Below are 72,089 nucleotides of genomic sequence, written 5' to 3'. Positions count from 1 at the left end.
TCTAACATCTGATGGAATATCAGTAAGAATTGATCATAATCATCCAGAATGGAGTCACGATTATTGATCAAAGGTGATGTCAGTGCATGTTCATCTACATTTGTGAGAAGGAATGCTTCCTTATGGTGCCAGTATTATATAACTGGGGTTTGTTCATGAAATGCTACAAACATTGTGGGCTTGATCACGAGTTTGGCGATGACGCCGGCGGTTTTACCGCCGGCGGTATTAGCCCTACCGCCGAACTCCCCGGTGCTAATAGCGCCGGATCACGAGTTTGGCGGTAATGTTAATCCCCATTCCCCATTGAGCCCATTCGGCAATTCCCCATTTCCCATTGGGCTCAATGGGGAATTTTCACACTCTTACCACCGGCGGATTTCCCACCGGCGGTAATAGCGCAAATTTTCGGCGGATTTCCCCCCAGCTCAGAGCTGGGGTGAAATCCGCCGAAGTCCTGATTTGGCGGACCCTTAAATCTGGCGGTAATAGTGCTACCGCCAGATTTAAGGGTTACCGCCAAAGTCGTGATCAGGCCCTATGTAATGAATTTGTAAAAGTCACTGGGAGAGACAGTGGGCCTCATTACAACCCAGGCGTTAAGGGGTTAACAGCGCCGTAAAAGGGGTCGGCGCCGTTAAACCTGTAACGCCTGATTACGAGGTCCCTTTGCGGGTTGCACTTTAACGCCTGCTTTTAGCAGGCGTTAAAAAACCAACCCGCAAAGGGACCTAGATGCTAATTACGGCACCGTAATTTACGGTGTCTTAATTAGCTCCTTCCCCATTCCCATTGAGCCCTATGGGGCAAAAATGGGAATGAGGAAGGGCCATGGCGGCATGGGGAATTACTGCCCCGCCATCGTCGGAATGGGGTGGTAATTCCCCATTCTGCCATGGCGGAGTCGGTAAGTTACCGGCATGGACCATGGCGCTATTAGCACCATGGTCCAACGCCTGGGTCGTAATGAGGCCCAGTATATTGAACTGCCATAGGGGGAGAAGGGATCTGAGCCCCCATACCGGGTATCGTGGCATCTTGATCTCTTCCCCTATTATCGCTATGACCCTGGCCGATCCCATATGAGAACTGGAAAGTTGCCAGACAGATGGGTTGGAACCCTGGCCTATCGGTCAGTGAAGGGGCGAGTACCTGTGACTGAAGCTCAGTGAAGTATTCTGAAGCTTCATTACTTTGGCGGCTATGGCCACGTTATCGTACCTATAGACTGTTCTTTCAGTCTTTAGAGAGTTCATAGAAGAGGCCATTTCGATCATAGCTTATTCCATCCTGACTCGCGAGGACCGGTTTCAAGGTCTTTGCAATCTGCTAGTACCTGAGTCACATGGAGCCTCTAAGGGCATTCAGCACAGATGAAGAGGAACAAGCCAAAGAGGTTGCTAATGATTCCCAATAAGATGGAGAAGCAGGGACCACTGACAAACCCTGGTTTGCCTGCCTGATGTGACTGTTGGTTGGACAGAAGTGTCTCGAAGGAACCATGCCGTGAAGGGGGTAGTAAAGAGGCATTTCTGGACACACTTCTTTGGAGGTGAGGAGATGAAGTCATGGAGAACAACAGATAGTAAAAAAGCAAAAGGGGAAGGACATATAGGGTGGGACTAATGTGGATAATAAGGTAATGGTCTTACCTTGGGTGAGACAGTCCGGGACATTGATGATGGAGGCAACAAAAATAGAATGGTAGGATGTAGCACATTGTGAAACCTAAAGTTGTGGGAGTAAGGCCCCAATCAGGAATGCGCACCCCTTGAAGTTTTTGGTTTATAGAAGCAAAAGTTAAGGTTTGGTCAGAGCCGCTGTCGTGTAGAGGGTGGGTGATCTACCACTATCACCTTGAAGTGAATCAAATTATTAAGAGTTACCATCCACACAGGCTACGCTTGGTAACCGTTTAGAGACCACGAAGTGTGGTGAGTTGAACACAGTAGATGGGGAAGTAGTCACAAAAGATATGTTCAACAGATTTTTAATTCAAATGAAAAATTGTACATTCACAGGGGAAGTGACTCACGTTTCATGTGTTTGTTGAATCAAAACTTGAACAAAGTAAAATGAACACCTGTGTATGCACATGTTGCAATTTCCCATGTATTACCAAAACATATTAGTAGTACAATATTTTGGTGCCAACCAGTGATAATCAACCTGCATTTGAACAATTTCGAAATAAGTGCTTTAAACTCAGTGATAATCAACCTGCATTTAAACAATGCCGAATTTTAAACTAAAAAAGTTCCATAGTGCCAAATATGGCCTGCTATGTAATTGCCAGGTAATGCCAACACGTGTTTCAGCCTATAAGGCCGTCCTCAGGGCATTCAAGTCCATTTATCTCTTGAACTGTTATGTGATTGCTGAACCTTAGCTATAATATATCCAAAAGCAACCAATGTCGGAGGTTGTAGGTCAGAGCAAAGAGCATGAAGAAAAGGGAGAGAAAACAAAAAATGGAAATATAACGTTAGAGTGCGTCGTGCGATTCGTAAAGCTAATTGTACATTAGTAGTAAAATAAATCAAGGCATACCTTATAGTGATAATTCTTAATTGAGTCATAGTCGTATTCAAGAAAAAGTCAGCAAATTGGTAATTCCTGAAAGCGTTGCTGGCCAGGTCTGTGAGCTGTAAAACCGTAAAGCGCACAGCTCACGTTAAGCTTAAAAATGCTATGCTAGCGCTCTATTGTGCAACGATAGTTTTGATATTGGTGATTTGTATATAATAACGAAAACTATATTTACCAATCTTGAAATGAAGCCGTAGTATTTGCCCGGATGGTGTGCCACTGTAGCGGCAGAAATGAAATGATATGCACGTGTTTATCGTGCTTTCCCTTTGATATCGGCCGTGATCTGGAAGATAAACATGACCGCGTCTTTTAAGCGATCTAATATAATATACATTATGCATAAGCTATCATGTAAAAGTGGGGCAACACAGGCTTACCGGCATAAGCTCCAAAAGTATGTGTGCACAATGGCGGATTGTTTCTCTACTGCTACAAGCATCGGCAGTAGCTGGGGGTTACCATAGTAACCTCCTCATGGTGGGTCAGGTGACAGTCACGTGACCTGGTTGCTAGGAAACTGATTCCAAGCCGGAACTGAAAAATGGTCATTAATGATTCACTTTTTTGTGAAGAGTCACACGTTCAGTGGAACCGCATTCTCCTTGAGTAGACTGATACTCGGATCTTGTCAGGTCTTGATTATTATTGCTATAATCTAATATGGCATGTAATTTAAAAGGTCCACTGTACGCAGCATAAACGTTCAGAGAATACGGTACTGAGGCTTGGTGTATGCCTGTATATAAAAAGTTTAGCGGTTCAATGTTGAAATAGATAACAATTTGACATGTTATTCGAGCCAATTCGTGCCTGATCTGATAGACATATGTAAATAACAGCATAGATTAATAGGCCCATTGGATACTTTTCATAAAATTGTTATTATTTTGATCTAGAGTAGGTTCAATAGGATGTGTATATATGTCTCGCGAATGCCGGCAATCCCTCTTATTGGTAATGTGCCAAAGGCATTTGTCTTGATATCTGATAGTAATTTGAAGATGTGCCTAGGTTCCCATGGTAACGTGACCCATTCAGTCTGGTACGGTTAAACCTGTAGTCAGGCAATTCCCAAGTTTTTGCATTCCCTGCTATACACGACTTGTCTGAGGTTTTGCACTACATATAGAGAGTGTAGTACTGAATTCCTACAATTGTTTCATATCTGAAAGAGATTGTCATGTACAATGTAGTTAACAGAGATGTTATAGAACGTGAGCCTATTGGGAGTAATGAATAAAAATCAAGACATTGGGCCTCATTACACGGAAGGCGGTGAGCCATGGCGCTATTAGCGCCATGGCTCATGCCGGTAAAATACCGGCACCACCTTGGCGGAAAGGGGATTTACCGCCCCATTCCAAGGTTGGTGGGGCGGTAAATCCCCCTTCCGCCATTGCCCTTCCCCATTCCCATTTCTGCCCCATAGGGCTCTATGGGAATGGGGAAGGCGCTAATTACGGCACCGCAATTTTGCGGTGCCGTAATTAGCTCCGAGGTCCCTTAGCGGGTTGGTTTTTAACGCCTGCAAAAAGCAGGCGTTAAATTCCCCAACCCGCAAAGGGACCTCGTAGTAAGACGGTAAGGGTTAACGGTCACCGGTACCATTACCGGTGACCGTTAACCCTTACCGCCTTCCGTGTAATGAGGCCCATTGTGTAATAAACACTGCAAGTACTGGACATCATTGGTGGGGACTGGCAAATTGTGCTTACAATTAGTTAATATTAGTTGCGGTACTACTTGCGGCAACATCATATGATGAGCAAACAGTTATAATCTCTACACCAATTGAGGATAATCCCAAAAATGATTGAGCCTGGTGCAATGGATTGGCCAAGTCCGTAAATACTATCAATAATAACTGGACTTGTTAACATGTAGGTACATAATTGACACTGAATCTAAGAGCTGATAGCTCGCAGCCTTGGGGCATAGTACATTGATAATCATGGATGTCTGTTGCCTATAGGAACCCATGGTGTTAAGTCAGTAAATAACCAATTTAACTTTCAAGGTTTATAAAAACACATTAAGTTCATGGTCTTGATTCAAGCCAAGTGACAGGCAACGTAGTTTGCTTTTGGATATATTATAGCTAAGGTTCAGCAATCACATAACAGTTCAAGAGATAAATGGACTTGAATGCCCTGAGGACGGCCTTATAGGCTGAAACACGTGTTGGCATTACCTGGCAATTACATAGCAGGCCATATTTGGCACTATGGAACTTTTTTAGTTTAAAATTCGGCATTGTTTAAATGCAGGTTGATTATCACTGAGTGTAAAGCACATATTTCGAAATTGTTCAAATGCAGGTTGATTAGCACTGGTTGGCACTAAAATATTGTACTACTAATGTGTTTTGGTAATACATGGGAAATTGCAACATGTGCATACACAGGTGTTCATTTTACTTTGTTCAAGTTTTGATTCAACAAACACATGAAACGTGAGTCACTTCCCCTGTGAATGTACAATTTTTCATTTGAATTAAAAATCTGTTGAACATATCTTTTGTGACTACTTCCCCATTTACTGTGTTCAATTTACCACACTTCGTGGTCTCTAAACGGTTACCAAGCGCAGTCTGTGTAGATGGTAACTCTTAATAATTTGTAGCACATTGTACTGATGCAAAAACACTACACTATCCTTCGTTATGAGAAGTTGGAAAAACACTTCTCCTTTGAAGCATGTAAAACATATTAGTATAACGTCTTTATGCCCTGTTTGAGACTGTGGAAGGAATCCTAACTATGAGGACCTAAAATCATCATATATTGCCCTTAACCTATAGTACTTACTTGTACTGGTAGCATTAAGATCGCTGTTGCAAAGATGAGATAAAGCGTGTCTTTTTAATTTTTCTAGACACGAACCAGAAGTTGTTCTATCAATTCTGGTTAGCCATGCCTTAATCGCCTGACTGGCATCTGGCGGGCCGCCATCTTGAGGGCAGGCACCACGTCAGATGCCAGTCCAGAGTTGTGTGGCGACAGGAGGATTGAGGTTTGCCGATGGCAGTGGTGAACGGGAGGTGCATGGTGTCATTGATGGTTTATGGAGGTAGTTTGTTGCCCAAGGAGGTGCTGGCTTGCACTCAGGTGTGGCTGGTTTAAGAGCCACTGGTGGCGGCAGTGGCTAGGAGATGATGCGCAAGTTACGATGGCGTTGAGATGTAGAGTTGTGGTGCAGCCTGTTGGTTGGATGTGAGTTATATCTTAGTCGGACAACCAGATTCTTTGGCTTCGTAGGTGATGGTGGTACATGGTGGTGTGTGGTGGTGGTGGTTAGTTCTATGTGCGTGGTGCTCTGTTTGAGTATTGATGGGTGTGATGGCTACTGGTGTGTATGTTCTCTGTTGCAAGTGCAAGGATAGTTGGTGTGTTGTATCCTGGTGCATGGTGATGTGGTTGAATGTTTGTGTGTATCTTGTCTTCAAGTGCAAGGAAAGGAGGTGTGTTGTATCTTGTCTCCCTCCCTGCTTGAGTAAGCTGATGTCATGAGAGAATGTTTGGAGTGTGCGCTAATGTCATAAGAGAATGTTTGGAGTGTGTGGAATGTTTGTATTCGACTGGATTTTCCACCCAGGCAATTGGAACTATATGGCCCGGGTGGCGGGAGCCAGTAGGCTCTTCTACCTATCCTAACTCATAAACCTAATGGATTTATACCTGATGTCAACTAATTACTTAAAATGGTTAATAAATGAACTTACAGTTTTATGTGCTGCCTCCAAGATTTCATCTTTATTTCCCTCAGTCTTGGATCAAAGCAGCGATGGTACTAATTTCTAAAAAGGGGGTCAGGGAAAATCTATCTAACTGTAGACCAATCTCTTTGATCAATAGTCTTGCTAAGGGTTATAGTAAGATACTACTGGAAAAGCTCCTGATTTGTGGCAATGAGTGTAACATTATCACACATGTGCAAGCTAGTTTCTGTAAAGGAATCAGGACAATGGATCAACCCTTGCGGTTAAACCATTTGCTTCAGAAGCTTGATCCTATTAAAAAAACAAGCCCTGTATGTGGCTTTCATCAATGTAAGAGCCTATGATGCCGTACGGAGTGATTCACTCTGGAACAAAATATCTAAAAAAAAGTACAACCAACCAGTCTCGTTGCAATACATGGCCTATATCAGAAAATACTGCTACTGTAAGGTATGGATGTGGGGATGTGTTTTGGCCCCACTCCGAAACTCCTCATATACTTATCACAGGGGAGATCTTGAACACTAGGAGGATGCCCCCTCCTTGAATTGCAAGCAGCTGGAAATTCTCCTGTGTGCAGATAATGCTGTCCGCATCCCCAAGAAACACTCAGGATTACAGATTTAAATTCCATAACATCTGTATACATGAGAGGATGGAGATAATTGCATCTAAGACTAACCACATAGCATTTCAACATAACACACAAATAGGCTTAAAGGTCCGCCTGCATAATATTGTAAATGGAAAGGTTCAATTATTTGACTACTTAGCAATCAGATTTAGCAAAAACTGTGGAAATCCCAGATGAGAAAAAATGAGTTGATTTTGGCAAGACAATGTAGAGGAGGAGGTACCTGCCTCCTCGTTATTCCCGCCCCCCTTGCCACCATCATATTGGGATGGCAGAAAAACAGCCACGATGGGGAACCCATGCCTGAATCCTTGCCATTTTCCTGGATCACGTCGAGTATATGAATATATGAGTATATGAGAGACGATATGCACTCAGACAACTCTTCAGAGTGCACCCGCAAGCTGACAGAGTGGAGGAAATTCACCAAGAAGTATGTACTTTGTCAAGCTGTCGAAATGCAACCATGAACTGAATGGATGAACGTTAAACTAAAGTTTGATGGCCGCAAAAGAATGTCATAAAAAAATGTAAGAGCCTATGCTGAAACGATATGAAAATACATAAGAATGATGATTTAACTGAAACACTAAGAGACATGTACTCCATAATACAGTAATCATGAACACAGAAAAATGAAGTGACTCACTAGTCAATAACTGTAAATACATTTAAACACAAGGTAGAAAGAATACATAGAAGCTCGCTTATGAGAGATATATACATTCTACGTTTTGGACGGCCATTAGAAGAAAATGGATGAGGGCTTATGTCAATCCACCCAGCTACGTCAAAATACGAGTCCAGGATTTTGAAGTGAGAAGATGATGAAGTAGTTTTCCCTTGCAAAATAGAGGAGTACATTGGCTTGGAACCAAGGATGCTATTCCGAGAGATGGAGGAAAAGCACGAAGGGAGTCTAATGAGAAGACCATGTGCAAGGACATATTTCCCAAAGATTAGGAGGAACAAGAACATTTACAGATGCCAAGTATTGGACAACTAAAAGTGCACAAAGTTTATATTGGATAGAGTGAGCAAGTCCCTAAAGGAAAGAGGAGCAACTGCACCCAGCATATTTTACACAACATACTTTCTTCCCTCCTCTCTTTTTATTCACCCTCCCGCTCTCTCCGCTCTGTAGACCTCTACCTCCTCACTGTACCCCCAGCCACATGTGCCTCCTCGCGCTTCCGGTCCATTCAACTTTTGGAACTCCCCCCTCCCCATCCGCTCCTCTCCCACCTACTCATCCTTCCGTTCCTCCCTAAAAGCCCTTCCTCTTCACTCCCCCCGACTCACCTTCCCTACCCCTCTCCCCTTCTAATTCTTCCCTCCCTCCTTCCCCTCCCTCAGGACCTCAAAATCGCCACTGATATGCTTGAACTTTAAGGTCATCAGTTAAAGAGATTGGGGTATTTGTGACACCAATTTTTAACTTATATATAACATCATACGATGTTTTACAAAAAGCCACAAAATGGCTAAAACAACAGAAAAACATGTGAGGAAGTAAGTGGCAAAAAATATAAATTTTTAATGGTAATACAAAAGTTTAAAAGAAATATTTTCATGAATGAAAAAATATTAGTAACTCGAAAAATACATATAAAAGACAAAACAGGGGTGAGAAAGTAAGTCACACAGAAATGAATTGATCAGACAACCATCTTTGGAGGTCTTATGAGAGATAGAGTGTCGACATGTTTCGGCCAAACGATGAATTGGACATTTTCTCAAGGATCCATTTGAAAAAAAGGTGTCACGGCCATCTTCAGGACAACAGATTTCTTCCAAAAAAGGTCTTCACATACATGGTTTACCCCAATGTTTGATGTGAATACAACATCATTCATTTGTTTCTCCAGAAAAGGTGAGAAAATGGTCGGTACGTCCGACTGGAGGATATTTCTTTTAGGAAATTTGCAGGCTGCCAGAGTTGATCACAGTTTCTTTTGCAAGAAAACGCCTTGTCCTTATTGAGTTCTTTTAGAGCGATCTGTAGGAAAAAAGTCTATAAATGCCACCCCGGCAATGCCATTTGTATCAAACGTTCATTAGAGTTCAATTTATCAGGTTCTTTATGCAGGCCCCCTGCAGAGTCACACTAGAGGTGGTTGAAAAAGGCTGCCCCGTTTTCATGCACGAGTATTGCGGTTACAGTTGTAATAGCTTTTATAACGACATCTTGTGTAACACGTCACCCACGGGAAATCGAGACATGATTTTTCTGCTGAGCGCCCAGTGAATGGACAGAAAAATTGTTGCTCTTGACAAAACTGCAATATAACCTCCGTTCTCCGCATCCAAGAGCGACAATTTTTCTGTCCATTCACTGGGCGCTCAGCTGAAAAATCATGTCTTGTTTTCCCATGGTGTGACAAATACCCCAATCTCTTTAACTCCCAGATCTCTGTAGAGGAGGGTAATCAATTCTCTGTGCTTTTGCACTCATTTTCCTTCTTATACCCTCCCATTCGAGAATTCTTCCCCGTTAACAAAAAAATTGGGAACATACCTAATCATTAAAAAACCATGTACCTTTACATACAATGTTGCTGTGACAAATTAACTTCTGGGGCACCAGTGGTGCAGGGATGAATATCGGTTTCGAAACCATCAATCAGCCCCACACATCTAGTACACCAGATTGGATCCAAACAGATTGGAATACAAGTGAATTATGAGGCCTCCTTGTAAAGACTGGAGCGGGTGTCTGTACTCCTGCTCTCTATATGGTAGAGGAAAGGCACAGAGGACCCCAGCCAAGATTCTCTATTACTGTAGCTATGGACGAGCAATCAAGGTTTAAACTCTCATGAGGTGATGCAGGCTGGTTCTTAAGTACAGTGTAGTCCCCAAACACCCACAAAGGAATGTCCACACACTATGTTAGTGAAAACACAGTCTTTATATAAATAAGGTTCCAGGTTATATACACAATCACAATAACACACTTTGTGCTCTGACAATTCTAAAATGGTAAATATATACAGTTTCTATGTGGTACCACAATTATTCTTGGATTCCTTTAAAATGCATTAACTGTACTCAGTTCAAATGCCATACGAATCAGTTAATAGTGTGAACCAACAATAGACATAGGAAGAAAGCAGGTTGGTTAAAACAATAGGCAGACTACTGGCCCCGTTTACCTAGACATAGTTCTGTGTGAGGATCCCCCCACCTGGGCAACCTGTAAATAAAGATATAATACAAGCCCAGTCCATATATTGTTTCTATGAGTCTTATTTCCTTCTATAATAGCTCTACGCCCCAATGTACCTGGAATAGTAGAGTTCGACGTCGGGTCTTCGACGGATCCTTCTTGAGCGGCTCCCTTTAATGCAGGAGCCACGGATCACTGAGATTCCATGAGGAAAAAGGGTGAACCCTGTTGTTGCAGCAGGAGCTTCGGTTCTTGCGGTGCTCGTTGACGATCGGTTGAGAACATACTGCAAGCTGAGTTGTCCGGTGCACCTCAATGACAAGGGTTCATTGCCGCAAGGAGTCAATGAAGAACTTTGTCCCAGCAAGGGCATCAAGTCGTCAGCGTCTCTGCTGTCTTTGAGTGGCGGGAAACCCACCGGTGGATTCTCTTCGGTCGTCGGCGGCCATGACTTTCTCCAGCAGGACGAAAGCGGCCGATGATGATGAGCAAAGGAGTCCGTGTTTCAGTGTTCTTAGGCAAAGGAGCACTGCGGCTCCGGTCGGCATCAGCGGTCATCGACGGTGATGGACTTCAATGTCCGGGCGCTTCACTTCATGATTCCGCGGTGGTCCCCATCTATGGTCGGCAGCCTTTCGAGGGTCTGACATCCAGGGAGCTTTGGCAAAGATTAGCTGGTGCACGATGGTCCCATTTAGCTCGAAAAGAGGTCTCCTAGCAAGGTCTTCTCTTGGATCCTTTCTTTGAAGGCACAGCAGCTTTCAGAAGGTTGGCGGAATGGGTTTACCGGCACGGGTAAAGGCACCGGTGCCGGTAAACCCATTCCGCCCTACCACGAGGTCTCCTCGCGGAACACGCAATGGGCGCCTGGAAAAACCATGCGTCCATACCGGGTCCCGCGAGGACACCAGGGAGCTAACAACGGGCCCGTCATTAACGGGCCCGTTGTTAGCTCCATCCCCATTCCCATTGAGCCCTATGGGGGCTGGACCGGGTCCGGGTTCCTCGGATGGGGAATTACCGGGTCTGCCAAGGTTGCGATGGCCCGGTAATTCCTCATTCGAGGAACCCAGGCCCAGATTGCAGTAAGGAGGCAACCATGCTGCTAAAAGCGGCATGGTTACCTCCAAGCTTCTGATGAGGGCCATTGTGTCAAACACCAGACACTAGACACCCATAACATGGAATGCATATTCATCACACACTCCATTCACCCAGGTCCCACCCCACAAGCATACCCACAACATACAGGCCCTCATTACAAGTCCGGCGCTGGACCATGGTGCTATTAGCACCATGGTCCATGCCGGAGTCCGGCATGGCGGATGGCGGAATTACCGCCCCATTCCAAGGTGAGTGGGGCGGTAATTCCCCATTCACCATTTGCCCTTCCCCATTCCCATTTTTGCCCGATAGGGCATAATAGGGACGGGGAAGGCGCTAATTACGGCACCGTAAATTACTGTGCCGCAATTAGCACCAAGGTCGCTTAGCGCCTTGGACTTTAATGCCTGCAAAAAGCAGGCGTTAAAGTGTGAATCAGTGTTAAACCCTTAACGCCTGATTTGTAATGAGGGCCACAGTCATTGGGAAGGCTCCAGCCGGTCTTGCCGGACTTTCCCACAATACCATAAATCGAACTTCCACGAAACAGCCAGTAAGGGGGAAGGGACAGAGACAGGGGTTCCCAGGACTTAGGGAAACAAGGTAACAGGGGATGGAAAGCAAGAGGCCATGGGGGCCATCTTGTCTCCATCAGGAATCCACCGATTCCAATGACAGGGCCTGGGCATCCCAAAATGGAGGACACTCAGGGCACCTGTCAATTCAGCACAGAGCTGCCACCAGCCCATACCCTGCTCTGTCGGCCACACACAGGTGCCCAAAAACATACAGTAGGAGTACAGGGTCGTACACCCACCCAGGGGTGCCATAAGGGTATCCCAAGGGCTTGTTCACCAAACAAATACAGGAAGAGCCGCACCGCTAGGAGTCCCACATGAACTTCTGCACGGAAAACAAGACAGAACACATGATAAAAACCAATAAAGGACAATGATTTGGAGGCCCTGTCCCTCCGATGCATTTCCAGCATCACACTCCTTGTCCAATTATGGTAACGTGAATGGAAAAGCAGGCTTATCTCCACAAGGCCATGGATCAATGGTGAGTTGCAACATAGTTAAAATACAATCACCCAATGACAAAAGGGACTGTCCAGTCAAGGTTGTATAAAAATATCGACTTTATTATTAATGCAACAGACAGTTCTAACACACTACAAAATACACCCACCCTTTAAAGGAACACAGAGGACAGGCAGTTTCAAGAATGAAAGGGAAGCACTCTGGATACTGACAGGAGGGTAGTTGGTAAAGTAATCAGTCTTACAGTTCAAGGTTAATTGGTTTCAGCACCAAGGGGGCAAAGGGTCGTAACTGTCTGTAAGGGCCTTTGGAGAGGAACCAGGGGGACAGAACCACAATGTCCTGGTGTTGAAGAAGTTCTTGGTGCTTGTTACACTCACCTGGCTCCCACAGGGGTGTCGATCGGAACTAGACAGCCACGGTCTCCACCAACGTGATGCGTAGTGCAGAGATGACTGACTGGACTTGCCTACCTAGCTTCGTCTGCTTGACCCATAGAAGTAGTCTCCTAAAGACGGGGAAAGGGAATTAGCCACCCGTGGATTTGAGTATTAACACCTCACTGCGTCCCCACTTATCACTTCTGACATTCCCTTTCACAAAGCTCACCTTATAGTTTTGTATGATGAGCTCTCCATCCTGGGAAGAATGCAGGGGCGCGTTGATGGCCAGTTACTTCACTGGCTTGAGGATATTTGAAGAGTTCTGGACAAATCTTGGCTCCAAACCTATGGGCGAAAGGCTGTAAGTATATAGTTCTAATGAGTTCAAATGTCCGATTAATCACTCTTGTCCAATTTCTTGTTTCTTTTGCAGCTTAGACCCAAAAGATGATCGTCTTGTGGCAGCTGAAAGCGTTCAGGTAAGAGTGTGTGTTTTGTAACACTGTCCGGTAAATGATGCCAAGGTTTAACTCGCTGCTTTCTCTTTTCTTGCAGGTGCAGCGTAGGAAGATTTGGCGTGCTGGTGGATAATACCTCCTGCGGTAAATCAGGTAAGCATTTTAAAATGAAGTCTGTTTCTGGTTTGAAGATGCGCTGATTCCGAAATCAGTTAAGAAATCCAGTAAAGTTCTTGTTCTAACCTTTCTTCTTCTTTCCCTTCTTTCTAGGTGCTCTGCACTCGAGGCGGGCGTGGCAGGATGCTGGATGCTGACTGCAGACACGGTGAGCGTTACGCTGCTGGATGCAGAATAACGCGAAGCATGTGCTGCTCTTCGGGCGTGGTTTAAATAGCCTTCAAAGTAGTCCCAGGTAAGTATTCCTCCACAGCCACGACCGAGTAACAACATAGTCCCTAAGATAAAATAGTCCCTTCAAGTCTCACATGGGCTTGGATGCTTGGATCCCTTGCAGCATGGTCTGCATCAGGTAAGTTTTAACATATGAGCCTGGCACCTATGGCGCCAGGACTGATGTCCCATATGAGCCTGGCACCATAGGCACCTGGACCGTACCCAGATAGCCCCTAACAGGGGTTGCTGGGTTTGCTCCAGGTAACATGATGCCTGCTTCCGGGGTTGATGGACTTGGTCTGGATGCCCGGGGGTAGGCATCATGACAGCACTCCCCCCCAAGGCACCTCCTAAAGTCGTTCCTCCCCTTGGCCTTGGTTTGTCTGGGAAAATCCTGTGGAATCTTCTCACCAACCTAGGTGCATGAACGTGGTCACTAGGTTCCCATGACCGTTCTTGTGGTCCGTAACCTTTCCAGTCAATTAAATAAAAAAGTCTTGACTTAACCATTTTGGAGTCCAGGATACTTTTCACTTCAAATTCGGGTTCCCTGTCTATAAGGATGGGGTCAGGTGGCTTGGTTAGTCTTGTCCCAGGTTGTACTGGCTTCAGAAGTGACACATGGAAGACGGGGTGAATTTGCATACTAGCAGGTAATTCCAATTTGACGGCCACCGGCTTGATAATGGCCTTAATAAGATAAGGTCCCAAATATCTGGGGTTAAAGGTCCGCTTTCCTTTTAGAGGTATGTGTTTTGTGGCCAACCAAACTTGATCCACAATTTGGTATTGTGGAGCATCACTTCGATGCTGATCAGCGTTTTTCTTGTACTTTTCTTTTGCATGTTTCAAATGTTCAGTTGCTTCCTTAAAGGCTTGTGTAATAGTAGCGTGCAGATGGTTCACTGCGGGCATTTCTAAGTGTTGAGGCGAGTCAAGTTGTGAGGTTCGAGGGTGGTGCCCGTATATGGTATAAAAGGGGCTTTGTCCAGTTCCAGAATGTACAGAGTTATTGTATGCATATTCGGAGATCCATAGAATGTCCTTCCAATTACTTTCAGTCTGGTGTAACATACAACGCAGGTACTGTTCAAGAGTCTGGTTGGTCCTCTCCGTTTGACCATCGGTCAGGGGATGGTGACTGGTCGATAACCTCACGTCGATTTGCGCCAATTGACAACATTTCTTCCAGAAATGTGAAATGAATTGACTACCTCGGTCAGAAACCAATACGGAGGGAAATCCGTGTATTCGAACAATGTTTTCCAGAAACTCCTTGGCCAGAATTGAAGCAGAAGGTAATCCCTTTAAAGGAATAAAGTGGGCCATTTTGGAAAAAAGATCCACAATAACGAGAATGGTGTTAAATCCATTACACGGAGGTAGGTCTGTAATAAAGTTTAACGATAAGGTGTGCCATGGTGTAGGTGGAATATCCAAGGGTTGTAAAAGGCCAGCCGGTTTTTTCTTCTGACTTTTGTTTTGGGCGCAAATGCCACAGGACATTACAAATTACTTTACGTCTTTTCGCCAGGTGGGCCACCAGAATTGTCTCTTAATTTTAGCTTCAGTTTTTGCGATACCTGGGTGTCCTTCCATCAAGGTGTCATGATAATTGGAGATGACTAGTTCTTGTAGTTCCTTATGTGGTAGATATAGACACCCTTGATAATAAGGTAGGTCATTGATGACAGAGTAGTCTGAGCCTTTCTTTACCCAGTCCTGCAGGGCTGTTGGATCGAAGAGTTGTTGGATCTTTACCTGAATATCTTCTAGGGTATGTAGAGTAGTTATGCCAAGAATTCTTTGTTCGGAAATTATAGGCACCGGCTCCGGGTTCGTATATGCTTCTTCCATTCCTATTCGGGATAAGGCATCTGCCTTGCCATTTTTACAGCCTGGTCGATAAGTGATCATGAAATCGAACTCAGCAAAGAACAATGCCCATCGAAGTTTGCGTGATGATTGTGCTTTGGCTGTCTTTAAATACTGCAGGTTCCGGTGATCAGTGATTACAGTAATGGTATGCCTGGCATCGAGAAGATAATGCCGCCAAGCCTTGAAGGCGGATTTGATAGCTAATAGCTCCTTAATGGTAACCGCATAGTTTAACTCGGGTGCCGAGAACTTTCTGGACCACAATGCTACTGGGTGAAGTTGCCCGGTTTCAGGATCCTTCTGGGACAGGACAGCTCCCATGGCTAAACTGGATGCGTCGGTTTCAACTATGTATGGGAGTTCAGGACGAGGATGCTTTAATATAGGTGCAGACGTGAATTTCGCTTTCAGTTCTTGGAAGGCATTCTCAGCTTCTTCAGTCCACAGGAAGCGTTTGTTTTTTTGCAAGAGCGCTGTGATGTACAACGTGTGAGAAATCCGAATGAATCTGCGATAGAAATTAGCAAATCCGAGCATGCTTTGTACTCCTTTAACTGAACTGGGTGATGGCCATTTGAGAATTGCGTCCACCTTTTGAGAGTCCATTCGAACCCCTTTTGGAGTCAGGATAAATCCAAGAAATTCAACTTCTGTAGTATGGAAAACGCATTTTTCCAATTTTGCAGATAACTTGTGCTGGCGTAGTTTCTCAAGGACTGCACGAACGTGCTTCACATGGTCAGATTCTGAAGAGGAGTACACTAGAATATTGTCTATGTATACGACAACACAGACGTCAATGAGTTCACGCAGGACATCGTTCATAAAATACTGGAAGGCTGCTGGTGCATTGCACAACCCGAAGGGCATCACCTGGTATTCGAATGACCCGTACTTAGTGCGAAAAGCAGTCTTCCATTCATCGCCTTTCTTTACACGTACCAGATGGTATGCCCCTCGGGGATCTAATTTAGTGTAGATGCAAGCGTCCTTTACTTGGTCTAGTAATTCTGGGATCAGAGGCAATGGGTATCGGTTCTTAACCGTGATCTGATTTAAGGCGCGGTAGTCTATGCACGTTCTGAGGTCACCTTTCTTTTTTGGCATGAAGAACAAAGCTGAAGATGCAGGGAACTTGGATGGACGAATGAAGCCATTGGCAAGGTATTGGTCCAAGTATTGTCGTAAGTGAAGGTTCTCGGGTTCCGTAAGTGCGTAGATCCCACTACATGGAGGTTGTGCACCAGGTATGAGATCAATTTGACAATCGTATGATCTGTGAGGTGGTAAGGTGTTTGCCTGTTCTTTTTGGAAAACATCCTGGAATTCTTGATATTCGTGCGGTAACTGCACAACTGGAGTAGCGACTGTGGCCAGGTTCTTGTTCAAGGTTTTTATTGGGTAACAAGTATGTGCACAATCCGGGAAGGTTATTATCTTCTCTCGCCAATCAACACAAGGATTATGTGTTTCCAACCAAGGTATCCCCAGTATTATTTGGAACTGCGGGGCTTTGATTAAATCAAACACAATAGTCTCTCGATGCCCATCCTGACCCAATAATGTCATCTCTGCGGTGGAATGAGTTACAGGCCAAGAGGCAATTTCAGTTCCATCGACTGTGGTGATGACATCCGAAGTGGTCTTTCTGCAGAGAGGTAGATTCATCCTAGAAGCCAATTCATGGTCCACATAGTTTCCTATGGCCCGCAATCAATGTATGCCCTAACTGCGTGCAAATGTGATGGCTGCCTTGGATCTATAAGGACCATTGGTATGATGAAATGCGAGGTCTGAGTATCCTTCTTCAAGCTCGGCAAGCGGACCTCTACGCTTGTCGGGTGTGGGCGTTTCCCGAGTCAGGCTCCATATGGCTTTTATCAGCAGCTCCTACCACCTTCTTGGGTGGTTTTACAGGGCTATCCCGTAGAAAATGTCCCGAAGTTCCACAGTATAGACATAATTGCATTTGCCACCTTTTTTCTCTTTCCTTCTGTGTCAAGGGTCCTTTAACTCCTCTGATTTGCATGGGTTCTGAGACATCTGTTCCTTTGGGGGTAGCGTTGGGTTTAACAAACACCCGGTTCTCGAACCTGGCTCGATCAGCCTTTCGATTCTGAAGTCTGTGATCTAACTGGACCACTAAGTCTATATATTCAGGATAGTCTTGAGGTGGGTTCACAACTTGAGCCAAAACATCTTTGAGTTCTCCTCGAAGACCCCGATGAAACAACGTAATCCGTTGTTCGTCGGACCATCCAGTTTCCACCACCAACCTATTATAGGTTGCTATGTAGGTTAGAAGGTCTTGGTTACCCTGTCGTAGGGACAAAAGTTCGTTATCCAGGGCCTGTCCTTGAGAGTGCCGGGCAAATAGTCTTTCCATGCTCATTTGAAAACCCTGAAAATCCCGAAGAATAGGGTCATCCTGATTGACTAGTGGGATTGACCAACTCACTGCACTGCCGCTGAGATATGTTAATACGAAGGCTACTTTGGCTTGATTGTTTGGAAAGGCCCCAGGTCTGCATAAAAAGTGCAAACGGCATTGGTTCATGAACACGGCGAATCTTTTCGGGTCCCCCGCAAAGCGTTCTGGCGGGGCTAAAGGGATATTGCCTGGTAAAATCACTTGCACAGGGTTGCTTGGAGAAACAGGGTTTGGAATCCCCCCGAGTCCCGGTAGGGGTGCTTGCCCCGCTTGGTTTTGCAGTAATTGTCTAGCAAGATCATCAGTGTGTTCCTTCGAAACAATCAACTCTCTCCTGAGTGTATTAGTTTCTTGGCGAGCTTTATGTAATTCAGCCCTAAATTCCCCTAATAATTGTGCCAGCTGGTCAGTTTCTGAGGTCTCCATGACACCCGGGTGAGAATTTGTAGGAGGGCTTTGCGTTCTGTTATGCTCACCTGGCTCCCAAAGGGGTGTTGAGCGGAACTGGACAGCCACGGTCTCCACCAACGTGATGCGTAGTGCAGAGATGACTGACTGGACTGGCCCACCTAGCTTCGTCTGCTTGACCCATAGAAGTAGTCTCCTAAAGACGGTGAAAGGGAATTAGCCACCCGTGGATTTGAGTATCAACACCTCACTGCGTCCCCACTTATCACTTCTGACATTCCCTTTCACAAAGCTCACCTTATAGTTTTGTATGATGAGCTCTCCATCCTGCGAAGAATGCAGGGGTGCGTTGATGGCCAGTTACTTCACTGGCTTGAGGATATTGGAAGAGTTCTGGACAAATCTTGGCTCCAAACCTCCGGGCAAAAGGCCGTATGTATATAGTTCTAATGAGTTCAAAATGTCCGATTTATCACTCTTGTCCAATTCGTTGTTTCTTTTGCAGTTTAGACCCAAAAGACGATCGTCTTGTGGCAGCTGAAAGCGTTCAGGTAAGACTCTGTGTTTTGTAACACTGTCCGGTAAATGATGCCAAGGTTTAACTTGCTGCTTTCTCTTTTCTTGCAGGTGCAGCGTAGGAAGATTTGGCGTGCTGGTGGATAATACCTCCTGCGGTAAATCAGGTAAGCATATGGTGGCAAGAGATTGTCCTTGTTTGTTCCCTTTGCTCACCTTGTTGTTTTCCTGTCCCCCTTAGGCGCTGGAATGCGGCAACCAGGTGATGGAGACAGCACCGGATCGTAGAGATGCTGTGAGGAACGGTGAGTATGGCGCGGCGCTGCTGCTGGTGATGCGACGCGTTTAAAATGAAGTCTGTTTCTGGTTCGAAGATGCGCTGAATCCGAAATCAGGTAAGAAATCCAGTAAAGTTCTTGTTCTAACCTTTCTTCTTCTTTCCCTTCTTTCTAGGCACTCTGGACTCGAGGCGGGCGTGGCAGGATGCTGGATGCTGACTGCAGACACGGTGAGCGTTACGCTGCTGGATGCAGAATAATGCGAAGCATGTGCTGCTCTTCGGGCGTGGTTTAAATAGCCTTCAAAGTAGTCCCAGGTAAGTATTCCTCCATAGCCACACCCGAGTAACAAAATAGTCCCTAAAATAAAATAGTCCCTTCAAGCCTCACATGGGCTTGGATGCTTGGATCCCTTGCAGCATCGTCTGCATCAGGTAAGTTTTAACATATGAGCCTGGCGCCTATGGTGCCAGGACTGATGTCCCATATGAGCATGGCGCCATAGGCGCCAGGACTGTACCCAGATAGCCCCTAACAGGGGTTGCTGGATTTGCTCCAGGTAACATGATGCCTGCTTCCGGGGTTGATGGACTTGGTCTGGATGCCCGGGGGTAGGCATCATGACAGTGCTTGACAGCATTGAGGTGGTTCCAGTGTGTTTCACAGTCCTCGAGACAGAGTTAGTGGCAGGAGACAGCTGCGGGCAACAGGTGGCAGGCAGTTCGGCAAGTGACGCTGGACTGACGTCTGCAGGCTGTCCGGCGCGGCGGCCTGGGGCCAAGAATCGTTGTCTCTGTGCTGGTTGGAGGATCTGGGATGCTGGTCGAGGCACCTCAGATCGCTCTTATGACTGAGGCGTGACAACAGTCGGCGGTGCAGCCAGCTGCGGGTGAGGGCTCGAATGTCTCAAAAAGGTCCTTAAAAGATGGACACTGGGTGATGCTTGTGTGTCAATCCTCCCAGCTTCTTTGCAGGGCTTGCATCGTCCTTTCAAGGTGGACGGCCCAAAGCTCAGGAGAGTGATTGCAGTCAATGGCCTTGCCCTTTGTCCAGAGACTCTGCGGCACTTCCCACCTAGGAGGCTTGCTGGCAGAACATAGCAGGGCATGCTGTGTGCCGGTTGGTTACCAGTTTCGGAGCTGCTGGACAGGTCCTCTGAGTCCGGTATCTCCTTCTCTTCCCTGGGAGATGTTTAGGGGAGGGATCTTGCTTCCCTCTTGGAACTGCTGGCCTTCCTTCACTGGTGGAAGATGTAAGGTAGACTGTAACTTCAGCTCAGGTCTAAATGAGTCCTTCTTCTTACTCCTTTCAAAGTATTCAGATGATCTGCTAAGTGAGGGCCCCAGTGATTGGTGAAGGCTAGGCCCACCTTAATGAACCAATCCTGGGTCCCCACCAACAATCTTCTGTTATGCATGAGGCCAGGTCCAGCGTGCTCTGCAACAGGACAGACAAGGGGGTGACAACATATACCTAAGTCCCACCCATCTCCCTGTCTGCTTTAGATCAAAGTGTCTCTCTGGCTAACTGAGCCCTCTGTGACTCTTAATTGAAGTGTGGGGTTCTCCTGAAGTGTGTGCTGGGTGCAGACTTCCTGTCTCCCCCAAACCACATACTTCTCCCCTCCGAAAGGGGTCAGCTCTGCAGGGGTTTGCCTACGGTAAATAGTGGACCGAGATATGCATTTCACTGCCTTTCATACAGAGGGGTGGGAACTAGCTTCAAGTTGACACATTGCATACCAAAGGGGGTGTTCGCCCCACTTTTCCTGTTGTTTATTCCTGCAGCCAAGCCCCTTCACGCTTGTTTCAATTATCTCTCATTAGTGTGCACTTCCATCAGCCCGAGGACAAAGGAAAACTGATTCATGGGCCTTTGTTATTTAAATTAGGCTGCCCATGCTGGAGGAAGATGTGCCTTCCCCCACCTTGAGATGCTTTGATGTACCTGGGGCTGTCACATTCGAGCTGAATATGAAAAGGGAAGATGGCTGCTGTAGACTGTGTATTCCCAGAGTACATTGCGACTATGCGTGTACCCCGTGCAGATGGTTGAATTTTTCACAGTTGCAAAGTATTATTCCGCCGTCACATTTTCTGCTATGATGAGTATATTACACCATGGGCCTCATTACGACTCAGGCGGTAAGGGGTTTACGGCGGCGTAAACAGCGCCGACCCTTACCGCCTGATTCCGAGGTCCCTTAGCGCCATGGAGGTTTTAACACCTGCTTATAGCAGGTGTTAAAATCCATGGCGCTAAGGGACCTTGATGTTAATTACGCCACCGTAATTTACGGTGGCGTAATTAACGCCTTCCCCACTCCCATTATGCCCTATGGGGCAAAAATGGGAATGGGGAAGGGTAAATGGGGATTGGGGACTTACCGCCCCGCCAACCTCGGAATGGGGCGGTAAGTCCGCCAACCACCATGGCGTAAACGTAGTTTACGCCATGGTGGTAAAGGTACGACCCAGGCGGTAACTTACCGCCTGGGTCGTAATGAGGCCCCATGTGTATAGAATTAGCTCAGAGCGTGTCCTACAGATAATGGGCTGCCAATGAGAAACTAATATACATCCAAGCTTGCAATGAGGCCTTAGATGTTGTAAGTGGTTTCAACCCAGCATTCCACCTAAGTCAATGCCTAGCGTGTGATGCACAGCTGGAACCCTTAATTATATATTTCTGTCTATAAGTTATTTTATTTCTGAATAATGTACCCTTATATCACGCCCCTCTCTTTGAATCCCCCCGGTCTCACTGAACCAAGAAGAAGGTTGTTTTGCAAAGTTAAAAGATTTATTTTAGGAATTTGAACAATATATATATCACACTTTTATGAATTTGAGCAATATCTAGATATCACACTATTAATATTTATACAATGATCAGAATTGGGTGATCTCACAACAATCAACAATCTCTTTAATCAGAATGAGCATGGATGAGAAGAATAATGTAGCATAGAATAAAACCTTGTGTGGGTTCAGTCAAATGCAATGATAGGAAATTAATGCAGCACAGAAATAATACTCTTGTGTGTTCAATCAAATGCAATGTAATCACTCTTTCCCCTGATACTACTCAATCCCCCCTAATATGCAATATAGAGATGGAAGGAGTGAAAACAGGTTTCACAAATAAACACACTCAACAAATACAGTTTCAATCCCAATTCCCCCCCCTAGCAAGCAGAGAGAAACAGGAATGATTTCGAAACAGGTCAAATGCTTTTGAATGTGGCTTGTAATGAATGGGAAAAACATTGAAAATGGATTTAATTCTCTAAATTGGATTAAAAACTAGAGGGAGCCGCTTTGGATAGTTTCCGGTAAACACTAGCAATGATGATTGAATAACTAGGAGATTTGAAACTGAATTCTGAGGTCAGATGCAAAGAAAAGCTATTTTACACGTGTTGAATTTGAGCCAAATGCAAATCCGCTGCAAACATTTCAGCGAGAAACATGACTGCGGCAAAACTATAAGGAGTTGGAATGCAGTTTCCGTTTGAAAGACGAGGATGTTAATCTGACATTTAAATTTCGATTCTAGCATGTACGGTTCAGAAGTTATGAAGGTTTTAGTAAAGGTCGATTTTTCTCAAAAAGAGTCAAGATTTTCAAATGAAAGATGCACTTTTCTACAAACAGATTTTCTTTACACTTAAGGAGGCTATGAAGATGCAAGATACCCAACGGGACAGCAACCAGAACAGCAGCGCCTCTGCTCTGATTTTTGCCCGCCAAGACACTTGTCTTTCTTCAGCAAATATATTAGCGCAAAGATGAATTCATCACTATAATTAACAAAGGACTATATGGATGAGGGAAAGATTCAGAAAAGACAAAAGAGATTCTACAATGCAGTTATGGATATGCTAGAATGGTTTTGGATTGGATTACTTAAAGCTAAGAGATTGGCTATGGACAATTCTATGCTAGATACTCACAACTATGGTTTGGAATAGGCCCGTCAAAGATCTGGTCAAAGGTTTTGGACTGGAATCTGCTAGCCCACCGGACAGGATTCAGGCGCTTGGTTCTGCACTCAGCACGGCACCTGGTCTCTGCACGGCCTCTGAACTGGATCTGACGGTTGGTTCTGGGTTACCGCTATCTGGTTAAAGCTCTGATCTACTGGTTTGGATCTCTGGGTTCTGGCAAGAGTTCTTGGCAAGAAGCAGAATCAGAACAGCCAGGCTGTTCAATTTGTTGTGTGCCCCTTGGAAGTCTGGGGTTAAAATCAGGTTGCAAGATTTTAAAGGCCAGCTGAGAAGGGTTCAGCTTTGGAATTGGGCCTTCTGCTTTTAGAGTTCTGGAGTCTTGGATCTGGGTTCCTCCTGCAGAGCGCTTCGCCAGTAAATCAGTTGATGGGTAATCTGTGTGTCTCTAGGTCCTAAACAGTCCCTATTTATGTATTTCCCAAAGGGGTGGGTAGGCTGATTATACTAACCCCACCCTCTAGGAATCTGATTGGTCAGAGTATTTCCCCTCTCCTGATTTGAGAAGGAAATCTAGTGTCATAGTGATGCTGCAGTTTACAATCCAAGGATTTCCTCCCCTTTGTTTCAGTACAGTATATCTATTTTTCACATAAATCATATTTACAATATCACCAAGTAGCTAATCATACATATTCACATCACAAATATAGTAGAGCATGTATCCGTCCGAGTCTGATTTTAGTGCGAGCTTTGGTTAAAAATTAACAGTTGTTCACACTTTTGGTGGGGAACCCAGTGTCAGATCTGTCCACATTTTTCTCCATACATGCGCATGACATCTGGGCATAATCCTGTGAAGTTTCATATTTCTAGCATTATCACAATCGCTACAACATCAACATTTCGGTAGTCCTGTCTCTGAACATTGCACAGAGTTCAGAGTAGTCTCAAACTGTCAGCCGCATTTTCATATTAACAACCTATAAATTACAGACTTTAACCAGTTTTACACAGTTCTCTATGAGACTTTTTCCAAAAAGATATTTTCTTGTAATCTAAGATACACAAATATGTAAGGCCCCACCTCCATGGTTTTGCTGGTCCCAGCGCACTCCCAGGCTTTCTTCCTGCTAGCAGTTGGTTTCTGTTGACACCCGAATTTGCATTTTCTTTCAACCGAGGAAGTCTTTTGTTTCTCTCCCAGAGCAACAGGCCAAAATCTCCTCCCACCTCCATTAACAACTCAATGACAGTTCCTGAGCAGAGAGCCAGGGGAAGATGCCCTTTGTTTGGAGCAAACTGTGGAATGTGCCTTTGAAGTTCTCTGGCTGGTATCATTTCACTGTAAAACACTTTGTTCAACATTGTCTTTTGCTAAAATAAACCTTATATTTTCAGCACATAAACCCACAGATTTCTTCATTCCAGTCTTTTTAAAACATAGAAATTGAATTGCAGCAACCTATATTGCTTTTGATGGCAAGTCTCTTCTTTTCCACAATTTGATTTTAAGAAACAAGTTTTAAACTGCCAGTATAAGTAATTGACAGCTTTGAAACAGGCAGGTGGCGGTACTGCACCCATATTTTGACCTATTTTTCCAGGCAAGCACATTTCTGAATGGGGATATTTTTGTGATGAAATGTGCTTCTCCTGACATTGTGCTTAGGTGGATTCTTTAAATAAAATGATGTTTAACACCCATTAAGGATGTTGGATCTTTTTCTGATGTTTGGAAACCATGATTTTGCACTTTCAACAGCCAAGGAAAAACGGATTTTAAAGCACTTCTGGGTTTTCCTTGCAATGCAACATTGCCTTTTCAAGTAGTTTCATGTCACTCTGCGGGGAGCCCAATGCCAGGTTTGGCAGTGTGGTCTCCTGTGTTACCACTGACATAGGCAAAATGGATTGGCGGCCTATTTTTCAGGTTTCCCTGCGCACTTCTCAGAGATTCTTAGCACACATAAGGCTTTTTGGCGGCCATTCTGTTGTTTTTGATGAAAGCAGCACACAGTGATGTAGCAGGGCAGAGACTACTGGGTCAGAACATCCCACAAGCCCCCCCTTGTGATTTGGCGTTGGTCGTCCATCATTGAGAAGTCACAAGACTGGGATGATCAGTCTCTTTTGTTTTGGTTCCAAAAATGACAAAGTTCATCATCTTTTCTTCCATCAGGGGTGGATCGACCAGTTCTCCTCGCCCAGTCCTGATGTGAGTATTGAACGATACCCAGGGCCCCTAGGATCATTGCTTCTGGTCCCTGGGTGGTCCTCCTTAGTTTTAGTCTCCATTGTTTCCAATCCTAGGATGATAAAGCAAAAACATATTTGTAGACATTTCCCCACCACTATTAATGTAGTGGGGCGGACACATACATTTTGACAAATCAGGACATATTTTTCTATTAGCAATTTATTTACTACATAGATGGAATATTTTTTTTATTTTGGGAATTCTAGGGAGCTGGAGTGACCCCCTCTCGGGTTCCAGAAGACTCCTCCAGTTGCTGCAGGGTGTGCCTAGGATGGCAACACTTCAGTTGGTTAATATGGACCCACTTATCTTCCCCCTCTGCCAAACTGCCTTTGGGGATGCAGATTTTGTAGGCGACTGCTGAGATTTTGTCTACAATTTCAAAGGACCCCTCCAGGTAGGCAAACATTTGCGCTGTTTGGCCTGGTTCCTTTGGAAATTGTATAAGTATACCCGGTCTCCTACATTGCATTCTTTTCTAGTAGTCTTTAAGTCATAGTGGGTCTTCATGCTGTCTGCAGATCTTGCTAGATTTCGCTGAGCATAGGCAAAAGCATGTTGAAGGTGTTTTCTTAGATTTTCAACATACTCATGAGTTGTGGAGGCATTGATCAATGTCTGCTCTTGGGTTCTGTAGAGCAGATGCTGGGGAAGCACCATCCTGCGTCCAGTCCTCAGCTCAAACGGTGACATTTTAGTTGTAGATGAAGGGGTAGATCTGATGGCCATTAGGACAAGAGGTAATCGAATATCCCAAGTTGGCCCAGAATCTGCCAAAAACTTTTTTAATATGCTCACAATTGTCTTGTTGTATCTCTCTACTGCACCACTAGAGGCTTGCCGGTAAGCAATGTGTAGCTTCCTTTTGACCCCAAGTATCTCCCACATCTTTGTCATTACTTTGCAAGTGAAGTGGCTACCTCGGTCTGACTCGATCCTTTGGGGTAGTCCAAAACGCGAGAAGATGTGGTTGATCATCAGGGCAGCTGCTGTTTCTGCCTTGCAATTTGGGGCCGGGAGACATTCCACCCACTTAGTAAACAAGCATGTCACGGTCAACATGTACTTGTTTCCCATATAGGAGTGAATCACGGGCCCGATATAATCGACTTGTAAATCTAACCAAGGCAGTGTCATCCCCCTCTTTTGGAGAGGCGCACGGTGTGTGGGGGATGTTGGCTGAAATTGTGCACACAGAAGACACCCCTTCAAGGATTGGTCGAGGTCCTGCCCCATGTGTGGCCAGTATGCAACCTCTCTTTAAGATTTCAAGTGTTGTATGAAACCCCCTATGACCGTCTGTGGCCGCATCATGGGTGTGACTTAACATCAGGCTTCGGAATGAGGTAGGGACCACCCACTGATCATGGCCACCTAGGGATTTCCTTACCAACAAACCGTCTTGGATTCGGAACATTTTTGGACATTTCATCAACACTCTGAGGTCCTCTTTCCCTATGTAATCAGTATCTGTCAGGGGAAAGTTCTGAGGGTCCTCAATGTGTTGATAAAACTTACCAATTATTGGATCCCCTTTTTGAGCCGTAATCAAATCAGCATCTGGGGTCTCCTTACTCCATTGTGCAGTTGAGAGTTCATTTGTCTGGAACCTAGTGATAGCAGTGATCTGGATTTCCCCCAACAGGGACTCCATCTCAATTAGATCCCATTGGAAGGCCCCGGTTTTGGCCAGCTGATCAGCTAAGTCATTTCCAGTTTTGTCTGGCCCCTCTACTTTGGAATGACCCTTGATCTTTTTCCAGTAGATGGTCATCCCATTCGAGGTGACCAGATCATCAATGTTTTGAATTAATTTCCCATGTTTCAAGGGTTTATTATTAGCACATAGCATGCCTCTGGTTTTCCAGTTAACCAGGTGCTCCACGAACACGTTCCGTACATAATCCGAATCTGTGATTATGACCAGTTTGTGGAGTTGATGTTGGACAGCAGTGAGGATGGCTTGATGCACAGCCATCAACTCTGCCACTTGACTACTTCGAGGACCAATCTTGTACCCAGCGGAAGGTTCTGGAGTCTCATTCACCCATGCATTCCCTACGCCGGCCACAAGTTCTTTTTCCCCCTTGTTGTCAACATGGTAGGAGGATCCATCCACATAGACAGTGGGCATTCCCTCACACTTGTCTTCTTCAAAGACTTTGTGTGGGGAATTGAGGTATGCCTCCATGTTGTCCTTAATTTTTAGACTCTCATCCTCGAGACAGTTTTCTCTGCAACAATCATGCAAGTCAGCCAGACCTTGCGCGAGGGGACTCTTCTTGTTTTGGCCATATCTGACCTCCACAGGAAAGCCTTGCATTGACAGAATCCAGGAAGTAATTTGGGAATTACTCACATTTCCGGCCTGGATTCTGTCACTTTGGAGACATTGCAGAGGCTGGTGTGGAGTCTCCACTATGATGTGTTCCCCCTGGATGAACGGGCGGTAATTCTTCAATGCCCACACCGTTTCCAGGAGTGCCTTCTCACAATCGTTGAATTTTTCCTCCACAGAGGATAAAGTTTTACTCGCATAGGAGATTACTTTGTTGACCTTGTTATGCTTTTGGTATAATACTGCAGTCAAGCATGTATTAGAGAACCCTGTCTCCAAGATGAACTCCTTGTTTTTGACAGGGTAAGCTAGGCAAGGCGCTTGTGAGAGGCTTCTTTTGAGTTGTCTTACTGCCTTGGCTTGTTCTGGACCCCATTCCCACTTGACCCCCCCTTCAAAAGTTGAATCAGGGGTCTTGTGATCTCTGAGTAGTCCTCAATGAACTTTCTGGTGTAATTAGTCAGTCCAACGAGGCTTTTTTGTTCCCGCAGAGTTGTGGGGTCTTTCAATTTCTGGAGTGCTTTCACTTTCTTTTCCTGGGGACAGAGACCCTGAGGAGTAATCTCATACCCCAAGAAATGTACACTGGTTCTACACCACTGTGCCTTTTGAAAGGAAAGTTTTGCTCCAGCGGCCCTCAACTGTGTCAGAACATAACGGATCTCCTCTATATGTCCCTCCACAGTCGAGCTTTTGATGAGAACCTCATCTACATAAGCCAAGTTACCCCTTTCACCCAGGTCGGGCATGGCCTTATGTAGAAAATGTTGAATTAATTGCCGGAGTTGATGTATCCGAAGGGAGTAGGGTCCATGTGTACTGCTGCCCCCCAAAGGTGAAGGCCAGCTTGTATTGGTCCTCCCTACTGACAGGTACAGTCCAGTATCCATTGGTCAGGTCTATTGCAGTGAATACCTATGACCCCTGGATCTGGGCCAGCCCTTGGTCAATGTAAGGAAGAGGCCATCGGGAAGTATGGATCCGTTTGTTGAGCTCCCTAAGGTCGGCGCAGAGTCTCCACTGGCCGTTTGGCTTCAAAATCCCCAGCACGGGATTATTGAAGGTGCTGTGGACTGGAAAGATTATCCCACGGGACTCAAGGTTCTTAATTATTTCAGTACGGGACTCCATTGATGCGAGAGGCAAGTGATATTGCTTCACAAACACTGGAGTCATGCCAGAGTCCATGGGAATTGTTGTTGTGTGGATGTCGGTGCGACCACAGTCATATGAGTCCACTGCAAAGAGACCTTGAAAACCCAAGAAAACTTGTTTCAATTTTTGCCTTTGCTCCAGAGTCTCATAGGCATCAGCTAGGTTGACTCTCTCTTCAACCATCTGTCTGAAGCCTGCAAAGACTTCCGGTTTTGCTATCTCAGCGGCCTCCTCCAGCTGGGTGGAGAAGTCCCTGGTCAAAGTGCTGATTTGTAGTGGTGGCTTCAGGTGGGGAAGGCAGTCCTCCCGGACTTGGAAAATCACCTCATCCCTCCTGAAGTCACAGGTCACATCTTCCTTACCATAAGGGCAGGAAGTGTACACCAGGAAGTTCCCCCCATGCTGGGTAAAAATCCTGTCTGGTGTTGTGTTGCCATCACTATCACTGTCAAAACAGTCCTTGGGGATTGGTCCTAACAGTTCATTGCCCAAATCTATGGAGAAATGTCGGTCATCAACAGCCATTCCAATAATGGTGCCTGTGGCTAGAGTGATACTCTTTAAGTCGCTGTTATCCACCTCTATTGGAATGGTGTCATGTTCTATGTTGACTAGTGGTGTTGGGTTTACCCCCAACCCTTGCTGTTAGAAGTAAGCATTTAGATGAATATAGCCGTCAGGGTTTTTCAGTTTCTGTCCTCTTTTAACTTTCACTTCCAGGGAGAATTGTCGGGTCCTTTCTGGGATGGTGACTCCCTCTCCAATCTGAATTTCAATGGCATAAGGCAGCAGTTGAGCTGACCTAAATGTTTTCTCTGGGTCATAAAAGCCCATAGTATTATCCGCTAATCGGGACCAAGCTTTGAAGTTTATTAGGTCCAAACTAATGGCAAAGCGATTGAGAATGTCACTGCCTAAGTAAAAGGCAGAAGTGACGTCTCGCACGACCCAACAATTATGGACTATGCTCTTGTTGCCTATGGAGATTTTGAGCATACACCTGCTTGGCAGGAGATGTTTGGAATTGGGTGTTTCCAGATCCATTTCCCATTTGTCTATGAGTATAAATGTGGAGATGGCTGAATATTTTGGGAGTTGGCGGAAACATGGCTGCTCTTACCATTTTTCATGCACACTCGGGCGAGAACAGAGTCCTTCCCTTCATTTAACTGAACAGGGATGAACAACTGTTCTCCAATTTGCTGAATATCAGCCAGGCTCTGAGCTGATTTCATATCTTTCTGGACTATAGGAGTGGGAATGTCTGATTGTGGATTGGTAAAGAATTTCAGAGTGTTTCCTTCCAGTGTGGAATGCCGCCTTACACTGGAAGGAAGGTTGATTATCAGAAATAGAGAGGACCCCCCCATCACCAGTTTGTTCTCCTACTGCTATTACTGTCATGTCTGGGATTTGGTTGTTCTGGAAGTGAAATTCTACTTGGTCAGATTTGTGTTCAACCATGTGGCAGGTGCCATTTAAACTAACATGGTTGACACTCTATTTTAATTTTATTGGTCAGCTAGTCTGGGTCCACAGGACTTTGTTTATGCAATCTATTAGGGGTGACAACCTTCGCAGGAGGTCATTCCCTAGTAAAAAAGGGGTGCCCTCTGGAGTTACAACTATGACCGGGTGCTTCACCTTGTGTCGCCCAATTTTAAAATCCAAATCCGCAGTCCTCTCGACGTGAATTTCCTTCCCGTCAAAATTCTGAAGTTGTCCAGGAAGAAGGGTGAGAGGAATTTGGTAATTCTCCGCCCTTCCTGAATTCAGTTTATCAAAGGTCTTTTTGGACAGAAGGGTAGCTTGAGATCCAGTGTCCACCAGTGCCAAAATTGTATCCTGCCCATGTATTTGGACCGGGGCATAGAATCTTCCCTCCTTCTCCTCAAGGGGGCACAGATAATGTACATTTTTGGACAACTGGTGGGATATTTTTCTAATTTTGGACACTGATAGAGAAGAAATTAGGGCAGAACTCCGTGGGGAGTCTAGGGAATCTGAAAAGAAAAGGTTGCAAGTAGATATGGGAGAGTTTTGGGTTCCCCTGGTTCCGGTTCTGGGCCACCCCCCCCTTTTGGAGGCAGTCGCCAGAATGGGTTTCAACCAGGGGATTTTCATGCTGTTGGTTCTGGGGTTGGATGATGGGCGGCGCTAGCTCAGTCCCCACATCTACCCAGTCTGGATTTGGATCTTTTGGGACCCATTTTTCTTTGGCCTTTGGGAGGAGTGCCCCCATCTCTGAAGCAGAAGATCCTTTTCCCAGGATCCTCTGAGGATCCCTCTCCTTCAAATTGGAAGATTGGTACATCCTCCTCAAAATGGGTCTGTTTGGGTTCTTTGTTTCTCCTACCCCCCGCTGCTCCTTGGGTGGCAGACTTTCAGGGGCAGGAGATTCCGTTCTGGTTCCTGGGTTTCCACAGGCTTTTTACAAGTGGGGAAGGAAGCTTCCTCCCAGGCTTTACACCCCTCTTCCCCTTGTGCCTCCTCCCTGGGAACCGGTGGGTTGGTCCGGAGTTTGAGGCATTCTGCTCCGGCATGCTCATCTGAGGGTTCTGTTGGGCCGTCAGCATGCGACCCAGATCCTGTGCCATGTTTTGGACCTGGCGCTCTAGCTGTGACACCCGCTCAGGCTGATACGGGGTTCTGTTGTCTCCCCTGGGCTGATCCCGGGAAGGGTAGCTATCCCTTCTCTGAAAATACCCCGGGTTTGGAAAATTTGGGTACCCCTCCACCCTTGACCTCCCCTCTCCCGGATTAGGATGTCTGGGCTCAGGAAATTGGAAAAAAAAGGATGGATTGTTTTAGGGTTGAAAATTTTGCCTGTACCTGGGAAAGAAGTTCTGTCCAGGATTTGGGGAATTTCTGCCCTCCTGGGGGAAGTGAGGAGGGAAGTTCCCTGGGTTAGCTGCTGTTTGGTTGGATCCCCCCCTTGGGCTGGAGGAGTCCACACATAACCCAGGATAGGTCTGTTCCCCTTGTAGCGGGGGCTTATCTAGTCAGGGGCATGAGGGATCCCATTTGTGGGACTACCTCCTTGGCTCCCTGTTTGTGACTGGCCCGAGGGCATTCTGGGCTTGGGATTATTATGCTGTGCAGGCAGGTTTTTAGGCCCCCCCATCTCCCAATCTAAAATGGGGGCAACCTTCACCTCTGCCACCTTAGCAGCAGCAGGGGTGTTGGTTGGTTTGGGGCTTTTAGGATTATTTTTATTTTCTATGGGCTTTTGCACCTCATAAATACGTGTGGCCTGTTCAATGACCCAGTCTAGTGATCTTTTATCAAGAAAATCTCTCACTAGCTGGGTCATGATGTACTTTGGTAGAGCGTGGAAAAAAGTATTCACAAACTCTTTGCTGTCCGTGCGCACCCTTCTGGTGGTCTGCGCAAAGGCACGCTTTAATTCCTGCACAAATTCTTGTGGGGCCCGATCCTCCCCACATTGCAAGTTGTAGGCTGCCTTGCGAGACTTCTGAGGATTGCTATGCACAGAAAAATGTTTCAAGATGGCCGCCCTATAGACGGACCATCTAGAATGATTTTGGTCCTCCAGCCCCGCAAAGAAGCTGGAGTATTCTGGTGAGAAGGTCCATTTCACATATTGAATACAGCTTTGGCTTTCCTTCAAATGGAAAGTTTCCATCATCTGCTCAAAGAGCTCTAAGTGCTCCCAAACAGAATACTTAGCGTTCTTATGATAGGGCGTGATGGAGCTCCTTATTGCTTTGATTTGCTTTAAGGGGTCCTTAAGCAAGGCCCTTGTTTGCCTTTTTGGCCTTTTTGGTTCAGGTAACCCTGGTCCACTCCTCTTCTGACTCAGAGGCACTGCTCCCAGAAGTGCCCGTCTGGTATTCTAGGCTCTCCCGGATTCTGTGAGTCTGGGAATGGCTGGCAGAAAGCGGGGACCTAGTCTCCTGTGTCCTGAGGCGCTCAGAGGAGTCTTCTGATTCCTCCTTGCTCCCAGGATTTGATGGGTACTGTCCTAGCTGGGCAGAGGTTTTCAGGATGCCCTTAGTGGGCCTACTCTCATGGAGTTCCCACCTAAATTTAACAGTACTTGGGTACCCATAACCAGATGCCCGCCCATCCATTCCTGGGAGGTGCTGGTCTATGAGCCCCATATTTCTGATTGGATTGAAATCTGCCATCCCCGTGGCCCTTGGCTCATGTGCGCCTGTGGACATGAAGGTGGCAGATTCCAGGGATTGGAAGAGGTGAAGGCCTCTGGTACTATGGTTCGTGAGGTTATGCTCAGGTGTTTCCCTTTCCCAGCAAACCTCCTCTTTGGCAGCCCCTGCTCCCTGTTGCCATGCAAGAACCTGAACTTTCTGTTCCTCTATCAAGGCCTTGCTGGTTTCTATCAATCGCTCTTGCATAGCTACCTGTCTGTGGAGCCTGTCATTGTTCTCACAGAGAGCCTCATTTTCTCTCTGTGCTTCTTGTGCTGCTTTAGAGTACTGGGCCAGTCTTTGCTGCAGGAGGGTTACCTCCTGAGTCCTGTGCATACTGGCCTGGTCCTTCCTTGCTAGATCATGTTCCACCCTCCTGGTGTGCTCTAACAATTTTTGATGGTCTTTTTGGAGGTCACCCAGTCCCTGAAGGGCCAGGTGAATTTCTTCTACTTTCTCTTTTAAATGACAGACTTCCTGGCCTAAGGTGTCCCTTTCCTGAGCAAGAGCATGCCTCTGTGCCGCCAGGTCGTCCCTCTGTCTTTGAAGCGCACCAGCTTTCTGGCGCTCTTCATCAAATTCTGTCTGGGTGTCCAGGTCTTTCAGGATTAATTTATTACTCTCTTCTTTCTCTCTGTCTAAGTGGCTTTGCAGGGTGACTACCTGATCTGCGCATGCCCTGTTGAAATGTATCTGTTGTTCCATCTTTTTCTGGCTCTGCAGTAGGGAGTCTAAACTTTCTTGGTACTCCTTCTGTAGGGCCAGCATTCTGGTATCCTGTTCTGCCTTTTCCTGCTGCAGGATACCCATGTCCTCTTTCATTTTGATTATGTACTGCCTACTTTCATTTTCTGACTCCTGGCTCCTCTGTAGCCTCTGCTCAGAAGAGCCCAAATCAGTTTGGGCCTTTTCTAATGCCTGCAGTTTCCTGTTTGCCAGATCTTGGCCCTCGCCATATTTATCCTGTATGGCTCAAATATATAGGTATATATAGGCCGCTATTTTGTTTTGCTCTTCCTTTGCATTAGGGGCCATATATAGTTCACTCAGGGCCATATGTAATGGATCCTGGTCTTGCCATGTATCTAACCCTGTTGCAGTGATCTGTTCTGTGGTTGCCTGCAACCATACATTCTGATCCTGCTTTGTCCATTCACCCCTTACAAATAATTTATGCAAAAGGTTTTCTTTAGCCATATTCATCTCTACCAAAGTCGTCATTCTGGAAATATTTCCTTCCTGACTTAGAGAAGTTTATTTTATTTTTGCAAAACAGACCGATTCCTTAGAGCATTCCCTTTTGAGGGGTGCTTTTCACAGTGTAACACAACGTGGTAGCCCAACCGGGTTTATGTACCTCGTCAGTTAGCACACTGTATTAGACTGTCACAAGTGGTATATCTAATTCAGAAATCCCGCAACGAGCCCCCAATCTTGTAAGTGGTTTCAACCCAGCATTCAACCTAAGTCAATGCCTAGCGTGTGATGCACAGCTGGAACCCTTAATTATATATTTGTGTCTATAAGTTATTTTATTTCTGAATGATGTACACTTATATCACGCCCCTCTCTTTGAATCCCCCCGGTCTCACTGAACCAAGAAGAAGGTTGTTTTGCAAAGTTAAAAGATTTATTTTAGGAATTTGAACAATATATATATCACACTTTTATGAATATGAACAATATCTAGATATCACACTATTAATATTTATACAATGATCAGCATTGGGTGATCTCACAACAATCAACAATCTCTTTAATCAGAATGAGTATGGATTAGAAGAATAATGTAGCATAGAATAAAACTTTGTGTGGGTTCAGTCAAATGCAATGGTCGGAAATTAATGCAGCACAGAAATAATACTTTTGTGTGTTCAATCAAATGCAATGTTATCACTTTTTCCCCCTGACACTACCCAGTCCCTCCTAATATGCAATATAGAGATGGAAGGAGAGAAAGGTTTCAGGAATAAACACACTCAACAAATACAGTTTCAATCCCAATTCCCCCCCCCGAGCAAGCAGAGAGAAACAGGAATGATTTAAAAACAGGTTAAATGCTTTTGAATGTGGCTTGTAATGAATGGGAAAAACACTGAAAATAGATTTAATTCTCTAAATTGGATTCAAAACTAGTGGGAGCCGCTTTGAATAGTTTCAGGTAAACACTAGCAATGATGATTGAATAACTAGCAGATTGGAAACTGAATTCTGAAGTCAGATGCATAGCTGAGGATATTAGCTCCAATCTGACATTTAAATTTTGTTTCCAGCATGTACGGTTCAGAAGTTATGAAGGATTTAGTAAAGGTCGATTTTTCTCAAAAAGAGTCAAGATTTTCAAATGAAAGATGCGCTTTTGAATATACAAACAGATTTTCTTTATACTTAAGGAGGCTATGAAGATGCAAGATACCCAACGGGACAGCCACCAGAACAGCGGCGCCTCTGCTCTGACTTTTGCCCGCCAAGACACTTGTCTTTCTTCAGCAAATATATTAGCGCAAAGATGAATTTATCACTACAATTAACAAAGGACTATATGGATGAGGGAAAGATTCAGAAAAGACAAAAGAGATTCTACAATGCAGTTATGGATATGCTAGAATGGTTTTGGATTGGACTACTTAAAGCTAAGAGATTGGCTATGGACAATTCCATGCTAGATACTCACAACTATGGTTTGGAATAGGCCCGTCAAAGATCTGGTCAAAGGTTTTGGACTGGAATCTGCTAGCCCACCGGACAGGATTCAGGCGCTTGGTTCTGCACTCAGCACAGCACTTGGTCTCTGCACGGCCTCTGAACTGGATCTGACGGGTTGGTTCTGGGTTACCGCTATCTGGTTAAAGCTCTGCTCTACTGGTTTGGATCTCTGGGTTCTGGCAAGAGTTCTTGGCAAGAAGCAGATTCAGCACTGCCAGGCTGTTCAATTTTTTGTGTGCCCCTTGGAAGTCTGGGGTTAAAATCAGGTTGCAAGATTTTAAAGGCCAGCTGAGAAGGGTTCAGCTTTGGAATTGGGCCTTCTGCTTTCAGAGTTCTGGAGTCTTGGTTCTGGGTTCCTCCTGCAGAGCGCTTTGCCAGTAAATCAGTTGATGGGTGAATCTGTGTGTCTCTAGGTCCTAAACAGTCCCTATTTATGTATTTCCCAAAGGGGTGGGTAGGCTGATTATGCTAAGCCCACCCTCTAGGAATCCGATTGATCAGAGTATTTCCCCTCTTCTTATTTCAGAAGAAAATCTAGTGTCATAGTGATGCTGCAATTTACAATCCAAGGAGTACCTCCCCTCCCTTTGTTTCAGTAAAGTATATCTATTTTTTACATAAATCATATTTACAATATCACCAAGTTGCTAATAATACATATTCACATCACAAATTTAGTAGAGCACGTATGCGTCTGAGTCTCATTTTAGTGCGAGCTTCGGTTCAAAATTAACAGTGTTTCGCGCTTTTGGTGGGGAACCCAGTGTCAGATCTGTCCACATTTTTCTCCATGCATGCGCATGACATCTGGGCATAATTCTGTGAAGTTTCATATTTCTAGCATTATCACAATTGCTACAACATCAATATTTCGGTAGTCCTGTCTCTGAATATCGCACAGAGTTCAGAGTAGTCTCAAACTGTGAGCAGCATTTTCATATTAACAACCTATACATTACAGATTTTAACCAGTTTTGCACAGTTTTCTATGAGTCTTTTTCCAAAAAGATATTTTCTTGTAATCTAAGATACACAAATCTGTAAGGCCCCGCCTCCATGGTTTGGCTGGGCCCAGAGCACTCCCAGGCTTTCTTCCTGCTAGCAGTTGGTTTCTGTTGACACCCGAATTTGCATTTCCTTTCAGTCCAGGAAGTCTTTTGTTTCTCTCCCAGAACAACAGGCCAAAATCTCCTCCCACCTCCATTAACAACTCAATGACAGTTCCTGAGCAGAGAGCAGAGGGAAGATACCCTTTGTTTGGAGAAAACTGTGGAATGTGCCTTTGAAGTCCTCTGACTGGTACCATTTCACTGTAAAACAATTTGTTCAATATTGTCTTTTGCTAAAATAAACCTTACATTTTCATTTATACCTACAGATTTCTACATTCCAGTCTTTTTCAAACATTGAAATTGAATTGTAGCAACCTATATTGCTTTTGATGGCAAGTCTTTTCTTTTCCCCAATTTGATTTTAAGACACAAGTTTTAAACTGCCAGTATAAGTAATTGACAGCTTTGACACGGGCAGGGCGCTCTACTGTGCCCATATTCTGACCTATTTTTCCAGGCAAGCACCTTTTTGAATGGGGACATTTTTGTGATGAAATGTGCTTCTCCTGACATTGTGCTTAGGTGGATTCTTTAAATAAAGTGATGTTTAACACCCAACAAGGATGTTGGATCTTTTTCTGATGTTTGGGAACCATGATTTTGCACTTTCAACAGCCAAGGAAAAACAGATTTTAAAGCACTTCTGGGTTTTCCTTGGCAATGCAACACTGCCTTTTCAAGTAGTTTAATTTCACTCTGCGGGGAGCCCAATGCCAGGTTTGGCAGTGTGGTCTCCTGTGTTCCCACTGACATAGGCATAATGGATTGGCGGCCTATTTTTCAGGTTTCCCTGCACACTTCTCAGAGATTTTAGCGCACATAAGGCTTTTTGGCTGCCATTCTGTTGTTTTTGATCAAAGCAGCACACAGTGATGTTGCAGGACAGAGCCTAGTGGGTCAGAACATCCCACAATGTCATGCTCAACTGTTCGTCCTGGTAGAACCAGGAGCAACTGGCGTCTGTGTGGGTGTGTTCTCTAGGTGGTTAGTGGTGTTTGCCCAGAGATCAATTTTTCCAGATGAGAGAATTGAGGGAAGAGGGGAATCACTGCATTGTGAGCAGGTTTTGGCAGTTTGCTGGAGTGGTGTAGCATTCTAATTTGTGGTTGTTCAGGTATTTAGTTTGTGTGTGTGTATTGAGTGAGGTGTTTAAAAGTGACGCTGTTAGTTGATTGGGTCTTTTTGACCAATCTGCTGGGCTATATTGTTGGCTTGTTTTTGATTCTCCTGAAGATTAGCTTCTGGTTGTAAATTATTTTCATGTGAGCATTAGTGTTCTTTCATGTGTGGTGGCGGTGGCTCGAGGAGAAATGTTGGTCTGGGAAAACTGACCCTTTTTGGTGGTGTTACTATGTTTGTCGGTTGGTGATGTGTTTTTCCCTGGAGGGTATTTAGGTAGTTGTGTTTGTTTTGTTGTGTTTTTCATTGAACGTGGTGTCAGGTTGTGTAGTGGTGGTTTTGTTGTGATGGTCTATTGTAGGCTGTTTACTTCAAAGGATTGGTTGTGGGAGGTTTTCTATCTTGGTGAATTGAAATGGCAGGTCTTTGACAGTTTCAGAAATGTCAGATGGCCTTCTATGGTCCACATTTCTTTTGGGTTTGAGTAGCACTGTTTTGCTATGAGGCTAGAAATGGCAATACCTGTATCTGTTTTTCTCATAGAGCCTTTATTCTGTACTTATGTTGTTGCTTGATGTCAGTTTCCTTCTTGAGTGTTAGCAAGTGATGTAGATTGGACAAATTCCTCTCCCTGTTCATGGATTGCTCTGTGAGTGATGTAAAGTGCTTTGAAGTGAAATCTTTTCTTCATTATCAACCAGTATAAAATTCACAAGGCCAGAGTGATGTGTGCCCCCCTGTGCATTTTTAGCAGAAGTCTTGCTTCAGTGTAGTGGATGCACTGTAGTTTCCTGATGAGGTTGCCAGGCATTTCTAGATCTAGACTATTTGCTTAATCTATTCTTGACAATATGAGATTATGGAAATAGAAGAAGCAGATTGTATGTGAGTCAAAAGGCATAATGGGCTGGTGGGAGCACAAGACATAATAGAGAACTAGAGGGAGTGGAGAGATGGAAGTGTGTACCAATGAGCTGGACAGTATTTGAGGGGATGAGAAGGACACAAGCGTGCAGGTGGGAAGGTGAGAGAAAAGGAAACAAGGTGAAGGAGACAGTCAGGACAGATGATGAATATGGGAGACATACCAGGGGCAGTGAAGAAAAAAATAGAATAGCAGAGATAACATTAAACTGGGAAGACTGGGCAAGGAAGAAGAGCAAGGAAGAAGGGGTTTAGATAAGGAGGCAGCGATAAGGAATTAAAGAAAAATACATTTTGATGTGAGGGATTCTTTGCTGCACTACACTGTGTAAATCCCATCCTTGGCCGAATAACATTTTGATGCTGAATGGTTGAATGATGCACTCGCTCTCCAAACCTCTGGACTGAGGTCTGCTGGAGAAGTCTTCTGCCCCAACCTCCTGTCACAAAAGCAAACAGCTCAGCTCTCCCTTGTTTTGATATTTCTTTTCTTATTGGAATAATTGTACTAATAAAACAAATGCCTGATATGACTGATAGACATTTTCCAAATAAACTCGATTGACTGAACAGGGATTGCACAAACTGAGCGTGTACTAGGATTGTCAACCTAGAAATGATTTACAAACTGAAAACATACTGGGATCTGGAAAATGCTGGGTTTGCTAAACGAGAACGGAAACTAAGAACATGCTGGTGCTTAACAAACTAGGAATGTACTGAGGTTGAATGAATTGAGAATCTATTGGGATCGTAAAATGGTAACACAATGGCATCGTGAACCTTAGGAATGTCAAATTGAATGCATGGTGAAATTTTGCAAACTGAGAGTATACAAGGGTTTGGCAAACTTTAAATATGCCGTGTTGTGGAACTGGTAGTACTACTGTGATTGGGAAACAGGAAATATACTGAGTTTGTGAAACCGGAAAGTTACTTAGTTTGTCAAACTGTGAATATGCTGTGGTTGGACAGATATGAAATATACTGGGATCTTCAAACTAGGAGTATACTGGGATTTTACACATTTAGAATGGTCAAACTAGGAATAGGAGCTTGCATTGTGATATACTGGGATTGTTAAAAAGGAGTATATTGGGCTTGTCAAACTAGAAATACATTTGAATTCTCAAGCCGGAAATATACTCGGTGCCAGTCCAGAGTGATAACACACAGTTTCTGTCAAACTGCTTTTCATACTCAGAATAGGCCAGTATTCTCGAAATGGCTGGGTATATCAAACTTGGAATATAGGGGACTATTGCAAACTGAGAGCTGATTGTAATTTTCAAACTGGAATTATTATGGAATTGTGCAGACTGGACATATACTGTGTTTTTTTAAAAAATTGGAGTTTACTAGAACTATTGTGAGACCGCCAAAGGACAGGAGTGTGCAATAAAAGACCTCTTCACAGTCTTTACCTTACATTACATTACACAACATTACACAGTCTGAGAACACAAAGAATGGTGCACTATTAAACTTGGAGCATGTGGAATGTATACAATTTGATTATATACTTGTATTTTGAACACAGAATATTTTGGCAGAATGAAACCTGAGCAGATACTGGAATAAGTACTGCTGTGTTAGCCCATCAACTCTACACGAATGTATTTGACGTCTAACTTGTTTTGACAATATTTGTGGTAAGTGTCTTTTGATTGCTATGGTTTACCACGTTTACAATCAATTATGTGAACTCCTCTAATTAATACCTCTATTGTCAGATTTGTAGTAATCTGAATTCTGGATTAGTTATGCTCTAACATTGGACAAAATAGCTTGCTTTATTTTCAGAACTTTGACAGCGATGGAACCCAACCATATCCAGCCTCTAGCCTTCTAAGGCAAAAATACATGTTTTAACATTTGGAAACATTTACAGCCTGATTCATGGAATTATCTGCACATAAAACGCAGATTTGCATGCCATTCTGCCCAAAAATCCCTGCTTTAGGTATGGGGATTTTTTCGGCCAGAATGGCACGCAAATCTGCGTTTTACATGCAAATAATTCCATGAATCAGGGTAAGTGTTACTGTTCAGAAAGAGTAAACTCCCAGATCCCATTAGTCACTGTCTGCGTACCCTAATTGTCTTAATTCATATCCACGGCAAAAACAATTTTTGCAGTTTTCTACTTCTGTTCTCCGTTGAAGACACTTGTTTGTTTAAAACCCCTAAACATTTCAAATTATTTCAATAAAATCGAATCTCTTTTGACCAATATTATGGGCAATAGTTGTTTATACTTTGTGCATGTTCTCATTATTTTGTTTTGCAAAGAAACTATATACAAGTGCAATAAATCACCCTTTTATGTGGGGCAGGAGAGTTAGGGTTCTTGATGGGCAAACTGAGAAACCCCAGTGTTAGCCTTTGTCTTCCCTTTGGTATGATGGAACAACCTCATGAATTACTCATAAACAGAGGTGCAACTAGTAACAATGGAAAAGAAAATATAGTGGAAGATAGCAATGTCCAAATCAAAGTATAAATATATGCCATGTTTTCTATACACTTATCGCTAGATACAGAAAATGTTGCCCTTGTCTTTTTAGAGTTTTCTTCCAACCAATCCCTTTCCTTTAGTGGTGTCTTAAGTAAAACAAATATTCTTATAAACACATGGTTGTTACTACGAAACATCTAATGAATTGATTTAAAAAAATGTTTATTCCAATGTATACATGCAAACAAGGATACACATTATCTCACTGTGTGTAACAAAACTTCTATAACATCAAAATACTAAAACAATGCCCGACATGTTTAATTCCCCAATTGGGTATTGTTGTAGGATTTACACGTACATAATTGAGTGGTGGAACATTATGCAATAGTTCCTATCTCCCCATTTTTGAAATCTTTGTTTAGTTTTATTTACAGTGATCTTTGGTTGTTTATGGTGCTGGGATCCACAGGATGTGGATATAGACATGTTTCCCTAGTAACAGCTGTGTGTCTCCAAGTATATTTGTTTCACTTGAGACACCACAAAAGGAAGGGCATTGGTTAGAAGAGAGCTCTAAACAGTTCAGGGCACATTTATTTTGTATATAGCGGTTTGGTTATCCCCTTCAAGTTAGCCTTAGTCGATACATAATGGGAACTTTTACTTCTTTATACACTTCTATATACTTATCATCAAAAGATTCTAGAAAAATAATAGAAAGGTGTAGGGTGACCAGACCTCACAGTTTTGCCAGGATCGTCCTGGAATTGGACCATCTGTCCCATGCCCTGACAATTCTTTTACATTTTAAAACGTTCCAATTTTGGAGAGAGGGGGGAAGCAATGTCACAATCCCAGTTGACTGAAGGGAACGATTATGTTTTCACAATGGACAAAAATGATAATTTTATTATATAAGAGATCGGTTAGGAAACAAACACTGTGAAATCCTGAAGTTGAGGAGAGTTCGGGAGGGCCGACCGGGCTGGAAATACTGTAGCATCCCAATGGGGGGAAGGACGTGGAAGTTATTTTAGGTTGGGTGGGGCAAGTACTACTTTTATGTTTGTGGCAGGTCCCGTTTAAAAAAACAATCTGGTTCCCTAAGAAAGGGGCACATGAAAAACCTCCTTAAGTGCTGCAGTGACGTACTGGGATCACAGTTAGCAAGGGTTCCTATGAGAGTAATGTTAAGCAAAGGAAAACCTAAAAATATGGAAATATAACTTAATGTGACTTGTTTCTTTAGACTGTGGGCCTCATTACACGGATGGCGGTAAGGATTTACCGGTACCGGTAAAATACCGGTACCGGTAAATCCTTACCGCCTTACTACGAGGTCCCTTTGCGAGTTGGGGGATTTAACGCCTGCTTTTTGCAGGCGTTAAAATCCAACCCGCTAAGGGACCTCGGAGCTAATTACGGTACCGCAAAATTGCGGTGCCGTAATTAGCGCCTTCCCCATTCCCATAGAGCCCTATGGGGCAGAAATGGTAATGGGGAAGGGCAATGGTGGAAGGGGGATTTACCGCCCCTCCAACCTTGGAATGGGGCGGTAAATCCCCTTTCCGCCAAGGCGGTGCCGGTATTTTACCGGCATGAGCCATGGCGCTAATAGCGCCATGGCTCACCGCCTACCGTGTAATGAGGCCCTGTGTCCATGAAAAAATGGTCTCTGACCCATGACCATACATAATCAGATTCAAGGGCCTGGTCTGTACTAGGTGGCACGGTCACCCTCTGACATAGACTTTGGATGGAACAGTCGCACCGCCCTGCCAATGACTCCCGGTAAGCAGGTTCTTTCATAATGATAAATCTCACGCCAGCCCAAATACGTTTTAGTGCCTGGCAAACTCCTACCTTTGTTGCACAGGCTCATACATTTTAGGTCAGTGCTCTGCTGGTTCTTTTCTGGCTTTTTGAAAGATCCATTCCTTTTGCTCCCATTCGAGGAGCCGGCTTTGGCTCTGTGATCCTGAATATTGCTATTGATCCAGTAAGCACTGCAAACGGATGAGAGTTCATGGCAAACCTTTCCCAAAAATGTGGGTAGTCTGCAGTCAGTTTCCATCCCACACTGCCCAGGAATAAGTCAGTGGGGATGGATGGTTCAACCCTGGTAACTAGTGCAGTGGCAATGCAAGGATCAGTCCTTTCCAGTGTAAGCTAGTTCCAGGCACAGTTCCTTCTAAAGCAGACAATCTGTCCATGATGTTCAGCTGATCAGGATAAATCTTCCTCTGAGTTCAAAATCCAAGAATGTTGCATTGGGCGAGTCACCAGGCAGCCTTCTCACAGCCCCCTTTGTTAAGTCTTTGATCACTGGAAAGATACCTATGCCTACGGAATGTACCCCGCCATTTGCTGTCCACAAGCTGTACTGATGTGGGGACACCTGGTCCACCCTGCTCACAGGAAGGTGATCCCTGCCGCTCAGGTTGCCGTCCCGCCTGGTACAGGCTTTCTCAGAGAACCGAATTCCTCTGGCACCCTGCCATAACTCTTGATGTGCCTTCTCACTTTCCCCACTAGGGATCTCTTCCTCGTGATGTCAGCCAAGGCACATCAAAACGTGTCTCCCTTTTACACATTCACCTTGAATTATTTGTAACATTAAAAAATGTAGGATAACTCAATATCAGAAAGTCTGTTTAAAGTCCTTCAAAACTGTGTTTTCGAATCACCATACAATTAATCAGTCTCCAGGCCCATTTATATCATCCTAAATTCCCAAAACCTTTAGAAAATATAATGTGCAGCTAAGTTCCACCGGGAGATTTTGTTTGATAATTTTTCTAATTTGTAGATGTTATGGCTATGCACTGGTTACAGTGCCCAAGGTCTCCTTGCCCTGACATGGCGGGGAATAGATGCAGGCCAGGAGGAACGTTTCTAACTGCTTTCCAGGCCTCTTTAAACGCCTTAGGACGATCAGTGCAGGCATGTAAGCCTATTGCAAGTGCATACAACTACACAGAAATGCAAGCTTTCTATGGGGTCCTCCAAATATTTTGAACAACATTTCCCATGATCCACTACATTATCTATGCTCTCTAGGGATCCTAAGAGTTGAAATTCAAATCACCTGAAGGGCCACTTAATGAGTAACCATATCCCACGGGAACAATGGGGGAAAGCAGGAATCTCTCACCATGGGAGTGCCCGCCCGCCCTTGACCTTAAATGACTTACATATTGCTGGTTTTGGCTAATACTTCTACTCAAAAATGAACATGTAATGTCAAGAGATGCCCCTAGCTGCATTGAGTGCTTTCCAGAACACTGGGGTGGGCAAAGTGAGAATGCATTGGGGCAGCGGTCGAAGTGGGTGGGAGCAGTTGGGACCGGTGCTCCACTACTTTTTTAAATTAAATTGGACTGTTCCTATACTTTTATTTTAAAAATAAACTGCTCCAGAATGGTTTCATTTTAAAATAAAAGTGTAAGAAGAAGTTGAAACTTGCATTCCAGTGCACTGCATTGAACGCTCCCTTAAACAGCAGGTGCATTTGTTTGGGGGTTTGTATGGCACGTGGGAGGTGCATGGCTAATGGGTTTGTCGGGAGCTGGGACAGGCAAGCAGGGTAGATAGTTTCACTACTTCTTTTCGTACGCTTCAACCACTGCATTGGGGTTGGATAATAATTAGATTATAATAGGATTGTCAATCTGGAAATATTATGACGCTGTGCAAATGTGGAATGTCAAACTGGGATTAGCATATTGCTGCAAACTGAAATAACGGTAGGGTTATATTAGTGAATTCTATTGATGTCAGTACTTTTATGAATTTGATGTTGTATTTTATATGTGCTTGTATGGCAGATCAGCCGAAATAAAGCGGAAATGAATGAAGTAGGATTGTAAAACTGGGAGTATAGTGCCTTTGGTAAACTGGGAGTTTACTGAGTTGACAAACTGGGAGTTTACTGGGATTGTCAAATTTCAATATACTGTGGTTGAACACACAGGAAATAGACGGGGGGTGTTTATACCGTCAAAATTGGAATATACGTGCACTCTGACAACTAAGAACATGCTGTGCTTATCAAGCATGATTTTTACTGGGTTTTTGAACTTGGAGCCTAATGATTTATATTGAAATAGGACTATATAAGGCACTTATCTATAAACTATACCTATGGACTAGCAGCAGTGTAATTATTGGGGATTGTTTGATCAGTGATTGATGTTTTATTATTTAATATATTATGCTGTACTGTATAAAGGTTTTGTTAATCCATTGTACACTTAAATAAGAAAAAGAATATACCAGGTTTCTCTAACCTGAAGTTACTGTGGTTGACACAGTGAGATACCTTTGGGCTTGTCAAACTAAGAATATGCTAGCTTTTTCAAACTAGCAATGTGAAAGATGGAATATAGTTTTACTTTTCAAGCTAGCAGTGTACTGGGAGGTTTATATCAGGAATATACTGGGCCTGTGCCAACTGGAAATACATTGCATTCTCTTCAAGCCCTTATTTTTTGGGGAATTGTTTAAAAGCCTACAGGGGATACAGTGGAACTGCGTAAACCATAAATAGTTTAATGGTAAACTGGGAATATCTTGAATAGTGACCTTTCGGTGCATATGGTATACAAGTATGGCACACACTGGGGAAATAATGGAGCTGTCAGATCTAAATGATGTGATAAAATGAGCCTATGCTCAGCATTACATAGACCTGGCAATGGCATCATAGGCCCACAATGCCAGTTTTAATACCCAATAGCATATCCTAGGCTAAGGCACCCAGACCCTGATAGAAATTACAATAAGCAACAAGTACTACTCGCATAGTACCCCTCTCTCACAGAGTGAAACCTGGATTGGATCCAGGAAACTGTGCTGCAGAGGTTGGTGATCCTTAACCAGCAAAATGCATCAAAACTAAGAAACCGTTACCATATGCAGTGCTATAATGGAAAGGTTGCTCATGATTCAGAGTCATGCAGACCCTTCAATTATCCCCCATTTTGGATTTCAATTGGACTTACTTGGAGGTTGCCTATTACCACATGTGGTGTTTACCCGTACAATCAAATGTAGTAATGCTTTTGTGTAGGGAGAATTTCCTACACAAAATAACAGGTGTTTTTTTTAGGGAATTTCACATTGGAAACCTTACATTGGGCAGTGTGGTAAAAGAGGTGTTGATGCTATTTCCACCACTTTTTTACATTACCACCTTATTCTAAATGAGACTCTATGCGTAGACCCTAGTCGGGTCCCAGAAGCCAGGGAACATGCTGGAGAAAATGCCCCAAGCACAAGTAACCCAGATCCTGCTGACAAACCATGTAGAGAAGCACTGCATCTCCCATAACCCCTTCTCTCGCAAATTGATAAACCAGAATGGACCAAGGAAATTCAATTGTAGATTCGGGAAGCGTGAAGAATATTAAGGGGACCTGAGCAGCCATTGACCATTTATGTACAGGGGACAGCAAAATAAAGTCATCCACCTAGAAGAAGAGCCATTGGGTCTCATTATAACCCAGGTGGTACAGGGTTAATGGCGCCGGTAAAGGTGCCGGCGCCGTCAACCCCGTACTGCCTGATTACGAGGTCCCCTCGCGGGACCCGGTCTGCACGTCTGGTTTCAGACTGGTTTCACCAGACGTGCAGAGCGGGTCCCGCGAGGGGAGGAGGGAGCAAACAACGGGCCGCTCGTAATCGTCCCGCTGTTTGCTCCCTCTCCCCTATGGGGGCTGAAATGGGAATAGGGAAGGTCAGGGCCCGGGATCCTAGAAGGAGGAATTACCGGGCCCTCTAAACACGATTTCGGCGGCAGCCAGGCCGCCAATAGCAGTATGGCTACCGCCGAGATTGTAATGAGGCCCATTGTAGCAGAACTAGCACACTCACCTTCAAACATTCCCAGGAAAAGGATTCAAAGTAGGGGCTGGCCTATTTAAAGACTTCCCCCATGGGTTTGGAACTGCAAAGCTTTCGTGCCACCGAGCATGACCAGATAAGTCATGTGACCCTTCCTGCCAATTAGAGAAAAACAATTTGATTCAAGCCTTATATAAGGGACATCTACCAAAGCAGCAGTGAAAAGGAGCTCAGGGGTGCAGAGTTGTTGAGTTGGAATCTGGTGAGACCCGGACTCCTGTGAGGAAGGAGACCAATACTGAGGAAGTACAAAAAAAGTAGCAGATGCCCCTCTCTCGAAAGAACACGGCATGATAACCTGTTCAGTGGTTATTAACCACTTTGAGAGTTCGCAGCTATCTGCTTTTTGCTCACAGTACTTTTCACAGATGGGAAATGTTCATTTGCATATCAGTCTTTGTCCCGCCCACATGGGCAGTCCAGCACCGAAATGCTACGGCAATTCCTCTCTGAACAAGAATACCAACAGCAACCCCATACACGTGTTTCAGCCTTGTTGGGCCTCATCAGTGAGGTGAAGCTGTGCCTCTCTGAGCACATTGAGCAGGGAGTCCACGTCTGGTTGCCCCCAGGTAATTTAGGGTGACCAGTTCCTTCCAAAAAATACAAGAAAGGTAGCAGGCGCCCCTCTCTTGAAAGAACACGGCATGATAACCTGTTCAGTGGTTATTAACCACTTTGAGAGTTTGCAGCCATCTGCTTTTTGCTCAATACTGAGGAAGGTGAATATATGTCCATAGGATTAAGAGGAAAATATCCTGTAATAAACCAAGAACAATGGAGCAAGAAGCAGAGATGGTGATCAGAGCAAAGGATGCAAAGTGTGAGACCCGAACAAGAAGGGAAATATGAGTGGGTGAGAGGAGAAGTGACACAGAAGGAGTAGCAGAGAGAAGAGACTGAGTGGAAGAGGGAAGAGTTGGAAACTTGGAGATCAGAGAAAGAAATAACAATTTGTAGATGAGAAGGAGAACGCCTCTCCTGAGGAGAAGTGAGGGAGTGGGGGAGCTTACCCAAGAGTAAAAGAAAGTGAGCAGGGCACATTATCCTCAGAGAGAAGAGACAGGAGTAGTGGTCTATAAACAGGCAGGGATTGAGGTCTTTGGAACAACAATTCAATTAAAGGCTTAGCCGGTGGATAAGGAAAGGACTGAGAGAAAGAAGTTAGTAGCTCTGGTCCAAGGGAAAGAAAAGAAAGGCAGAACGCCTGGCCAAAGAGGATGTGAAGAGAGTCAAAGCTGAAGCTCTACAAAGGAAAAGGCAGAGAGAGAAGAATGGTGGAAGCCATAGTCAGAGATAAGGCATGAGCAAAAAGGCCCAATCCCCCAATCTCTCACCCAGTGCCAGACACTTGAGGGAAGAAGCCTGGATCAAGGAAAGGGCAGGTAAAGCAATGCCAGAGACCCTGAACCAGAAACAGGCATAGACTGGTAGGGCTCTGACCAAGGGAAGAGAAGGAGAGATAAAGAGGTTAGAGGTCTTGATCATTGACAAAGAAAGAATGCAGTAAAAGAAACTGCAGGGGGCCTGACCAAGGAGAAGTAGGAAGAGCACATGCCTTGCCAGCTCCACAAGAGGAATGTTACAGAGCGGTGGAATGTGGACTGGAGTGGTGTCTTCTAGATTGTGAGGACCTGGATATTCTGACTGAGGCGGCTGGTCAGCAGGCCAGGATGGGGAAGAGAGTGTTCTGTCTGGGATTGATCTGCTTTGATGGAAAGCAATCCCTTGTTCAGTTCAACTCTCATTCTGTGCAGTTGTTGTGATTCACGACAGAGATGGTGGAGAAGAAGGGAGAGAAGAGAAGCCAAAGGAATCACCTGGGGACTAACCCAGCACACAGATAAGCTGGAAACATCACATGAGAACTAACCCATGCCACAGAAAAGTAGAATAGTCCCATTAGGTCTAACAAAGGAAGAAGAACCACCAAAGAGATTTGCGTACAGTGTGGGGGTCAGTTTATTAGCCCAACCACCATAACAAGCAAATTAAACAACGTTAAACGTGTAGTCCTTCTTCTGTCTTTTGTAGTGACTTATGACAAGTATTCTGGGCTCTATAAACTGGGTTTATACTACGATGGTCATCCTATGAATTTACTTGATTTCCCAATTTTTGAATATAGTGGGGGTATTTGTATAAGAATATACTTAGATTGTGCAAACGGGGATTATACTGAGGTATAGAACTGGGAATTTACTGTGATTGCCAAACATGAAATGTAATGGGATTTTGTAACCGGCAATATACCAGGATTGTCAAAGTGAAAATATAATGTTGCTGTCATATTTGCAGTTTACTATGATTGCCAATGTGGGAATAACATAGGATTTTCAAACTGGGGATATACTGAAATGCTGAAAGTATACTGTGGATGGGGAACCAGGAAAATGCCTATACTTTGCAATCTAGGAATACAATAGGGTTGCCAAACAGTAGTATACTTGTGTTTTTGGGAACATGCTGGTGTTGTCGAACTGGGAGCTTGCTGGAGTATTCAATCTAGGAATATTCTGTGATTGTAGAACTGTGAACCGGCATGAAGCTAAGTGGTTCCCACAGTTTCCACAAACCACGAATGGATTTAACCAATTTTATTTGGGTTATTAAAAAGGCTGGTCATAAAAATGAAAGGAGCACAATCTAGAATGGCTCCCACAGTTCATCTGGCGGGTGCCTGGGGCCTCTCCATGTCATTCACAGTCTCCTGGTCAAGTGTCCCTTTTTTGAACTTCCTGCTTCTTGGGATCTTTGGGTAGCTTCATTATGGAGGAGAGGCCATCTCCTGGGGGCTCACATTGGGAATGGCAGTCTCCAGCTGGATATGTGCTCAACGTTGAATCTGAGTCAGTTTCTCATTAAGGGCCAGAGCTGTAGGCATACAGGAGTTCCTTTTATACATTTCACTGGCTCCTCACTAGGACTGTAAAGACCTTTCTCACCCACTGTCCTGCTACAATGGCCCGGCAGCCCGCTCTTGCTCTCCATCTCAACGTCTTGCCACGCACTCGCACTTATGGGACTTTCACTTATCATCCTCCTCTCCTCTCTGTTCCCTTGCTTCACTTGCTCTTCATTAATGCTTCACCACATGCTCATTCCTCCACCCATCACAGGTTCCCCCCTTGGTCATTTGGGGTTCATCCTTTTCCACACTACCACATTATGCTTCTCTAGGCCAGTTTTTCCTTCTCTCCTAGCACCACCACTATCATTCTGATGACAATCCTCTTTTCTCCATTGTCACTCTCCTTCCCTCACCTGGGGTTAGCCTCCTTCGTTCCTTTCTTATCACACTCCTCTTCCGTTATGTCTGCTATTTCGTTTTCTCTGATATTCTCCACATAAAATCATCACACATTTGAAGTGGTGTCGCAAATAGGGGTGGCGAGACGAAGAGGGTGTGCCGGACCCAAGGTTGTTAAATAACGTTTGGTACTGAACCTCAGGCTCACATGTCAGTCGCTCTCATTTGGGAACTTCTTTGAAAACAGGACACTGATGATAAAGCAGGATTTCGTCAGCATACAAGCACAAGCACCTACCCATCATCACTATTCCCAGATGCCTGCAGCAGTTTTCTGCTAACCTCTCTCTCCGGCAACTTGCCAAATCTTTCTATGTTCTTAAAACAGTGACGCAGGCTGTGTCACTTCCTGCAGCCTCATTCACTTCCTGCCCTCAATTTTCTCTGTCTGCCACCCTTCTCTTCAATGATCTTCTCCAATTCTCAAATACTTCTTGTATTGTTTTCACGCATCTAGGCACCACCTTTTCTCTGGTCACTTCTTCTATCTTTGGCTGCCATTCCACATTCCTCATCAGCAGTGCAAGTGCTCTTGGCTCCTCAGTTTGATTTCCTTGGTCTCTCCTACAGCTCCCAGGATCAAGTGTGTCCCAGCCTTCTGAACCTCTCTTCCAGCCTCCCTGGACCTGCTCCCCAATCCAGATCCTCCTGATCTCAGATGCCTTCACCATGCAGCAGAAAATCTGCACATGGGCCTGAAATTTGCAACGTGCCAATTCTTTCCACATTCTAATTACTTTTCTGTTGCAATATCTTTGAGAACTGAAATAAGCCATCTCATGGCTGGAATACACTAAAATAAGCCATACTCAATTCTCATTAACCCTGCGATTAAGGGGATTAATGGTGTCCCCCCCAGTGAGGATTTTGGTGGGTATTTGAAATGGCCTTGGAATTCATGGGACAGCCTGGGCTTCCCCCCGTCCACATATTCAGGCTATTTAGCTTTATTGGGACAAATTATGGGATGAATGGAGGATACCACAGGGGCAACGTGCTGGTCTTAAAAGCAAGACCACACAGAGGTTTGAATCCCGGATCTGTGCTTAGAAACCAAAGTCAGGTATAAAAAAACAATAAAATAAAATATCCTGAACTGGAACTTATTTTAGTGGTGAATGTATATTGGAACCAGCACTAATTAATCAAAGTGAGTTTTCGGACACTGTTGCTAAACTATTGGATAACTGGATGATGGTTCACAACTCCGGTAGTATCTTGATTTGCAGCAATCTTAATGCCAACTGTTTTTCAACTGTAGATGGCTGCAAACTGCAAAACTGCCCTGGCGGGTAGACGTGCCTCTGTTTCATGGGGAAAGGCTTGGGCCTCATTACACGGTAGGTGGTGAACCATGGCGCTATTAGCGCCATGGTTCATGCAGGTAAAATACCGGCACCGCCTTTGTGGAAAGGGGAATTACCGCCCCATTCCAAGGTTGGAGGGGCGGTAATTCCCCCTTCCACCATTGCCCTTCCCCATTCCCATTTTTGCCCCATAGGGAATAATGGGAATGGTGAAGGCGCTAATTACGGCACCGCAAATTGCGGTACCGTAATTAGCTCCCTGGGTCACTTTGCGGGTTGGTTTTTAACGCCTGCAAAAAGCGGGCGTTAAAATCCCCAACCCGCAAAGGGACCTCGTAGTAAGGCGGTAAGGATTTACCGGTACCGGTAAAATACAGGTACCGGTAAACCCTTACCGCCTACCGTGTAATGAGGCCCATTGAAGCCAGAAAATGTAAATACAGTTATAAAAACTGGCTTCGAGATCATAAAGCACTAATGTTTCAGCAAGACTGAGAAGCTATTCAGGCATCCTTGAGTTCACAGAAGTCGGCAGACTTTTGGAGAATTTTTAAAAGTTCCTCTGATCTGCAATTATCCTTCCAGACCAATCCAATTGCAGAAAAGGGCTGGGTCGATCATTTTCTGCAGATGTATGCCAAGAGCTCAATTTCAGAACATAAATAATCTAGTTTGTCATCCCTTTATTGGTCTATAACCTTCCATCAAAATTATTTTTATTGTATAATCCTTATTAGCAGGAAATCCTCTGCCCCGGGCCCTGATGGGTTGTCAAATGATGCACTGAAGAGTTTTCCGGGCTTGTGGGTTAATATTTTATTTGCTACTTTTAAACAGAGTATAATTGAGAGAAGTATCCCTAATTTGTTGATAACATCCATAGTAGTTCCAATTTACAAGAAGGGTGATAGGCTTAACCCTAGAAACTATAGACCAAGTGCGCTGTTGGACGCCCCAAGTAAAATCTTCGCCTCCTTGGTGCAAGAGCAGCTTATGCTCTGGGCCTCGAGTGGCGCGAAATTTGATATGTTTCAAGCTGGGTTTGTGAAGGGGCTGGGCACAGCACAGCATTTAATGGATTATTTTAAGGAAAAGGCTTTATCAAAGGGTTCGACATTGTACTTGCTATTTGTGGACTTTGCTGTTGCTAGCATTAACAGATCCTTGTTATGGTCTACGCTACTGAAATGGGGTTGCCCCCCTATTTAGTCGATATTATTAAAGCATTGCACACAAATACATTGCTGCGAGTATGGTTAAATAAGGACGAGAGATTGTCAGAGTCGGTTTTAACAGAGCAAGGGTTGAATCAAAAATGTATTTTAGCACCAATTTAATTTAATGTATTTATTTCGAATATAGGCACCAAATCTCCACTAATAGACCCTTTCCTCTGTGTACAGGATCTCGTCTGTGTGCCTGGTCCTAATGGATCAGACAGCTATTGGGCTACAAAGGCAGTTCACTCCTCTGCAAAGTTACACGTAATGACCTCATGATCAACAAAGCCAACACCAAGGTTATGGTAGTAAGTGCTTCTAAGAAAAAGCACTTGAGAAATTTTAAATGGTATCTTAGTTCTGGTTCCCTGGAGGTGGTCCCATCGTTCACTTATTTGGGTTTTACACTGGTGCAGGGGCCAAGTAATTCCAAGGTTCTGTCTGCTTTCAAGCAGAAGCTTGTAAGTTTAGCAGCTCAGGCAAAGTTGATCAATACAAGATCTGGTGGGTGTTCGGCCATCCGGATAATTACATTCTGTAAGTGTAAAGTGGTGCCTATTCTGATTTACGGTGCAGAAACCTTGCTTAGTGGTCCGCATTTCACCTGGCGACTATTGGAGGGTCTTTTTTGGAAAAAGGTGTTTTATTTACCTCAAGGTGTTCCAGCTTCTATTTTACAATATGAGCTGATATGATATGTTATTTATAATGCGCTTAATACTCAGAGGTTTCTAAGCGCAGACCCGGAGCTCGAAACCAGTGGTGCTCTGTGTCTTCTTGCTTCCAAGGCAAGTACGTTGCCCCTGAGCTATCCTTCAGTAGGAGGATATCAATATCAATAGTTGTGAATTGGAAAATGTAACTTTTTCTGGGAAAGGTTTATTAGCGTGAAGGGCACCATGCTTGAATTGATAAATACGGAAATAGCAAACTGTAGAGATGTGACTTTGAGTCAGTGGATCAAATGCAGTGTGAACATTTTAAGTGCAATTGACTCATCTAATGAAATGTTAATGGGAAATCCGGAGGCTGTTATAAAATAGTTATGGTGTGCAGACTGGATTAACACAATACAGAAGCGTAAAAAATGATACATTATTCCAGCATGTTGTTGCGGATGTGAATGCTCTCAATACGATCTCTTCTTATCTCAGGAAATTTCCGAATGTAGTGATGAGTGCAAACTGAAATTGAAACTGAAATTTATAATGGTAAATTACCTAGGATTATCCCATTTTAGGCAACTGTATTGTGAACATTATTTAAAAGAATATCGAGTTATGACTAGCGCGATTGGTGGCTTAAATTGTGTATGCGCCGGAAAGCCGCTTTATCGCTGGCAGTTATAAGATTTGTGTGGGCTGTGCTCCCTAAGACCGCCGGTGTTGAGAGCAAGTAACACATTATTTATTGGAATTGGAATTAGTGCTATAGAAATTTTGCAAGTTTTAATTGGCCAACCAAGGAATCTATGACAGTCAGAATATGTAAGCGTTTCATGTGGCAACCTACTATGTTATCACGGTTTTAGTATTTTTATCATGAGATAGTTAAAGGGTTATGTTATAATAAGACGATTGTAGCAGTATTTTAAATGTACTATTTTATTGATTGATAAAAATGTGGTTATAAGACTAGAGAACGAAAATTGTATAAGGTATTAACATGGACTTTTAATTGTTTTAAGTGGAATGCTTACATTGATTGTGATGTCGAAATGGCTGTTTTTATGTTGAATGTTCATAATGAGCCAAAACCCTACTGAAAAAAATATAAAGACATAAAAAAACAAGCCTTTTTTACTACAAATACATGTCTGTTCCATGGTTACACCATTAATATTAATTGGTTATTTTATAACATGCTTAATACCCAGAGGTTTCAAAGGGCGGACCCGGGGATCGAACCTGTTTTGCTCTGTGTCATGTAGCTTCCAAGGAGGGTGCATTTCCCCTGAGCTAACCTCCCGCGATTGTCTGTCGAGGTAAGAGACACACCATGGTGTATTTATGTTAGGAAACCTTCAACTATTCCTGTGCTAGTGAAAAACGGAGTTCATCATGATTATGAGTTTTGGCACCTCACATAACATCAGCTTGTGCTGCGCTATATAGTTCTTTGGCCAGGACCAGTAATCCATCAAAGCACAGAGGACAGAAGAGAAGAATCCTTGCATGGGGATTTAAAACACTTTACCTGTGATATTTTAAATCATAGCTTCAGCTATTTTGATCTTCTTAGGTAACTGCCCTTAGAAGCCATGGACTTTGACAGCATTTTATTTACCCATGCCAATTTATGGGGTTTACAGTGTATATGTATGTATAAACTCACCTTTCCCCAGCTGCCCAATCCTGTCAACAGTACTGTGAATACAAATTTAAGATTTACTGGGCTATAATTCCAAAACATACATTACTGATTGGTTGTAGGTTGCTTTAACATTTTTGAAGTGAATAGAAGAGTAGGATGATGGGGCTCCAGTCAACTACCTAATTGCTGATATTGGTAACTGAATATTGGTTGACTTTACTTCTTTAAAAGCTCACATTTAATCTCTACCAGAGAATAAATATGCACAAATGCTAAGCAATAGAGTGAGAGCTTTCTTTATGCATTTCTTGCCGAGAGTATAAAATACACTATATTGGAAGTGCAAATACTTTTAGTAATAACACTGTGCAGGGAAGATATTGGTTCCATGTGTTAATATCCCCGGAAAAATTTCGCAATACAAAAATATCGCCATATTTTTGCAGCAATATTGACCCATGGACCCTGCGGGGGACACCCCTGCAAACCCTGCATTATTTTAAAATGTGCGGGGGACACCCTCGCAACCCCTGCTCCCACAAATTATCCCCCCCCCAAAATATCACCTATGGCGAGACAAACGGCCATATGTACGGCAATATTTTCGGTGGGGAGATTTTGTAGGGATACCAAGATATTTGCATTGTGAAACCTAGGCCTTTGCCCCTCTAGTCAGGATTCTCAAACTTAGGTATGTTTTCTCCTGTCTTTAAAAATGTGCATTGTGACAGTTCCTGCATTCTGAGTATCGTCTTCCTGTACAATTTGCTTCAACTGTCTTGCCTCTCGCTGTCTCGTATGCTTGAACCCTACCCTGTGTCCTTCCTTAGTGTTTCTCCCCTCCTCCTCTCTCCTCTCCCCTTCTACTGTATGGTGCTCTCGGTCTCTCCTATTTTTTCTAACTGCTTCTCTATTGACTATCCTGCCTTCCTCACTAGATCTGGTAGGAAGAAGTTTAAAAAGGACATCCTGATCTCCAACCCAGACCTCCCTATCGCTGACACCTATACCAGTGCCTTCTCCAGGGAATCTTTCACAGACATCCTCTTTGTCGTTCTCTCTCCTGGCCTATGGACCCTACATATGGTCTCTGTGCTCTCTCCTTTCTCTTCTTCTCCCATTAATGGTGGCATCCGGTGGGATGCCCTCTTGGCCTCCTTACACTCCTCTAAGGTCATCATTAATGTCTATGTGAATGGCACCGTCCTGGTCCAAGGCCCTCCGGCCAACCTTCACCTCTTCGATAGACGCTTCCCGTGCCTTATCAATTTCCTTTACTCTCCTGCTGTCCCCTCTCCTTCCTAAACGTCACCCTCGCCTCCCCTTTCTGCATCCTCCTCGGCTACCTTGCCCTCTCCTTCCCTCGCTGAACCCCCTCGGGCTCCTCCTGCACCTCCGCAGGGCGTACCTCTGATTTGTACCCCTCCCCTGAAGTCCTTCAAAGATGGCAACCTTCTCCATATTGCCACTCTCAACTCTCGCTCAGCTGTCAAACACTCCTCCGACATCTGCCATCTTCTTGAGGAACTGGACCTCGATGTCCTTGGTCTCACCGAAACATGGTTTATGGCCCGCTCTGTCACTAGCTTTGACACGCTCCTCCATGATGGCTACAAGATCCTCTCCGCGCCCAGGCCCAACCGCTCCAGTGGGGGTGTAGCCCTGATTTTCCCCAAATGGATTCCTGCCTCTGTCATTCCTACGCAGGCCTACTCCTCTTTTGAATGCCTCATCTGCAGGCTTGCTCTCTCCCTTAGCCATTCCCTTACTGTGGCTACTATCTATCAGCCACCTGGTCAGATCTCCTCCTTCCTCTCTTAGTGGGCGGACCTCTCCTCCTCACTACTGGTCTTGACCTCTCAACTCCTCCTTCTTGGAGACTTTAACATCCACCTGGATGCTTCCTGCCATCCCTCTGGACTCTTTTGCGACCTCTGCGACTCTCTCTCACTCTCTATTCTCCCCTCTGGCCCGACTCACTCTGCAGGGAACACTCTGGATGTTCTGATCTCCTCAGACCTTCCCCTTTCCACCCCTCTCACCACTATTCTCTCCTGGAGTGATCACTTTCTCCTTTCCTCCCATCTCACCTTCTCTACCCCTCAGGCCAAACCGCTACCTTCATTGCTACCCACCTTCTCGGTCATCCGACCCATGAAGCACGTGTCAGTTGAGGCTTTCGCCGCCACTTTCTTTCCTCCTACTCCCCCCTTGGCTGACTCTCACCCTGACACAGCCCTTTCCTTGCTCCACTCTGCTATATCTGATACTCTGGATATTCTTGCCCCTGTCATGAGAATCCGCCTGAAGCCCAAAGCCAAGTGCAACTCCTGCTATGACTCTGACCTCGTCACCCTCAAACGCAAGTGCAGGGTGGCCGAGAGGAAATGGATTGCTTCATTTACATCCTCTGACATACTGGCCTGCCACCTGCTCCAAAGGCACTACCGCTTCTCTGTCCTCACCAAGAAGAGGGCCCTCATCCAAGCCCGCGTCTCTGCGGCATCTAACAACTCGGCTGAACTCTTTAAAATCTGCAAGGAACTGGCCAATCCCGCCACAGTCTCTACCTCTCCTGTCCCTTCCCAGGCATTCTGCACAACACTGGCTTCTCACTTCATCTCTAAAACTCAGGACATCCTGTCCTCACTCTCCACCTCTCTCCTCCCTCTACTCCCTGCTCTTCCTCTGGCCCTTTTGCAGCCACCTCTCCTCCCTCTTTCTCTGCCTTTCCCCTGTTCTCAGCTGATGAAGTTTGGAGACAAGTCTGATCTATGAAAGTCTCGTCAAAACAGGTTCACACCTGTTCCTCCAAAACCATCAAGAACCACATTGACTCCCTGGCTCCTGCCCTGGCCGACTTCTGCAACCACTCCTTCGCCACTGGAGTCTTCCCATCACCCCTGAAGCACTCCCTTGTGCACCCTCTTCTTAAGAAACACTCTGCCGACCCCTCCTGCCCGACTAACTATCGCCCAATCTCCATCACTCCCTTCCCGGGCAAACTCCTTGAAAAACTGGCCATCTCCCAGCTTAATCTCCACACTGAATCTGTTGGTTGTCTACATGACCATCAGTCCGGCTTCAGAGGTGCCAGAAGCATGGAAACTGCTCTCCTGAACATCCATGAAGACCTGCCCTCCAACCTTGATTCTAACACCCCCTGTGCCCTCATCTTGCTTGATCTCTCTTCTGCCTTTGACACTGTCAACCATGCCATCCTGCTCAAATGTCTCTGTGATAACCTTGGTATCACTGGTCAGGCCCTGGCATGGATGACTTCTCTCCCTTCTGACCGACCCTCCCAGGTCCAACTTGGGTCCTTCCTCTCCACCATCTTTTTCTCTAACTGTGGTGTCCCCCAGGGGTCTAACCTCTCTCCCTGGCTGTTCAACCTATACCTGGCATTTCTTGTCCAATGCATTGTCGCTCTCTGCCCAAACTTTCAGTGCAATGCGGATGACACTCAGCTCATTTTCAGGCTACCCTCGGCCACCTCTTCTCCGTCTCTCATCTCTGACTGTCTGTCTGCTATCCAGAAGTGGTGTGCTGCCAATGACCTCTGCCTTAATGCCAGTCAGACTGAGATTCTCCTCATCAGCACACCCGCTCCCTCCTTTCCTGTCACTCTCTGGCCAGCCTCTCTTGGCCCTCCTCCTGTTCCAACCTGTGAGGCTAAAAACCTCAGGGTCATCTTTGACTCCAAACTCTCCTTCTCTCCGTACATCTCTGACGTCTCTAAGTCACACTACCAGCTGCACCTCCTCAGAGGTATTCTACCTTTCCTCTCCTTCCCTCAGACGCTCACTAGGCTGGACTACTGCAACAGCCTCTTTCTAAATCTGCCGTCCTCTACTCTCCGCCCTCTGCAACTCATCCATAACAGGAGTGCAAGACTTGTCCTTGGCCTCAAGCCCAGGGATCGTATCTCTCCAGGACTGAAATCTTTGCACTGGCTTCCATCCAGTGGCTGCGAGGATCAAGTTCAAAACCCTCTATATTGTCCACAAGGCCTTCTGGGGCCTGGGCCCAAAATACCTTCAACTCTCTCTTCCTAATTATCTTCCTTCTTGAGCTCTTCGCTCATCCGCCTCCAACTCCCTCAGGGTCAGGCGCTTCTCGAAGCAAAGAGTTGGCGGAAGATCTCTTTCTTCGGCTGGGGCTTCCCTCTGGAACAGCCTCACTGCCTCTGCACTGGTGACCTGGCCACCCTCTGAGCCCGGGCACAGGTACCTGCCCCGCCAGTCACACACTCCTGCACTGCCTGCCTGGCATCCCTTGCACTTTGGGACTGTTCTGTATCCCTTCAGTCCCACCACCAGCACTTGACACCTGATGTCTGCACTCACCTTTGCACTTGCCACCTGCTGGCCGTTACTTTACTTATTGTTATTTTGTTCCCATGTACTGCACTGTCCCTTCCCCCTTACCCCCGCACTTTCCCCCCTTCCCCTTTCCCATGCACTTGCACGATCTGAATGACACCTGGCCTAGAAGGATCGTTGTATGTCCTACCTTTGTTCTCCCTCCCTTGCCTCATCGCGCCTTGAAAACCCTGTGTATAGGCGCGTTATAAATGCCATATCATATCATATCATATTGATAACAGTTAATGTTTGGCATGTACACACGGGAAATACAAATCGGGCCCTAGATTCTCTAGAGGTAGACTCATGAAAACATTGCTGTCCAATAGTAATCCTGTCAGGTGCTCAGGGGTAGTAGTTTCTCTTGCACCAAGAACAGAGATCAAACTCTGTCCACAGACTTGCAATAGGTGCAGTACTAATCTCTATTGAAATATCTGGCACGCCCCAGGAGGGCTTTTAGACTGCCTGTGGGGTGGAGGTTAGGCTCTGGCATGCAGGATGTGGTGAAAATCATGTCTGTTGGCTCCAGTTACCTCTAAAGGCAGCAATGAGATCTGGAGAGACAATTTACTAGAATACACATTTCTGGATCTTAAAATCAATCTTTAAAATCTAGAACCTCTAATATAAAGACAGTTTAGTTTCCTTCTCAATAAACATCTATTAGAGTGAAAGTGCAATGGTGGAACCACCATAACATATTGACACTCCAATACCCACTGAATACCGTCATACAGTAAATAGGTGGTTGGCGGAGGCGTTATTAACCCTAGCACTAATTTCTCTGTGGTTTTGGCACAACCAGGTGGTCTGCCTAAGGAGACACTTTTCATATACATGAAAAATCCTGATGAAAAGTATGTGGTTTACTTTAAACCCTTCTCATAGAGAGGGTATAGACCAAACAGCAAATTCACCCTATAGGCATTATGAATTATCCTTAGAACACGCAGACCATCCAAAACAGTTTTGGGCAAATTAAGATGTGTTATAAATGCTGCTAGAAGGGTTCATCAGAATGGGTAGCACTAGAACACCTAGTCAGGTCTCACCCAAACAGAAAGCTTACTGATCCTTATACTTGAACACACTATATTATCTTAAGGAGACACTTTGACACTGTCAGAGCATGTGCTATAGAGACAGGGCCTCTAAGAGCTTCACCAGCTGCATGTCATGTTTTAGCAAGTGTGGAAAGTGGACTTTCATTCCATGTCCGCAAAGCTCTGATGTGTACAGGCCCAACTAAGCAAGAGAAGATACCAAGAGGGTACTTCACTAAATTGAGTCAACTTGAGGCAGCATTTCCTGGATGCAGTCCTCCAGTGGAAAATGGACATAGCGAAGATAGAGGGATTTACTTGGTTATATCTAAGCAATAAACCCTGACCCGGTAATGCCCCCAGGGCTAAGCAAAGCATGGCCCTAACTTTAGTCCCGGGTCATTACCAGACCCAGCCACCATTTACTGCTTATTACTGATTATTGCTATTAGCATTCTGGAATGCTTTTCCAAATTCTCATATTCTTTTTTAAGTTGAGGAACAGAGTGGTTGCTGTTTCTCAACTCAAAGAAAATGCAAAACAAGATGGCAGCCATGGACAAGAGAGACATGAACTACACATAGTCCCTTCTCCTTTTCCATGGTGGCCATTGGCCATGGCGGGGAAGCACCATGAACAACCATCAAGGGACGAGGAAGCTGCAGGTAAGTGGGACAGGAGGGCTGATGGGAGGGAGAGTATGAGGGAGGTGGAAATTATGGGTTGGGGTGGAGGGAAGGGGGAACAGGAGGCGCTTACCTGTAGCTCGGCATGAGAGATGGCAGCCTCCTGCCTCTGGGGAGGCTCGGAAAGTGGGGTTTACCATGAGATAAAGCTCCCATTTGGAGGTTGCTGATTGGCTGGGTCGTCACCTGACCACCCCCTTCGAGGTGCTAATTGGAGTTAATAGGCACTCCATCAATCACAGCATTAACCAATATGCTAGAGGAAATTAGAAACACCAAAGGCGCATATGCATCAATGAGTTTAGGATAAGCAATCGCTCGGTAAACTATCCCATGTTAGAAGTAGCAATAATGCCACTCCTTAAAGGAGAACTTGCTAGATTGAGGAGCTAATTTTGCTCAATAGCGTAATGTGATGGCGGGACCTGTTACATTTGCACCCAGGCGTAGCCAAATCCCCAATGCCACATTTTTGTCATTTGCACAATGCAATGTAAACGTAAAGGGCTATGTAAAGTGAGTAAACACCGCCTGTGACGGGTGCATGCCAGGCAGCATTTACCTTTATTTGAAAATGCCACTTGCCATGCTTGCATGACAAGCGGCAATCTCCATTACAATTAAACCCTGCGACAGGCTCGCGTGGAGCAGGAGAAAGGTGAGCCATCCCAAGGTGAATTTGACAGAGCCAGAACTACCCTATCAAATCAAGGCAAAGAGGAGAAGTGGCATAACGCAAGCCTATCCAATCTAGCAGACGAAGATTAAAAGAGATGTTCTTAGCCCCAAACAAGAATCCAGTTGGCACACGGAATCAGGAGATAAAGATAAAGCTGTAGCCAGAATTACATATAATGTCAGACATAGAACACACTCCACTCAAAGAACCACGATGGTAGACTGATGAAGATTATAGCTTTTCTCACCTACAGAAAGTCAAAACACAGGCGCAGTAAGCAAGGGAAAGTGGAAACCTGTGAGAAAGGCAAGTCAGTATCTGTGAGAAATGAGGACACAAAGGGAGAGAAAAGGCATAGAGCAGTTTTGCAATCAAAAATGTGAAAAGATACAGACCCACAGGGTATGTCCAGTAACTAAAGAGGCCCGTGACTGGATAGAAGTGTCCTTTTTGATTCTGGTAAAGATATTTTCCTATTGTAAAAATGAAAACATTTAATAACGGCTCCTACTTAACAAGTTGTAGAAATCAATTAAATTAATGTAGTTATAATTTACCTAGAAGGGCATCAACCAAAAGAGACTAAGGCGCGGTATTAGCTCAATCTACATTTAAAACAAGATAGTCTTTTGACCGCTAACGGCTTGCCCCCACTATATGTTAGAGAAAGTCTTACAGAAGATGTTACTAAACAAGCATTTTCAAAATATGTTGAGAAACAGTTAATATATTCATACACATCAATCTTGGGGTGTTCTAGGAGCAGTCCAACTATTGAAGAACCATGTAAGTCACTGCCACACTAAATACCAGTGTACTCAGCATCAAGGGCCTCATTGCAGTTTCGCTGGTATGGTAAAAATGCCAGTCTAATAGCCAGTAATGCCAGCACCAGCATTTTTATACTGGGGAAACACCAGTCTGGCTAATAAATGCTGCAATTACAAGCACCGGTATTACTGGTGCCAGTAATTGTGGCAGTCCCCTCCATGGAGACCGATGGGACTCCAAGGAATGGGGATTTCCTGCCGTTGCTGGCACCTGGAGAATCCGGGTAATACCAGGATATCAGGTCCTGGCAAATAGGGGCAGCTTGCCAGTATCCTGCCAGAATTCCCAGCGGGATACCAGTAAACACATAAGAAGGGCCATAATCATAAAGCTACAGGCAAGTATATACAATATACTCTGATGAATCTCATGGTGCCATCACTCCTTTCCCTGTGGTAGCCTCTTCCCATGTATTGTAATGTATTGTATTTGGTTATTTATGTAGCGCTCTTTCCCCATTTGTATGCCTCAATGCGCTTTTTCGGTTGGAACCCCTTAGGTGACCGCAGTCAATGTGCTGGAAAGTTCTCCGAAGTTTGGATTAGGAGATGCATGTGTGAATTCTGCCAGTCTATGACTTGGGTGACTGGCTAGGCTCCACTAAGCAGCCCAGAAAGAGGCCAGGCACATGTGTGGGTGCTGTTGGTGGTTGCAATAGAATGCTATTGTTGAGAGAGTCGATGTGTGGCCAGCTATACAAAATTATTTTTCTTAGGTAGTCGCTGCATGCTAGTGGCAGAGGTGTTGAGGTAAGTCAGGTGTTTTAGTGCGAGCAGCTATTTGTATTTGTATTTGCATTTTGTTTATTTATATGGCGCACAAGGCCCGAGGGCAACCGGGCGCATTATTTAGTTACAGTCAGCTTACATAGAAGTATTTACATTTAGAATGTACAAAATATACATGTAACATAATCAAAGGTATACAATTTACAATATACAAGTGACATAATCGAAGGTATACAATTCACAGGATGCAATGGCATAGACATAAAAATAGTCTGTGGTGTCATAGAATATTGTTACAGTCAATAGTCATCCTTAGTCGAGGGTCGATAACCAAGCTTTGGCATTATGCTAGAAGGCAGTAAAAGGAAGGTTCGGCTCTGGGTGGGTTGGGTAGTGTGTTCCACAGCTTGGCTTCTAGGACAGGGATGTGTGCTGCTAGACCAGATAGCACAGCCGTAGCTGTATTCTACAGTGCCTGTATGCTCGGCCGTGCGTGCAGGCTTTGACCAGGGGATGGCAGTCGCTACATGATCCTGACCCTGGGGGCGGCTATATGAGGGAGGATCACATGGTGGAGGTGTCCCTTGGGGGATGACACAAAATCATTGGAAGAGGCTAAACCCCCATTCCCTTTCAGGGATGTTCCTTCCTTTCCTGAAGCCCGGATGGCCTACTGTGATACTCTTCCCCAACCACTTCCCAGACCTACTTCAGGCATTTCCAAATAGGTTCCAGGAAGTAATGTACCAGCAACTGAGCCAAGGAAGAGGCAGGGAGCAGTAGTTATTACTCCCAATAGTATGTCGGCCACTGAGATGAGAAAGAGGGGCGGAGCAGTGAAGATGCCAATGCTGTGGTCTAGTCGTTGAAAATTGTTTGAAGTACCAGGAGATTTAAATCTGCCACGGCAGACAATCAAGTCAAGGAAGTGCAGCGGCTGTGTGGTGCAGTGGCTACTCCGAACACTGATCCAGATGCTGAAGAGAAGCTGGCCGTAAGAAGCAGGGAGATGGCGAATCGCAATGTAGGGAGACATCGGGCTGCCAGAAACCCACTGCCTGAGACCGCGAGGCTGCAGAGCTTGCACAAAGCAAAATTGGTCAAAGGAAGGCACAGAGGCTAACTGGATGCACACCAACTCAACAACCTGAAGCAAAGCAAAGCAGAGAAGAGTGAGAACACTTCAGAGTTCCCAGTAAGCCCAGGGAAGACAGATGGGTTACTGGGTTACCTAGAAGTGTATGTCATTTTACGAAAGTAAAGCGAGAGATGCAAAATAAAGCCTATCGCAAATGTAACATTTATGTGACTTCCACTATGACCGGGTCATTGAACCCATATATAAAGAAGGAGAATCTCTTATATTTGAATGGTCTGGGGAAAGGGGCAGATACCCAAAGCAGGAAAGTGAATATTGAAAAATCAATGTTTGGCCAAAATCATTATATGGATGAAGAGAAAGGCAACTTCATGCAAGTCCTGGCAGGAGATTATACCAGGCAAAGCTCAGTATTTAAAAGGAATTATAAATCAAACATTAGAAAGACTGCACAGATGTCCTGACCGGAGAGTATACCAGGCAAAATCAAGTTCTTAAGAGGAATTATAAATCAAATATTTAAAAGACTGTATGGATGTCCGGGCAAGAGAGTACACCAGGAAACGCCAAGTCTTTGAAAGCAAGTATTTAAGAAACTGCATGAAAGTCCTGGCAGGGGAATATACCAGGCATTTGCCTGGTATACTCCCCTGCCAGGACTTTCATCAAGATGTTGAAAGAGGCTGTGAATGAAGTGAAAGTCCTGACAAGAGAGTATACCAGGACAAGTCAAGTATACGTAACAAACCTCAGTAAATAAGAGAATCTCAAGGAAGATCCGTGCTCTTGAGTTTGTGAATTTTAGTGAAGGTAAAGGAAAACCTGGCAAGGGAGTATACCGGGTAACCTGTAAGTCTGGGGCACACACTTAAATTGTGATATCATGAGGGAATAGCTCAAGGAGGATATATGCCCTTGGGGTTGTTGAACTGTCTTCAAAGTGGTAAAGAGGAAACCTGGGGAAGGGAGCCATTCCCCAGTACTGTGAAGATGCCAAGAGGAAAGAGTTGCCCTCTTGGGTTACAAAGAACTTAATGATTCTTTTTTGGAACTTGTGTTATGGTAAAGAAGAATCTGGGGAAGGGAGCAATTCCCTGAAACTGTGAATATCATTTACGTGGAACCTTTGATTGGATTCATTCCTTTGTTGGATTTGAACATTTGTGCACTTTGAGAGCCAGAGACATTGTCTCTTTACACCTTAGAGTTAGTTTTAGAGTGTGAGGGCCAGAATACGATAAAGAGACAGGACATATTTATACTTTGAACCTCTTGACGAAGGGTAGACCCATTAGTTTTGGGTGAGGTAGGGAAACACCTCCTAGATTTGGGATAGTGATGCATTTCCCAACCCCTTCTTTCTTTTAGTAAAAGTGTATATCTCATTCCTGACTCTTCACAACACCCTTCCTGCCAGTGGGCAAATCTGAAGGTACAAATCATTTACTTTTTGACTAATGAGTACTCAATGCACACACGTATACTCAGGTTGTTCAAAATAAGCACAGTTCTGGTGTGTTGAGTAACATCCATAAGTGTAAATGAAAAGTAGTGTTAAACCTGGACAACAGCTTCTTCACACAGGCCTTAGAACCAGAGAGTTTAAAATATGTTGTATTCCCATTCCAAAGGAAGCAATACTGCAATACTTCTCTACTGAGGGCAACAATAGAATTTGACATCATGCTCCTGGATCAGATTAGTCCCTTGGTAGAAGTTTAAAATGTAAATTTTCATTAATTGTATTACACTTGTCCACTAGATTCACCTGCATCATTTCCCAGAGGAAAGATGACTATAAGGCAGTCATAATGGATTTCTGATCCCTAGTAGCTATGACAGCATCTAAAACACTCCAAGTTCAATGGGTCGGCCTTTTCAGGAACATCCTTAAGAGACGCTCTGTCATGATGTGCAATTCTCAAACTCCTTTTGACCAAAAAGCTCACAAGATCCAATGAGATCATTAGAGAGCGAATAGGATTAAAAAACAGACCCTGACTAAATGCCTGCTTTCCAATGGGGGGTAACTGGGTAGATTAATTGCCTTTTGTAATGAGAAGTGTAAATAATTTAGCATGTTAATCTCAATTTGACTGTAAAACCATACATGCCAACATGCCCCATTCCAGTCAGGAGATGATAGTCAAGCTCTGGTTTGAACTTTGCATTCTGGGGCTTGTAGTCCCAGATATCTCCATTATAAAACCAGGAGTGAGTAGAAGTCCCAGAATGTAAATTTAAAACCAGGACTGAACGACCATCTCTTGAATCGAATGGGTCAATTTGAATGTATGCCTTGAAGAATTATAAAAAGCATTATAATTTCACTGCACCTCGAAATTATGGCACCTGCTGATGGTCTAACACTGTAGTATTTGAATGGATGTCTTATGCTAACACGTCAGAAGATTCCTGGTGAGAGTGAGTCCATTTGTACACAACATCGGATGTGATTCTTGGCAACCCAATAGAGATGACACCTTAGATCCAGCATGTAGGTTTCCTCAGGTCAAGTAAACAATATGTTGCAAGAATGACACATTCTTTTACCCAGATTGGGAAGTTGAAAAGGGCACCTTCTGGGATGAAAAGAAAGTAAAGGAAGCAATGCTTAGTGGTAAAAGTCACATAAAATATGCATTAGGTATTTTACCATGGAGTATACAATACAATGCTGGCAATAAATGGTGCTTCGGGTACAGTGAATGCCCTTAATAGATCTTGAGCTTAACACAGTACCTCCAAAATCTTTGCAATTTTATTGTGAAACTATGCCTGTCAATGCATAAGCATGCAAGGCTGGGCTTCATCAGTCATACATCACAATTACACCTGGCATCCTTCCAGCAGTTGAACTGTAATCACACAGATAGTTACCCAACTAGGGACGCCTAGAAAGAAGTACTCCAGGGAACAAAGTCCTTACAATCCTGTCTCAACAATACAGCATCTAGAAGATCATACCATAAATTGAGGCTAATGTGCTGTAGATGTCAACTTCAATGCGCTACACCACAGCATCTATTTCCTTAGAGATTTCCTTGTGGATATGATTAGAACAATTCACCTTGATCTATCTGTAATAGGAATTAACCAGCAGGGCACTGCAAATCACTTAAAAGTGACTTCACTGACAGACACCCTCAAGAGGTGTTCCAGATTTGAACTCACTGGCCTTTTCCATTCAGATTAGGGAGCCTAACTGGTCACCACATTCAAGAAAGTGGGTACTCTCTAAACAACATGTACTCTGTTGAGTGTATTTTTGCAATATCAGCCTGGACTGCAAATATAAAATCTTCGACAAACCATGAGGACTTGAACATTCCAGTACTTACAAAGCACACTTTTTTTGCCAAACATTGCAAAAATGGGCGGCCCTACATCAAGAGGAGAAACATTGAATAAGGACATCTTATGAAGTTCCCTACAGGCATGCTTGCCTGTGTGGTGAAAGGGGATTCAAGCATCAGCCAGCATGCCCTTAAAGACTGTGATGGCACACTTCAAGTTAAGTGCCGAGTTATCACAAGAATACAGCCTTGTGAACTGTCATCAAATACTACAGTCTGCACCATGAGTGCAGTGCGGGCAGAAAAATTTGTGAGCAGATCTTACTCGCTACCCATGTGGTCTGATTGCTGTGAAATCATTCACCAACCACCAGCACAAGCTGAACCAGTGCAACCGCAATGGTCTGACCCTACTGCTGTCACAAAGGTTGGCACACTGCAAGAACTTCAAGATAACTATTTCCAGCACCACTAAGACGTTTCTAGAAGCAGTAGACTAGACAATGTATCTGACAAAATCCGTCCTAAGGGGCACTTAAATCTGATCAGATGGCGTGAGTACAATCCTGAAAAGCAACCTTGTCTGGAATCTCAAAGAACAGCCACACACTCTTTCATCAATACAGGATCAGGCATCCACGACTTGCTGTCTAGACTGGTCACTGGTATTTCACCTTTGTTTTTCATGCTTGAAGTTGGAGTGATCCTGGTTATCCTCATACTTCTCTTCAGATGCTAAAAGCAACTGAAAGTGTGAAAGCTGCAAACCTTATCGGTGAACAAAAATAAAAAGCAAAAAGCCAATTATGCTATAAATCGGGCTACATCTTCAAAGTTTCTTGGAAATTGATGTCTGCTGATTCAAAAAGAGAGCAACACTATTTGTTAATTTGAAGAGATTTATTGCACACTGTGGCTTATGAAAACTTTATTTACGTTCCTTTGCAGAACACTTGCTTGGAAAGTAACAGTTAGTTAAATAATTCTCATTTTATATAATCCATGTAATTGTGAGTTTTGAAAATCCGTGAGGTTGAAATTCTGAAGACATTAAACAAAAAAGTGCTTTTTCATAGGTGTCATAGGAATCAGATGCTAATTGCTGAAACTGTGGTGAGCAGGGTGTATATGGTTTAATCTGAAGTTCTAACGTAAACAGTTTCGCAAAAAAACCCACTTTATTCTATAGGATCAAGTCTCGCAGTTAAGGCAGACATATAAAGGACAGCTAATAAAAGTCGGCAGTGGAACTACACTATTTTGTGAAGGAGCTACCAAGATGGAGGATATTTGAAATGTAAATTCCTGATCAAATCTGATGATAAGAAGAAGAATCACAACCAGAACTCAGCATAGGCTACCAAGTATAAGAGAAAAGCACCCACTTGTCATGGTTTGTTAGCAGGGAAATCGTGGTAGTTTAGATGAACATGGTGGGTGGACTGTAACCTATATAACTAGCTGCTGAGAACATCAGTACCAAAAAGAACTCAGAAGCAGCCAGGAACCACGTTCCTGAAGAAGCCAGGTGGGGCAGGACTGAAGGACATAGCTGACTCACAAGCTGGGTGGATTGGGCAGGAGAAAGCAATTATCTATTTTAATGCATGGGTGATGAGTGTAGTTCTGTCTAGGGGACTAGAATTGGCACTTTGTCAATCTTTCCAAATTCTACTTCTTTATGCTCCCTTCAATAATGTGGAGGCAAAACTAAAGTACAAGGCTAAACACCTTTAATAAAAAAGAGGCGAACAGCTTTCATTAAGTTTTCACATGGGTCTCAAATTTGGCACTAATCAATTTTTCTTCTTTTCATTATGAATATTTTAAGAGCTAAAATAAGCTATTGTACCCATTTTTGCAAGATATATTTTTCTTTTCCATGGTTACACCATTAAGAGACACCTTGATGTATTTGTGTCACGTAGCATTTCAACTGTGCCTGTGCGTTATCGTGATACTGAGTTTAGGCTCAGCGCATAACATTAACCTGTGCCAGCCTCATATTTCTTTAGAGGATGGAAGAAAAAAACCCATGCAGTGTGATTTAATTTTTGATTGTTTTTACATTGTTTTTAGTTAACTGACCTTTGAAGTCCTGACAGACTTTTTGTTAGCCCTTTCCAATTAAATGAGTTTAACAATGGGTTATTATGCATGACCTCACCTCCCACTGGTTCTACTGTGACACAATGGCTATACACACATTGCTGCCTGGTTGTAGGTTGCCTTAACATTTAGAAAGCAAACAGAACAGTAGGCTGCTGGGACCCTATTCAACTACTTCATTGCTAATATTGGGAACTGAATATCGTTTGACTATAATATTTGTAACGCTCATATATTATCTCTACAATAGTATTCATATAAATAAATGCTAAGCAAGAGAATAAGAACATCCTCCTCCATTCTTTTTATGAGTATATATAACACAATATTGTCCGTTTAGTATTAGAACTTGATAGGGAACATATAGATAACATCTAATGTTTGTCAAACACACACATATAATACAAATTGCTTCCTTGATACTCTAGCGAAAGACCCAGGAAAATATTGTTGTACAATAGTAAGCTTTTTATGTGTTCAGAGGTAGTGGTTTCTCTTGCATTAAGGGCAGAGATCCAACTATCTCCAAGGAATTAGCCTTGTGTAGGTAGAGCACTATTCTCTGCGGCGAACCCTGCCGCATCCCCATCTAGGCCTTTAGACCTTCTTTGGGGCATGCAGGATAAGAGGTAATCATAACATTCCACTTCTCATGTGTAAAGGCTGTGCTCTTTAAAGTGACCATTCAATATTGGTACCATGTGACTGTCCGCCACACTGAGATGGGTACCATGTGTGGGGGTGAACAGGTGAACCGCCAAATACCACCCACACACCCATCATCTGATAATTTGAGGATGCATTTTGCCAAATCGATCATGGCAACGAAGGCGCCAAGTGCTAGGCAGTGAACTTTTTCACATCCTTTTAAGCAATTTTGAAAATCGAAATCTTTTCCTGTTGTACAGTCACAGAAAATATTTTGAAGCCACACAAATGTTTCCTAAGACCCTTCCTTTGCTCTTTTTGTAGAGAAACGTTTGTGTGTGAACCAGACACAAGGGAAGTCTGACTGTTGATGCTCAGTCACTGTCTCTAGTGTTTGTGTATTTCGAGAACCCTTCCTCGTCTTGTGAGTCTTGCAAGAATCCCTTACTCTATCTTTTTTCACTTCATTTGTGCTTTGCACTTTGACACATTGGGCACCTTAGGCACATTTATTGTTTTGCACATTGACATCAATGGCAACATTAAGTAGAAAAAGAAGGTCAGGTGCGCACTCTAGTTCCCAGTCATTTAATCCTGATGTGAGTAATAACAGGGTTAAATCCCAACAGAGTTCAAAAAATAACTTTTTTAATCAATGGCAACATGTCTTTTTATTTGAAGGGAGTTCTGGGGAGAGAAGATGCAGAGCTGGACTCCTCCTCAACCTTCATATCAGAGGTTGTAGCAGCTGTACTACTAAACAAGAAATACCTGCATAAGGTGGAAGAGTACCTTTAACTTGGAGTTGGTGGGCAGGAGGCAGTTATCCAAGAGCAGCTTGAAGAGGTAGCCACAGAGGTGAAGAGAGACAAAGAGTAGAGGGGAGAAGAGGAGGTGGCGGTGCTGCAGGAGACCAAAGAGCTCTAAGGAGAGGAGACCGGGGCAGCTCTAGCACTGCAACCCCTTGCAAAGCAGGCAAAATGAGCACAGTTTGTCCTCAATAGGGTGAAGTCAGGTCAATAGACTTCCCCGTCTATGACATCCTTACCCGTATCATCATGCCAGGGGGCATGACTGTTGAGGGGAAGGAAGACCATGCAATATACAACCTCTGCCAGAAAACACTGCATCAGGGTCACTCAACTCGGGTGACTTGGGCACCTCCCCAATGTGCACACACTTTAGGTCTGTGTCACAATAGTGTTTTCAAGGTGCAGACATCACTAGCCACAAATGCTGCCTGGGAAGATTTGTCATACAGCAGTAATGTGGACCCAGAGGAGTGTCAGATGATTCTCCAGCTCATCGCCAGTCACGCACCAGCAAGCTTTAGCCATCACTCTCTCA

Source organism: Ambystoma mexicanum, chromosome 2p (assembly GCF_040938575.1).
Source record: "Ambystoma mexicanum isolate Mex_15411 chromosome 2p, UKY_AmexF1_1, whole genome shotgun sequence".
NCBI classification, from domain to species: domain Eukaryota; kingdom Metazoa; phylum Chordata; class Amphibia; order Caudata; family Ambystomatidae; genus Ambystoma; species Ambystoma mexicanum.
Note: the sequence above shows the minus strand (reverse complement) of the source record.